The 72089-nt window shown below is 37.8% G+C and overlaps 4 protein-coding genes across 4 annotated transcripts; all 4 read right to left on the reverse strand.

Annotated features, from left to right (window-relative positions):
- Positions 1-5566: 5566 nt before the first annotated feature.
- On the reverse strand, positions 5567-12790 carry LOC139731140 (betaine--homocysteine S-methyltransferase 1-like). The gene is made up of 7 exons (XM_071642026.1): positions 12775-12790; positions 10783-10973; positions 9020-9214; positions 8579-8690; positions 7436-7635; positions 6739-6820; positions 5567-5850 (listed from the first exon to the last, which is right to left on the reverse strand). Exons 1-7 carry the CDS (start codon positions 12788-12790, stop codon positions 5567-5569), a joined length of 1080 nt encoding a protein of 359 aa, XP_071498127.1.
- Positions 12791-17795: 5005 nt separating this feature from the next.
- Positions 17796-29810, reverse strand: LOC139731152 (betaine--homocysteine S-methyltransferase 1-like). Its single transcript, XM_071642036.1, has 7 exons — positions 29795-29810; positions 22262-22452; positions 21682-21876; positions 20937-21048; positions 20301-20500; positions 19304-19385; positions 17796-18082 (listed from the first exon to the last, which is right to left on the reverse strand). The coding sequence occupies exons 1-7, from the start codon at positions 29808-29810 to the stop codon at positions 17796-17798; spliced, it is 1083 nt and encodes a 360-aa protein (XP_071498137.1).
- Positions 29811-36456: 6646 nt separating this feature from the next.
- On the reverse strand, positions 36457-48155 carry LOC139731163 (betaine--homocysteine S-methyltransferase 1-like). The gene is made up of 8 exons (XM_071642047.1): positions 48026-48155; positions 42505-42695; positions 41397-41591; positions 40520-40631; positions 38811-38999; positions 38523-38530; positions 37451-37532; positions 36457-36743 (listed from the first exon to the last, which is right to left on the reverse strand). The coding sequence occupies exons 1-8, from the start codon at positions 48039-48041 to the stop codon at positions 36457-36459; spliced, it is 1080 nt and encodes a 359-aa protein (XP_071498148.1). The 5' UTR covers positions 48042-48155.
- A 12747-nt stretch (positions 48156-60902) lies between these two features.
- Positions 60903-68600, reverse strand: LOC139730527 (betaine--homocysteine S-methyltransferase 1-like; the record flags this gene model as incomplete). Its single annotated transcript, XM_071641383.1, has 6 exons — positions 60903-61355; positions 65268-65349; positions 66677-66876; positions 67306-67417; positions 67891-68085; positions 68403-68600. Coding segments are annotated over 6 exons (1053 nt in total), but the record flags the coding sequence as incomplete, so codon positions are not given.
- Positions 68601-72089: the final 3489 nt, after the last annotated feature.

Raw genomic sequence — 72089 nt, forward strand, 5'->3', positions numbered from 1 at the left:
ACATAAAGCAAACGGAATCAAAATCGGGTTAGAAATGGCGAAGGAGTAGCATTTTGAAGCAAAACGTACAATATAGGTCAAAGGTCAAGGTCAAAGGTCACAACTGAAATTCTGTGTAGAAGTTTCAAAGCTTCCATATAGTGCTATCATATAAAGCAAACAGAATCAAAATTGGCTCATAAATGACAGAGAAGTAGCAAATTGAACATTTTGATCACACACGGACGCACAGACGGACGGACGGACGGACGGACGGACACACAGACACACACACGTACGGAGCCCGTTTCATAGTCCCCTGCTCAAACTCGTTCGGCGGGGACAATTATCATGGCGTATGGACCATACGAAATTCCCTCCAGATTCATCTTCTCAGTTGCTTTTTCAACTGGAACTCAACTTGAATATAATGTAGTTATAATATTTGTCATAGCTGTATTCATTCAATTCAATTTAATTAATTTCCTTTTTCTTCAACAAAACATAACAAAGAATCAATTACCATGGTGTATGGACCATACGAAATGCCTTACAGATTTATCTTCTCAAGTGTTTTTCAACTTGAACTCAACTTGAATATAATGTAGTTATATTTGTCTTAGCTGTATATCGTGCAATAACCTTAAGTGAGAATACCATTACCTCGCAATACACTATTCTTAAATTGGTTTTCCCTTATATATGTATGTATGCATATATATATATATATATATATATATATATATATATATATATATATAATCAATATATTGGTTGTTCAGTTCATCAATGAAAACTTTACGAAAACGCGGTCGAATCTCTTTTGGAGGATAAAGAAGACCATCAGGAACAGAAGACAGAAGCCACCAAATATGCACACAAGACGGTGCGATCATCGTCAAACACTCCGAAGGCATGGAAGGAGGACGCACCAAGGTAACTCGAGAGAGCGATCTTGCCAATCACATGTTGTCAATTTATCCGACTTGAACGTCAGTTAAACTTTGCCCGAACAAGTGTACAAACATTTTGTAGTGTATGACAATTTTTCATTCAGCTTTGTGATATCTTCAGTATTGTGTTGTCCTCATTTTGTGTGTATGGTTCTCTGTAAACAATCAATTAAAAGTGATCAAAAGGCTTTGTTATGCGTACTGTGTAATGAATGGGTACATTGTACATACAAAATGCGGGTTACAGCTCGTTATCCCGAAGGTTTTTAAGTCCGAAGGTTCGTTATTCCGAATGTTCGTTATTCCGAAGATTCGTTTTTCCGAAGGTTCGTTAATCCGAAAATGTGATGAGGTTTGTTATTCCGAAGGTTTGTTAATTCTGAACAAAATTTTGATGATAAATTTCCCGAAGGGAAACGAATGAAGGTAGCACATTTGAACATATGAAGTTTGCGAAATAAGAAGGATGAGTTAGGACATTTTTCAGTCATCCCCTTCATAACAAATTTTCAAGAAACGCCTCCGGCTTCACCAGTCTATCTTTTGATTTAGTTATTATTTCGTATGACCACCACTTGCATTACGTCGTATTATGTTTCCATATGTTTTCGTTGTATTTTCTATTTGTATATATGTTACTCGATATTATTTGTAATTTGTATTTGATTTTGTAACCGTTGTATTTCATGCAGGGCTCCCTTGCAAAGCAGGCCATTGAGGCTCGGAACGTGACAACCCTGCTCTTAAAGAAAACATGAATAAATAAATAAATAATATCGTTTCGGAGCAAGGGCTCTATAAAGACTTGTCAGTGTTTGTGTGTCGATCAATGTGATGCGTAGAAGACTATGGTATATCATCAGCAGGTGCGGTCATGTCTTGGTGCTGCTGACATCACTGGTATGTGAAAAAGGGCGAGACTGTTAACATTAAACAAACGCTCGGTTTTAGGTCAGATTGATTAAGAACGCCCTCCCTTCTCATTAAAGTTGCTACAGCTCTAGAGTGTCGTTCTAAGATATTCACTATAGGAAAACTTAAATGCAGTGTAAAAATTAACTTTCAGTAGTTCAGTGGAAGCGGCTAACCCGGGCGGGTATATGCGCGCAGAGTTTACGCGGAAATATAGGTAGGTGTGTTGCTAAGCAAGTAAACAACTGGAAAGATTATGTTTCAGGAAGCTATATGAGAATTTGCATTGTGATGTTTGATAAAGCTTGCCGCACCTACCAACATGTATCAACACATTACTCGTGGCTTGTAATTCTAGAATGTTTCCCGCGCCTATGTCCTTTTTCGGTATTAGTCAAATCTCGAAGTTGAGAAAATAAGGCGCGAATTGTTTTTTCCTGTTTTCAATCAGTGGAGATATTGAGTTTTGTCATAAGGTCGAGAACTGGTATTTGTGCTTTTTTGACCCCGTAGCAGCATTCTTTTTTTTTTCTTTAGTCGAAAATGGCATCCAGTTTTGATGGTGCTTGAAATAAAGGCGAAAGCGGACTAGCGGAGGTCGCCATCGAGAGGATAGTCCCTGGACTGCGGAGAGTATCGCAGGAGATTGTGGCGCCACACAAGTTGTTCTAGAGGCATTGCCCATCGGAACACTGCTAAAACATCGGTGTTAAATTTAACACCATGGGTGTTAAATCTAACACCGATTAAGTGTTAATAGAGGATCACATCCACAGGTGTAGAAGTATGTTGTGATAGTGTTGAAAAGTGTTCACCTGGCACTGCGCTGGTGTTAATTCAACAATGACACCGCATGGTGTTGATTTGATATTGTTGGTGTTAATGTCAATGGTAAAACACCCGTCCAGCTTTAATAGGAGACCACACCAACTGGTGTTACTATGGTGTAAATGCGTTCACGCCTTTTTGTTTTTAATCAAGTACCCTATCTGGAATCTTGATCCTCTTGTTGAAGTTCAAAATCAACAAGAAGTACAGTAACTAAGAAACTATTAAAAACAGTTTTATGTTTTGAAATGACACGCGGAGGTGTTAATCTAACAACATAAATGAGCATCGGAAATTTAACACCAGCTCGGTGTTTCATATGAAAGACGGGACTTTTTTTCAGTGAATTATCTTTCATAAGTTTAGTGGTTGTACTCTACCTGTGTTACTAGGATGATGCCGTCTGGTCTTGATTAAAGACTTCAGGATGATAAATCGTTGCAGCCTTCCTTCTTACTCGAATGCGCACTACACAACTTTGGTCCAATACCAGTTCGGATGTGACTAGTAGACACAACTGAAGTTCAAGGGGTTACGGGGATGACTAATTTGTCAAGGATGTGGCAGACAAACTGTAGGCTATCGTACGGGAAGCAAGAATGGTAAAGCGTCTGGGATATTGATTGGTCGATTCTATTTTTCGACCACATAAAAACGGAACTGTTCGGCTGGCGACGCCGCGTCGCCGAGTGACAGGCTCCCGACGGGGTCCTTGGTTCCCTGCATTGAATCGAGAGGCTGCGGAGCCCTCAATAGAACATCAAAATAACGGTTGTGTGAACGTAGCGCCCTCAACGTCGCAATCTGGGCTCAAGCTGATTGATGATTGTCTTAAATTGAAGTAAATAAGCACCGAATCAATACGTGTTTATTAGTTTATAGCCACGATAAAAATCATGGGTATACATACATACTCGGACAGGATTCGAAACTTCAACCTTAAACTTTCGGCCTCCTGATCTCTATATTAACGTCAATCTCAAAAAGCGACACCATAAGTGAATAAGATGAACAGTGATACTTCTTCAAGTTCAAGTTGAAGTTGATTTATTTTCATTTCCAACAATGAGGGATACAATGAAATGTTCGCGTATACAAATATTGCTAAGAAATCAGTACAACAGTGTGATGAACATAATAACATGCAATAAAGAAACAGGTACAATGTGAATTATTAACAGAAATACAAATAAATGTTATATCATTGTAGTAAACACAGACATGAAGGGGGCTGCTAAAAAAAAAAAAAAAGAGCTTGTAGTATGTAGTCCCCTCATAAAAAAGGCAAAAAATAAAATTGCACACACACAAAAAGAAAAAAAAAACCCAGAGTAGTACACAAATTGACACACAGTCATGCACACACAGGGACGCACATTACCAATCACGGGACAGTTCTCTTGTAAGGGTAGAAAAAGATAAGAAGTATAGATAGAAAGATTAGTAATGAGTATGAAGACTCTGAGGTGGACAGAAAAGAGGGAAAGGATAAGAAGATAGTGGGTCATAACCAGAGCACTAGAGGCACAGAAGCTTGGGCTTGCTGAGGTACAAAAAGTAGTAAAATTTAACCGGAGCAACAATTTTGAAAATCAAGACGAACAAAAGAGTAACTTACGGCGTTGCATACGATTTTCTTTAAAATAATTCTTTACCTTTAAGGAAAAAAGTATTGAAACTTAAGGCATCTTTTATACTATTATCAAGAGAATTCCAAAATTTTGATAAGGAAAAGGAAAGGAAAGATTTTGCAAAAACAGTCCTAGTCAAAGGCAAATGATATTCATGGAATTGACGGGTCGGATATTCAAGAACAGTTTCGTTTTTGATAAACATGGAATCAAATACAAATGAGAGAGAATGGTTGGTGAGTTTATACATGAAAAAGAAAAAAAGGAATCAGAGTAAAAAAAAAAGTATATATATTCAGATATATATATATATATATATATATATATATATATTTTTTTTTTTTTTTTTTTTTTGAAACAAGGAAGGAAAAACTGACCAGAAACAATTGTAATAATAAATAGCGAAAACTTTGAGCAAAGAAAATAGGTTTTCATCGGGATTCGATCCGAGACCTCCGGATTACTAGACCGGTGCTCTACCGACTGAGCTATTGAAAGCCCTAGATCGGTGTTCGTCCCAAACCCTTAACTCTCTTTGCTCGTGTGGTCAGAAGCTATAGTGTGTGTATGTGTGCCACACACACACACACACACACACACACATTAACCTAACATAAAGGCAAATGATGAAAATCCCGATAAAAACCCATTTTCTTTGCTCAAATTTTCGCTATTTATATATATATATATATATATATATATATATATATATATATACATATACATATATATATATGTATATATATATATATATATATATATATATATATATATATATATGTATATATATATATAATTTTATTCTCTCGTTCAAACTTTTGTTGACAGCAGAGGCAAATTACACCATATTTACTTTGCAGTTATCTGACAGATTCCTCGAATTCGAATTTAAGCATCGCCATTTTCGTCAAGTTGATGAAAGTACAATTGATACGTAAGTTGAGGGGCCTAGCTCTAACACGGTTTTGGATCTGGGAACAGTTCGGTCTCAACCTATTACATTCTGTTTCCCAATTGCTGCGGTAGGTAAGAAGACTGTGAGCTAAACAACGTTTACTTTGTGTCTCCCTCTTACATTTGGTTATATCCTCGTATATATGTCAGTATAAGCTTCCTCTTTTGCTGAAATTGTAAACTTGAATAATGATCGTACTGTATAACCATTCTCCTTCGAAGCCTCAAACACCGACAGCTGATCATTCATGTACTTACGTTTTGTTTCCTTTAATTGTGACCCACAAAAACAAGTTTTTTGGGGGGATCTTAAAAGTTTTTCCCCAATGTGTTCTTTCGTGTGTCAGTGTAGTGTGAATTGACCACACCTTTCTTCGAGCCATACCAGCCATGCATTGTCATATCCGGCGAGTACTTCGATGCTTCGGGCCTTCGGCCAAGCGTCTCGGCAAGCGTGCGAGTGTAATGCGGGGCATTACCACAACACAGGCCCACGTACGGAAGCTTGAGCTGGGCACAGCGTTCGGCAAATTCCGCTATGTCTCGGCGCGAGGAGAGCAGACAGTTCAGATCGGCTGGGAAGGCGCGATCACCTTCACGCATTGACGTAACAGAATTAAGAACAATGAGAATGAAAAGAGAAGAAAAAAGTGCATAAACACAATCATCCATTTCCATCCACTTTTTTGTATTGTTTCTCTTGAAATTTACAAAATTGTATCACTGTTCATCGTTTGTTTTTATTATATTGTTGTATCATTGACATTAATATGTGTATGCAAATGTTTAAATCATATGTGTTGGAAATTGAATGAAATTGAACAAGACGAAAAAGGTAAAGTCATACAAATTTCCACATACAATATTGTGATGATAAAAAACCCTATCGTGCTCTTTTACATTATTTTTTTCTCCGTCGACATCAAGTTTGTTCTTCCCGCTCAACTGTTATACTCCTTGATTCCTTGGTGTGTTTGTTTCCATATTTTTTTTTAAATCCTGTCTGCCTGACAAAGGCCATACCAGTCAGTACAACACCTTTAATCAAATAGAAATACGAAACATGAAACTACTATTACAGTGTATGATGACCACGTGAAAACACAATTATAAAATGTTGTGCATAACTTCAAAAATTTGAATTCAGCCCGACAGACAGGAATGTGTTTTTCTTGATTTAAAGAAATTGATACAAACATGAGAAGTTGGTTATTTCAATAAGCCATTGTGCCTGAAGGCAAAATCATATGCTCATATGACATTGGATACAAATTGCAATGACGTAAGTGATAGTTTTCTGTTGGTGTTGTTGTTGTTGTTTTATAGAAAAGGTCGTCTTCCTTTTTTTTTCTTGTTAGACACAACCCATGTTAACACCTGAATCACTTCAGAAGGAAGGATGGCCGGTATCACTTTATACGGAGACAATGCACGAATTCAGTCTGTTTGACACTCTCCGAAAGGTTTCCATAGCAACTTACCAGTCTTCGGATCTGGGATGGAAGAAAACGAAGGATATTCTTTCGTCGTCCGGTACGTCACAGGTAGAACAGCTAACGGTGTCTAGTGATGTGTGGATGAATACAAGAAACAGTCTCTCAGTCAGTAGAGTGTGTAATCATCGTACCCTCATTGATACACGCATATAAATTATGTGCATAAGTACCCGAGAAGATAAACAGAAAGAAGAAAGAAAGAAAGATAGAGAAACAGAAGGAATAGAATAAACAGGAAGGAAGAAAGATAGATCAAAATGTGACATTTTAATGTAACATTTTATAAACCGATGTCACACTGATGACAAAAAGGTCAACATTTGAACATTACGGGTCCAAAACAAGTTTTGACACGGGAGGCATCTCATATTCATGGTCATGCATTACTAACATTATATATATATCTATATATATATATATATATATATATATATATATATATATATAGGTTATGACGGATATAAATCCGTAAGAAGCTAGGCTTTAAAGTGATATCATAATTTGCCTGACTTTATCACAAGGAAAACATTTTGAAAAGGAATTGAGAGCTAGAAAACTGTTAAGGTTATATTGCCAAAGCCAGGTTTTTTTTTCACCCTTTTTTACCATTTTTCTACCCTTTATAATCTCAGACTTTATACGTGTGACATGACGACACACGGCATGATGATTATGGGGATACCTTGATACCATCGTTGAGGGCACTCTCTACAAGAGTCATAATAGTTTCGGGACCTTGCGTGCAGTTGAAGCCCACGACGTCCGCTCCAGCGGCGGCGAGCCTGCGCAGCGCTTCGTTAAACTCCACGCCGTCGATCGTGCAGAGTTGGCCCTCATCGTTCCGCTTCGGATGGGACGAGAGAGTTACGACGGCCGGCAGACCTGCAGCGGGCAGAAGAAAAGAAAAAAGGGAGGGAAAGAAAAAAGGATGAATTACGCCGACAAACAGACAGATTGACAAGCACACAGATAAATGAACACATATGTGCACATAACAATAATTACTCAGACCGCCCTCATAACCGCACCAACAAGACTACATCCACTACATGATCAAGTTGACTCTCGTCTGAAGAACATAGTCAAATGAACAGAACAACGACATGCAGCTTCATTAACATTTGGAGAAACAAAAAACTCGATCGCAAGACGAGATAACTCAGTTCTTGTCAGTTTGAGATAATGTGCGAGTAAACCTGCTGACGAAACAAAGAAAATGATAAGAAAAATATTGGATGTTTTCATTCATAACTTCAAGAATGATCATTCCTTGTTATGCCACATGTGAGGCATCATTGGAAAGGTTTCATTTCACTCTATTAATTGATAATGGACCCACTTTGAAATGTTTAAAAATGGCTCTCAATTGCACTCTTTAGATATTGAATTACGTGGTGTTCCCAAGAAACATCGATATCAGTTTAGCAATCAAAATGGAAATCTCGAGAGCGTGATGACGTCTGCCATCCTAAGTATCCAAATGACGCGCACAAAGAAAATCTTGATTGTCGCATTTTCCTTTTTGTCACAAGAATTTAAAAAATACATTTCTTGTTGTTGTTATCATAATGCATCATGAATTACACCATAGTTGTTCATGATTTAATGTGTTCAGATGATGTTTACATACTACATCAGTAACCTCCTTTGAATTGCATATGCGATTGTGACGTTCATAATTAATATGGCCAATGCTGAAAAGGTTCATTTTTTTTTTTTTAGTGGAAATGTTATGGAGCTTTCGTCACTGTATTTACACTTGAGTTTATTGCAACTGTTATTTGAATTTTTAAAAAAAATTTCTCTCTTCGATGATGGCACTCACCTTTACCGTGCTTTTTGATGGCCTCGGTAGCTAGGAGCGCCTCTCCAAAATAACCAAATGTCTCACCCACAATGAAATCGGCTTTCTCCTCAACCGCCCATTCTATCTGCTCCTGTGATAGAAACATTTGCCATTCGAAAAGCATTATTTTGATTTCTCTTTGTTTGTTAAAAAGTGTATGAAATGAAAGTTGTCTCGATTCATTTACACACGTATGACTTATGTGCACGTTTTTCTTATAATAGTGATAATAATGATGATAATTATAATGACAATAATAATAATGAGTTTGGCCCTGAAAAGGGCCTACCCAGTCCCTATGGGTAGGCCTATGGGGACTGGGTAGGCCCTTTTCAGAGCCAAACACATACCCTAGAAAGAATACGTGGTGCATCGTTAAGCCTTCTACCACCGATACGATATGTTGACCCTGATGCTCACCCTAAACATGTCCGCTGTCTCCCGTCTCGCTTCGTCGTCGTCAGGTTTGTAGACGAAGGTGTTGGAGATGTCGCCACACATCAGCGTTCCTGTCTCGTCGGCGACCTCGCGGGCCATCCTAAGGGCTAGTCGGTTCTGGTTCTCGAGGTCGTTCAGGCGACCGACGATGTTCATCTTGTGTCGATTGCCGTAGTACTATACATTGCGACACACAGGTGTAATGGTCAGAACACTGTGGGCAACTTTCAATACGAACATTACTTCGAGTTGGCCAATAATGAGTAATGTGAAGGCAGCACAAATCACCTGAAAGTAAAGTAAGTATAAAAAGCACTTCCTGCATGGCTTCTGGGCATAGACACATCGTTTTTGAATATATATCATAGGTGGAAAGAATGTATAAACACATACTATCTTACAGTGTAGTTGGAGTTAAGAACAGTGTCCTGAACTTGTGCGTCTGGAAAGTGAAAACAAAATCTATGCATACATTATATATATATATATATATATATATATATATATATATATATATATATATTGAAACAAGAAAGGAAAACTGACCATTTTCTTTGCTCAAAGTTTTCACTATATATATATATATATATATATATATATATATACATATATATATATATATATATATATATATATATTTATATATATATAAGGTGAAGAGGGCTCAGCCTCGCACGTGATGGGTGTTGCATTACTTTTATGTATAGGTATGACGGAGGAATGACTGCTGCCAGACGTTGCAGTATGTTCACTTTGCTCGGGAGAATTAAAGGCAAAGTGAACATACTGCAACGCCTGCCAGAAGTCATTCCCCCGCCACACCCATCTATGATATGTGTATATATTATATACTTTAGTATATCATCGAAAACAAAACTGAAACAAAGTTCATGCTGTATACACCAACAGTTTATTTCGGCACACCAAACATAACGTTACTGTAACAGTAACTGTCAGTGAATACAGCATGAATTTTGTGTCAGTTTTGTTTTGATGATATTATCACGCCAACACGTGGACAACTTGCTATGTGTATACGTATATACAGGGCCGGATCCAGAAATTCTGTAAAGAGGGGGGGGGGGGGGGGGGGGGGGGGAGGGGAGGGGGCGCAACTGATATTACTGGTGCCACTTCCGGATTTCGTTTCATTTTTTCTTTTTATTTCTTTTGTTTTTTTTTACGAAAAATAAAGGGGGCATGCGCCGGTTGCGCCCCCTCTGGATCCGCCACTGTACACACACACATATATATATATATATATTTATTTATATACATATATATGAGTTCAGTCGAACTTTAAAGGGATGTTATGGTTTTGGTTGGGATGGGGATTGAGATTTTAATTTTCTGAGAGATAATTAGAAACCACTTGTGAAATATTAGCACTTGATTAGAGAGCATTAATTTCTGCAAGAGAGGTATTCAAAGTTTATTTGATGGTAATTGGTTTTGAAATGACCTGGATATCCAAAAAACAACAACAAAGAAAATCAGAGTGATCTTTATAAAAGGTGGGTCTCACCTTTCATTAGAACCTCCTTGTTTACACGTGAGTGGGACGCTTACTCCCACTTATATAGACAGTTATCTTTCTAACCATTAGTACTTCACGTTATCAATATTTTTTATGGCTTCAATGTTATTTGCAGGAAAGTCGCGTCCCAAATTAACCTGTTATCATATTCATTTATAACCTCTATATACAATGGGTAATATTAGCATATTATTAAGAAGTCCCTTACAGTAAATGCTTGTACAACGTCACTTCCGGCGTGCACAAAATCGCGGTACATCTGCTTAACCATGTCAGGATGTTCCACCACCACCTCGGGGGTGAAGGGACCAGCCTTTAGGTAGCCAAGACGCTCGAAAGCGAAAATGTAGCCCTCGGCACAGATAACCGTCTCTCCATCCTCAAGTCGCTGCAGAAGACCTGAAATCACAGCCAAAGTATAACGGTTGACATTTACAAAATTATATATATATATATATATATATATATATATATATATATATATATGTATATATATATATACATACATACATATATACATATATAAATAAATATATATATATATATATATATATATATATACGATTGTGTATATACAAACATGTTGAGAATTCACGTAATGGCTCCTATATAACGAAGAATCAAGAAATACAGTGGTATTTTTTTCTTTATTGGCAAAAAAAATGCATTACCAGTTTATTCTTGATTCTTCGTTAAATATATGTATATATATGTATGTATATATATATATATATATATATATATGTATATATATGTATATATATTTACATACATACATATATACATTGTATATATATAGATTTTTATCGTGGCTCGATATTTACTTTTTCTTTTGGCGGCCCCGGACCACTTGGTCGCCGCTAACGTCGAATTCAAAATTTGAAAGATTCCTTGGTAGATAGTGAGTTAGAGATGATATAAATCGTTCTTGCTATTCTTAGATTGATGGCGCCAGTTTTACAATCTTTTTTTTTCTGTGCCGAAAAGAAGGAAAGAAGGAAGATAGAGGCACCTATACTACTCGAATTGCTCTGTTCCACTTTACTCATGTTCTCTCGCAAGAAGATTCAATAAACCACAAGAGCTAAACGGATTCTCAGGTCTTTTAGATCACATATAAACTTCGACATGGTTGCTTTCAAAAATCACCTTGCCGACATCTTAGAAAACTTTTGCTGTTGAATATGCTTTCCATGTTTTCCTATGTATACTATACACGCGCAGTTTTGCTCAACCCATCTACAGGATATCGTAAATATGTTATTTTACAGTAATGTCTCATCCTATCATGAACCCCATGTTAAATTATTCATAGTCAAATTTTCCCCAACTTTTATAACAGCATTTTCTTTTCTTTATCATTTCTTTCTCACTTCTGGATCGCCTCAATGGGCTCCATTTCATTGTACTGTACTTCTAGCGGGGTGAGCAAGAGTGCAATTTGTTATATTCCTTCAAATTCCATGGACTGTGGCTATCTCGGACGAACAATTCTCGCCTGCGCAAGCGGGAGCAGGCGACTTATAATAGACATGCTTTGACGTTCTTCGTTTTTGGGAACTTTTTTTTTAATTGGGCCTCAGTTGGTGTGTGCTATGTGTAGCTAACATTCTAGACATTTACCTTACCAATAGACCAGTTTTGAAGTACGATTGGCTTTTTGAAAATCAGGCCAATTCGGGTTCTAAAATTTCTATTGTATACTCCCTTCGCAAACTTCTGACACTATAGCCGCCCAGCTTATGTTTCACGCAAAGAAAGTGCAAGGAAATGTGCAGAATCTTTAAAGCGTTAGATAAAATTTGTCTCTGCTCATACAACATGCTATGATTCTTCGATTGAACTTGATAGGAAATAAAAGGGATTGCAATGTTGTAAAATATCCACATATATTCGTTATATCACAGCTCTGCCAATTTGTTACTATTTCATTTTTTTTTAATTCAACATTTTTCCTTTTTGAATGAGTGTTATGCAGCTATATACCATCAAATCACAAAGACGTGCAATTTCCAGAAGATAAGTGAACATTATGATGTAAGACATTGGCGTACAATAATACAAAGACTTACAAACAAAGATACAATGTACAGACCTTTGTGATGTTTATTCATGGAGTAACCCGGGTATAACCACAACAAATACATAGATGACAATTTGAGGGACGGTCTAACACAGATAGTGATCATGTAGGTCTTACCTTTAGTCTTGGACATGACGTGACGTCACAAGGTCGATAAGAAAACTCTTCGTTCAGGCCTGAGAGAGACAGGGGTTGGGATAGACGGGTTGGACGGTCGATGTCACAGTCTTTTTCTACAGCTACCACCTCGTGGTATACTGGAATGAAAAATGAAGACTGCCGAGATCGTGCAACAGAGGCCAGCTGTAAACTTTTACGCCCTAGAATATTCCATTAGATGGAGAGGGGATGGGTGATGGGTGGGTTAAGAATGGATTGTCTTGCGTTTACCATGTTTACAATTTATAAACCATGCGCGGAAAGTGGTGAAATCATTGAAACATTTTGTATAAAAAGGATGTGCACGTGCATTTTTACATCACAAGAGGACGGACGCAGTATAAGAATTATATAGGAACATAAAGATCCAAACCACCCTTATTTATTTGAATAGCTGAAAATTGTTACTTCAATAGGAACAAAAAATCACTATGCTTCCACAGTGCTATCTAATAATATTAACTTAGCGTTTGACAGACACAAAATTTCAGCTGAGTGTCTGTCCACTCTAAATTCTTGAGACATTAACAAGTTCACACGATAATCGTGTGTACTGTAAAGTAAATCAATATTTTTGGTGCGTCCTTGCAACAAGAAAGGAAGGCTTCCAAATGCAAGTGCAGTCACAATAAACGCGTACTTTGATCGAAGCGACTATACAGCCAGAAAATAGTGCCTACCCGATTCGATAGATAGCGTGCCTTAATATGTGCTCTCGTGTATGCCTGGGTCATGGTGAACCCTTTAATTGTAGTATTGTCGTGTGTATCAAAGTGGCAGAGTATAGCGAATTGCTATGAATGACATAGAGATAAAACAGATACAAAACATAAACGGTATTTGCTAACACGACCAAGGTGACTGTCTGGAAGGTGGTACAATAGTATACGACTGGTCGACAGAACAAACGTTTCTCGTTGCAAATGTAACTACGAGATAGCTTACCAGTGTTATCCTTCACTTTAATCTGTCCAGGTGGTAACTATACACAGCCCTGTATAGTTGTACAGAAGTCGCGACTCAAGTGGTAGCTTTTTGAAATGGCCGTATATCGGGGTTAGATCCCCCGAGTTATGCCCTATAATAGCCATTCGTTAAATAGCGCCAACAGGTGATATGCGCACTTCCTGGTCGCACTGGTGAGTATCTTTAAAGGTTTCACAAAAGGGACCTACATTATAGGTCTAATACCACCGATTTCTATAGTATGTTATAGAGGTCGGTACCTAATATCCATTCCCATACAGAAACTTGCTTGCAGTCCCGTGAGAAACGCGTTTGATATAAAACGTCAACTGGAATTTGAAAATGGCGGGTCTGACAGTGTTCATCAGGTACTATAAACTGCGGCATCGCATTGGCCCTTTCTGCGCCATGGACGTTGGACGGTGTGTACAACCAATAAAGAGGATTATAACAAGGCTATCATATAGGGTTGTCCGAGCCAATGCACGCATACGGTTCGAATGCAATCCAGCGTCTCCCTCGAGTACTAGTATCAGAAGATGTTCCATCAAAATCGGTTTACATTTTTTTTTCTGTACTATTTTTTTTTCTTGAAGCGCCATGAGCACCAGAAGGATGACCCTGTGCGCAATACAAGTAGCCATTATTACAATATTTTCAATCCTCTTGATGCTCTCACAATACTCGCTTTTATTTTTGCTTTTTTTGGGGGGGGGTGGGGGAGTTTGTTCGTTGGAATGCTTGTGCGTTTGTGTGTTTGTTTGTTTTCATGGAGGAATGAGGTAGCGAATAGAAAAGACGAAGGAGTACTACACAAGACATAAAAAACCAAGAGCCTGCAAAGGAGGAATCCAGGGTTTTATCACTATCTAATCTATAGGGGCTCTATTTACAACCGATACAAATTAACTGAAAACTGTACCATAAAATGACTCGTTCTGATGGCTGACCTCTATAAGAATGTTAAAGTGAATGAAAGACATTTCATCTTGCAAAACTTTGAATACTTAAACATTTATTCACATTTATCCACATCAGGTATATAACCATGAACAAATAAAGTTAAGCGATTTGGAAAGAGTTTTGTATTGTTTTTTTTTATTGTTGTTGTTGTTTTGGGTATCTATTATATAGTATTTCTTACATATAAGTATACCATCATATTTCTTTTTTTCGATGACAATGTATCTGGAGAACATCTTTGGATCTTTCATGTCTAAGCTTAACCTGCCAACAATAATGAAATATTATTCCACTGTAGCATAATATCAAAATATCATGATATTCTTTCCTGTAGAAAGTGCTTGGTAGAACTATATAATATCAATTTCTCTACCCTCAAGCTAGCTGATGTGACGTGCACTTACTCAGCACATAATCTACGGACTCTTTAAATCATAAGTGAGACTTCTACAGTTTCAACAACAACATTAACCGTCAATCTATCCCATACAATAATCTTTGACAACCCTCTGATGTCAAAATTAAGATTACATTTTTTTAACCGTATATAAATGATTATATTCTACGTATTGGTCAGTGGGTTAGTTGTAGCTATTCATAAGCATGATAAGAATTAAGCATAAGCATACTTACTGGCCTGGATTCGATCCTTCGACTTGGGACTCTAATTCATAAAAAGTTGCTATGATAGCAACTCTATAGCTGGAATGTCAAACGTCATGGTAATGACAAGAATCCAACTTCCTGATTGGCTGTTGCTGTGAAAAGTTGTCGTACTAGCAAGAGTTGCTATCCTATTATCTTTTATGATATCTTGTGATATATACTGAACCACCGAGCTTCCGTCCGACAGCCAGTGCTGGTTTTAATCTTTACGGCATGCAGCCGGTACTGGGTATTTATTGAATTAATGATATTCTTGCGTCAAAACGTCTTGATTGCAACTGATCATCATCTTATAATACATATATTGTTTACGTCGATGTTGGGCAATTTGCCAATCAGTTGCAATAAAAACAACCCAGTGCATTAGTTTCTTTAATTCCGATATATTCTGCGTATTTATAATATAGTTTCTTTGCCGTCACCGTATATTTCATGAATTGTTGTGAAGATGTTACGAGGACCTCATTTCACACAACAGACATTTTCAACAAACAGTTTTATGTACTAAACATCCTGATAAAATACTTCTTGGCCCAAATTTACTGCACTCTAATCACTTTATATGAACTTCAAAAGACCCAGAATATCTTTCAAATAAAACTAGAGTAAGAGGATCGATCAAGTAATTAAAACATAGTATGGTTGTAATGATTGATCCAAGGTCCTTATCGAAGTTATTTTACTATAGATCTTATCACCCTGATTTATCATCTTACCCAATTTATGACAAAGATGAGTACGTGACCCGGGTATTGATGAGACTTACTCCTCCCCTTTTTCCTGTTTGGAGAACTTTAATGGTCCATGAAATATCAGAAGTCCATGAGTCACAAGATACGTTATTACAGATGAGGAAAAACAAATAAAATCTTGTAAATATAATAATCATAACATACTGCCTACGGAAATATATGGCATATTCAAGCATGTACATTAAAGTTCATAAACCCTTTCATGAACTTCTCCCAATTATCCGCTTAAGAGTATAGAGTGGACAATTATTCAATAAAGATTGCGTTGAGAAACTCTGAAATTAATCCACACTATTTTTTTTAATTAAATTGCTGAAACTGCACTGGTCCTACACTCGAGACACAGTAAACATTTCCAGCACGTTTATTTTCATACTTCACTTGACATCTATATATATATATATATATATATATATATACTAATAAAAAAAAAGAAAAATACAAGCAAGCAAGATGCAAAATATGATATAAAGCTGGTCATGACTAGAAAGTGTGTCAGCATACATTATGTACATATAAAGACTATAACATGTGAAATATGATGGAACCGCAAAAGCAAAGCTTGTAAACGGGGGTTCCAGGAAAAAATACCAATGTAAATTTGCTTTGTAATGGAGAATCTGAAATATGACTCATGACAAACTATGTAAAAAGCTTAAATAGCAAGGTACAAATATAAGAAGAAGTAAAAGAAAAGAAAAAGAAAAAGAACAAAACAAAAGAAAATGAATGTTCTGTCTTGAGTGCACTTCTGAATAAGACAGATAATCGTCATGGTAACTGCACACACCCCTCAGATCTCAGATGATGTGTTGCTGCGAGGGGGAAGGGGTAGGTGACCTTTGACTTTGAAAATATCTTTCATTATGACTTACATCATTACCATTTACACCAACTCCCTCTGGTTTCGATGTGGATATTAAGTGAATAATCACAGCATCGAAATCAATTTCAATTTCATTTCAATTTTGATTTTTCAAAAAATTAAGCGGATTGTTCTACATAGTCCCTCTCCAATAACGACCAAGTATAGATGCTGATATTAAAATTATCCGCATAACTGAGTTTCAAAAAAAAAATCATATTTTATATCTAGACCGATATATACTTTCGTGTCATGCATCGCAGCGATGTAAAAATGTTCTTCTGCTTTGAATTTAATTGAATATGCAAAGTATCTATTCGATGATTTTCCTGTTTATTAGTGTAACAATGGATTCAGCCAAGTTTTTCTGCAAACTTATACAAATTCCACTTTTAACGAATGTCCTAAACTTTTAAGAACTTTTCTAGGTAAAAAAAAAAAGATACATGTACTTATGTATCAGGCACGAGATAATCTTTTCCTCTTACGAGTTTACTAACAACCTTCATGATTTTTTTTCTTTCTTTCTTTTAGTCGATGTCTTGTGACAGATTTTAACGATTCACTGTAGATGCGATCGTGCTATTGTGTATCAAGAAAGTATACCTGTGTCAAACTTTACCATCAAACTTTGCTCTAGAACCTTTTATTGTTTTTCTCAAGAGAATAATAAATCTCCATCATTATATTTATATAAAAAACTTTTTACTTGTTACCCTGTGGTTATGTCCACTTTGATAAAGCTCACAGTGATTTGATTTCATCTTCTACTCGCTTGTCTTGGTGAGTCCTATCATTTTTCTGTCTAGGTAGTATGGATTCAGCTTCTCTTGATTGGAGCCAAACATTCCGTGGAGTGACATATCAGGGGAGTACTTGGAAGCCTCAGTCACCCTACCCAACGTCTCGGCCAGAGTACGAGTGTAGTGGGGCGAGTTGCCGCAGCACAATCCGACGTAGGAGATCTTCAGCTCTGCGCACTGGCGGGCGAATGTTTGGATATCGGTGCGAGAACACAAATGGATGTCCAAATCAAGCGGGAAGCATTTTTTCCCTGTTGCGAGACGCAAAAACAGACATAGAAAAGACATGAAATTACGGAATGGAGGGATATTCTGGTGGCACAACAACATGTCACACAAACTGACAACAAAACAAATCACCACTACAGTGATATCAAACTTAAAAGCAACAGAAAAAACCTTATTCTTCCCTCACCTCAAGAGGTGAGGGAAGACTCACTCCATCTTTTTTGAACGTGGGCCGAACAGGCCACACCCATTTTATACGAATGCATATTCATGACAATACGAACAAAACAAAACAAAACAAAACAAAACAAAACAACACAAACAAACTTAATTTTTTCCATAAATTTGTTCAATACAACCTTCGGGTTAAATGTACAGTATTCATTTATTATAAATTAGTGGATAAAGTGATAGACATGGTCGAATCCACGAAAATCTTGAGCTATGTATTAATAGTTTTAGTGCTCTGAGTGCTGATTGGTACAGATAATCCCGTGGCACTGTACACAATGTCCAAAGTCCCTGGAACAGAAAGGGCTAAACGAGATCGAAGACTGCATTAACGTTTTATCGCGTGAAGATCATTTTGATAATAGAGTTTTCTATAAAGAGGCATGGATAATATTTCATGAAAACGAATTTGTATAGATGGCATATCAAAATAGATGGAAAATGTCAACATTGCGGTGTAGATTAACATAATCTACGTGCGTTTATTGAGTGTGAAATCAACATGATTTTTTTTTCGCATCAGACAGATATAATTGAAATTGTGTATAATGTTTATTTTAACATAACAAGAATGTATTTGTTTAAAGCCTATAAGAAGACTTAATTAATTTTGTTTTTGACAATCACCTTTCGGTGTATGTTCAAATATACAGTGTTAAGAAATAAAACAGGAAAGAAGCCAACGGTTTCTTATTCTTTTTTAATTTCAGGATTTTTTTTTTCAAAGCATTAACACCATTTCCACTTTCTGTAGTGTGATATATTATGCTGAAATTATGAAAACAATAAATACCCTGTGGGGGTTTTAAAAAAAATGTGATCAACATGATATTATGTCCAAAGATTGTCTAAAGACGGTGGATATGGTCATATAATTTTGCGTAGTTGCACTCAAAATTGAAGTGATACTTTCCTTGTTGAGGTAATAGAACAAGCAGTTAGCCTAAAACAAGAACAACATAAACGTGCTAATTAAGTGTGTTATTCAAGCAATTCCATACTAAATCATGTACCTGAGGTAGCGTCAGTAAGGACCAGGAAAGTTGGTTCCTCTTCGCTCGTCCGGTAGGGCACGGGTAGAGCAGCCAGTGGTGCCTGTAGCATGATTGAGGAAGGTAGAAGAAAAATAAGGGTCAAAGGTTAAAGGTGAGAGAATATCTCGTGTTTTCCCTCTTTGGGGGTTTCTATACTTGCTAAGTTAGCCACTAAAATTTTGCTTCGTAATCACGGAAGATCATGACCGACTCGGGACAAGGAGTATTAAGACACAACCATTATGATACGATCACTAACATGTATCGTTCAACAATTCACTTCATTAAAGTTGCAACTAATTGATCGATTGATTCATTAATTTCAATGACTCGATTATAACCTGGTGTTGATTATGTCGGCCTGATGATTACAGGAGATTTGTAAATAGAATTTCCTAATGACGATCTAACTGACATTTATCATAATAACGATCATTATCATAGCCATGACATACGGGATGTTCAAGAGAATATATTACATAGTCTTCCTAAAGGAGCCTATTGGCCTCCCATCGTGTTAAGGTAAAGAAAATTATACTAACAACACAAAACATATCGTGTTAAGTTTTTAAGTAAACTAACTTGTTTGACTTCACTTCTGAAATTTACATAGGGTTTTGCTGCTATAAACTCCGTTTCAGAGATCCTTAAAGAAAGACTATACTCGCTCACCGCTCAAAAATTGCACGTGTTTTATGAGTCTACTTTAATTTCTAATGTAAACGAATATAGAAGCCCTTATTCAATGAAAATGTGTCCAGCCTCCAGATGAGGTGTTTTGTTTTGTTTTGTTTTGTGTTTTTTTTTGTTGTTGTTGTTGTTTTGTTTTGTTTGTTTGTTTGTTTGTTGTTGTTGTGTTTTTTTTTTGTTTTTTTTTTGGGGGGGGGAGACTTAATTCGACAGTGTGATTGGTCTCTCACTTATCAATATCATCTGCAGGTAATGTGAGACATGATTATGTACATGTACTACCTACCCCAATGTCACCGTTGGCGGCGTTCTGTAGCATCGGCATCATAGACCGTGGTCCCCGGAAGCAGTTGAAGCCCACCACATCCCCCCCTGCTGCCACGAGACGTCGCAGGGCATCGTTGAACTCCACTCCGTCCATTGTGCATGGTTTGCCCTCGTCGTTCTTGTTCAGGTGGATACCGAGAGTGATCACAGCCGGGACACCTTCCAGAAAGAGATGAAAAACTTCATTACCTCTCCCCCCAGAAAAATTCAATTTATGGTCACAAGTCACAACAAAAACCGTTACTTTGCATTACAACCTTTGGCCCTGACCCCTGATTTACACGCCTCGTTTTATTCAGTCGATTAATTGTCCATTGATCTATATCCTTCTACAAAGTTACAAGGTTATTAAATTGAGAACTTTTAGATCTAACTTACGAATAAATCAGTTATATTCTAGTCACATGTTGTATCCAGTATACTGACGTTATTACAAGTCAAATCCAGGTCGCTTCACTATTAAAGAGCGGTTTTGTTGTTGTTGTTGTTGTTGTTGTTGCACTCTTGATAATCTTGACTCCCAGTTGATGAGAGAGAGAGAAAGGAGGAAAGAAGCAGACAGGTGGAGTGGGGACAGGTTAGAGATTCCACAAACCTTTGCCATATTCCTTGATAGCTTGGAGCCCCAGAAGAGCTTCCCCGAAATGACCGAATGTTTCTCCGACGATAAAGTCAGCTCCCTCCTCCACAGCCCATTGGACTTGTTCCTTTAAAGAGGGAGGGGATCATAACAGTCATAACAATACCTTTGTTTGTGATGAACTTATCTATGTTAGAATAAATGATCTCAAAATGTCGATGAGGAAATAGCAATAATGACACAGTATCAGATCAAAGGAACAAATTCTTTTTGAATGTCTTTTGTCACTAGAATACCTTCACAAATAAAAGAATGAAACAAATTAATCGTACACTCTAATTATTTAAACACAGAGTGAAAAGCGAGAACTCTGTCTCTTCGAAACATATCACAAGTACTCAGAACTTGGTTTACCAGAGCAAAGGATGTTGTGGCTCATCCAGACCATTTTTTTCGTGTGTGTGTATGTGTGTCATTTGGCTCTTAGTCAATGCTGCTAAGACCTATGATTTGCTCAGTGCCAAAGGTCACTAGATTTCCATCAAAGTTGTAAGATTGTACAGTTAAAAAAGAAAATCGTTGCTTGCCGTCTTTAGAGGGTAAAGCCCGCCGCACACAAGCGACTTTGGATCTGAAATAAACAAGCGTATTTATTCTGAGGCTATTGTGATTGATTTTGGATCCAAAGTCTGTCAGTTGTGCGACCGAAAGTCGTATAGTATGTCTTAACTTTCAGCATGTTTCCATTTGACTGACCTACCTTAAACAGCATCTTTGTTTCAGAGATAGCCTCCTCGTCGTCGGGTTTGTACACAAATGTGTTGGAGATATCGCCACACATCAGCGTTCCGGTTTCGTCGGCGACCTCGCGGGCGATCTGGAGGGCGCGGCGGTTCTGCTTTTCGACATCGTCCTCACGTCCGACCAGCCTCATCTTAGAGCGATTACCATAGTACTATTCGTTGAAGGAAGAGAGCACATCTTGGTTAAAGTTTGAAAGGACAATCATCGATGTGCTGAATGAAAACCTTCTTAAACAACATATAACATTAATCTGCACAGCATAAATTCTGGAGATGAGTAACGTTATTAATCTTTGACATGAACAATCACATCAGAGACATAAAGTTTAATAAGTGAGGGTTAGCCTTGGTTAATAAAAACCCTTTAAGATAACGAACAGCGACATGTCACCTTCCTGTGCTAGGTTTGCTACGACGCTGCAAATCGCATATTATAGCGGCATGTTACGCCACTCATGAACTCGAGTATACACCTTCTACCTACCTAAATGAAGAAATACTTTGATATTTGGTCTATTATTTACAACAACTGCTTACCGTGAATGCTTGCACAACATCACTTCCGGCCCTGACAAAGTCTATGTACATCTGCCTGACTAGATCGGGATGGTCAACCACGACTTCGGGTACATAGGGACCGGCCTTCAGGTAGCCCTTGTGCTCAAAGGCGTAGAGATATCCCTCCGCGCAGATAACCGTTTCTCCGTCCCGGATCCTTTCCATTAATCCTGCGGTTAGAAATTTGAGCAACATGAAGTGTTACCATCATTTCATTCCCAACAGACAAGCACATTATGCTCATTTAACATGCAACCTCAACTATTATACACTCGACATGCATCCACACGCCGTCTAGTCGAGCATGAAGTCTTCATCTTGATTGGAGCCAACAGGTGGATAGGGTGATAAAAAGCACAGTAAAAAGTCTGTATCTATTGAAAAGAATACGATTTTGTATAACTGAAAAAACCGCTCTTGTATTCTATAAATCCATTATTCAGAGTAAATTCGATTATTGCAGCGTTGTATGGGGTAATCTGCGAAAAACGGATTCTGATAAGTTGCAAATTATTCAAAATAGAGTGTTGAAAACTGTCCTTTTGGTTGAATCAAGATACTCGACCTCAGCAATCTACAATCGTTTGTCATTAGATACTTTGGAAAAACGAAGATATAAACAATTACTACATGTTATGTATAAAATTTCTAATGGAATGCTTCCAGAATATGTTTTGCGAAATTTTGAAGAACATTTAACAAATTATTTTTTGAGAAACAGTGTGAAGAAATTATGCTGTGTAAGGTAAAAACAGAAGTCGGAAAAAGAACTCTTTCCTTTAGAGGTGTCCAATGTTGGAATAGGTTAACTTATGATCTGAAATGTAAGCTCTCTCTGTCCAGTTTCAAACAGATGTATATCTGTTGTAGCCTAAACAACTGCCCGGGATTTCACTTTCTCTCTCTCTCTCTCTCTCTCTCTCTCCCTGTCTCTACTTGATATTTTTTAAATAACATGTTTCTTGGGTATTTGCTCCGTTTTCCTTTTTTTGCTGTACTGTTTTAATGTTTCGGGGTTTTTTTTTGTTTTTTTGTTGCTATACCTGATACTTGTTCATTTCTTTATGGTTGTGTATTCACTTTGTATGTATTTCTGCTATGTTTATATTGTTCACGGATTTGCAGAAGAACAGCTTTGCTGAAGCAAATTGCCGTGATTAAATAAAAAAAAATCAACTGAAACTGGAGCACACAATCAAACATGCATGTCTGTACAAAATATGTGAAATACTATTATATTATTGTAATGAATTCTCCCTCCTTTTTTCAGAAATATTTGTACGTTAACGATAACGCTGTAGCCAATATATTCATATTTTCCTCTCCTTTCGTAAAGGCATACGAGCCGTCACTCATTGTATACTTTTACGTGGTAATATCCTGTATATTCATATTATTTTCTCCAATATGCATTGAAGTTTATTTTGTTTCTTTATCTTATGCTTTCTCTTCGTGTTTGAAGAATATTAGAGTCTTAGGATATTTTTCCTCCATGTACTTTTCATGTCTGTATACTTATCTATTTCGTTTGTCAATCTACGTGATCCCTTATGGAGGATACACACACACGCACACACACACACACACACATACTTTTTTTTTGTTTTTCAACGATGTTTATTCTGTTCCATTCAAAGTAATAGAAAAAAAATAACAATTTTCATTTGCTACAATTGAAATGACGAAAATATACATTTGTGATCATAATAGCAAATTTGCTATTGCTGTACATAATGACATAACAAAAATTACATTTTCATGAACAATTATCAATTTACATACAGTCACTTCCCCTATGCTCTCAAAAAAACTGTTTAAATTTAACAGTGATAATTCAATTCTTCTAGCATTAATCTTAATAATCATCCAAATGAATTATGCAGCAAAATTATACAGTAATAAATAATGAAACCATATTATTTATCAACCAATACCCGCCCACCTACTAACTCATATCCCTTACTGAGTCCCTATGACCACCCCCACCAGTTCCCTCCCTTCCTGTTTCCTCCCCCACCCCTATCTGTACACATGCAACACACAAACAAACACAAACACACCCATACACACACACACATACACATGCACCTAATTTGGTTAACTGCTCTTGCCTACACATCACAATATAGTAAATATAGTTATATAATCAGCCCGCCAACAGGCTGACAGGAACGCATGGGAAAGGAGGGGGAGAAAATACAACACAACACAAGAGAAAAAAGAAGAAGAAGAAGAAGAGGAGGAGGAATGAAGGAAAGGAAAAAATGAAGAAAAGAAAGAGTGGAATACTATGGAAACATTACTATTTTCATAAAAGTCACAGACGTTGCACGTAGATTCAGACTGGTTTATTCAACGAAGTCTCAAAATATTCCCATTTTTGTAAATGTACATGTAGCTTCCCAGCCTTGGTCGCAAGGATTTTTTCCTCATTTATTAATTCAACAATAATCTTTTGCATCTTTTCTCCAGTGGGTAGCTTATTTCTCGTTCCAGATTTAAAAATGATGTATTTTATTAAAATAATCAAAGTATTTACACATTTTGATCTGTTTGAATAGCCAGAGATTCCCCCAAATATATCTCTCCAATCCATATTCCTTAACTCATTTATATCAAAATAATTAATTATGAATTCCCATAACGGTTTCACTTTAACACAGTGTAAAAATAAGTGCAGATAAGTTTCCGGCTCATGTTGGCAGAAGGAACAAAGGCTGTCTGTTACAAAACCAAACTTCATTAAACGCTCCTTAGTGTAAACTACGCCATGTAACATCATAAATTGAAATTCTCTATATTTTCTTATCAATGTACACTTACTCGGTTTGATAAAACAGATCTTTTATTTCTTTGTTTGTATAATCATAGCTACTGTGGTCATCTTTAATTTGTAAAACATAAGATGACTGTAAATCTTCCACCATAGCCTCATATATTTTTCTCGATTTTAAAACTTGCAAATTTACTCTCTGACCAGAAAAAAATAAATTTTAAATCAAAGTTTGTGGAATCAACTTGCTGAAGTGTACCTGCTCTCATAGAGTCCTTCCATTTCTGGGGTATAGCATTAAATATATCATTCAGTTTAAGCAATTCTTCTACCTTAAAACCAAGACCCAAGCTTTGAAAATGTGACTGAGATCTCAAATGACCGTTATCTAATATATCTTGTATTGTAATTATTCCTGCATCAAATAAATCTCTATGAAAAAACATCCTACCTGCTATGCATACACTCCTATTACTAAATATTATTAGATTTACAACCTCATTTTCCAATTGTCTATATTTATAGATATCAAGCCAAACCTTCAATATTTCCGAATAAAAAGGTGGTACATTATCTGTCATAACAGATGAATCAAAGTCACACATAAACAGGAATCTACCTCCTACTGTACTAAAACAGAAGTCAAAAAATAATTTCCACCCAACTTCTTTTTCTCCATATAGAAGGCGTTTTAGCCACATAATACGTTGTGCCTTAACAAATAACCGAAAGTTCGTCATTCTTAAACCCCCAAACTCATAATCTTGATAGATAATATTTCTCTTTATACGGTCTTTGCCATGCCATAAGAAATCAAAGGTAATTTTTTCGACTTCTGAAAATACCCACTGAGGAACAACAATAAGTGATGCTACATAATTTAATTTTGACAAGGCGAATGTTTTCATAAGATGTATTTTCCCCATAAGTGTTAAATCTCTTTCTTTCCACCATCCTAAAAGACTTTTTATCTTACTTAATATTTCTTTAAAATTTAAATTCTCTTTTGCCTTAACATCTAAGGAAAAATAAATTCCTAATATTTTGATTTCTTGGACAAAATTCCCAAACAAATGAATATTTGGCCTATCTTTTTCCTTCCCAAGCCATAAGAAATTAGTCTTCCCTTTATTTATTTTGAGACCACTTATTTTCCCAAATTCATCAAATAAAAATTGTAACCTTTTAATTGAACCCTCATCTTTCACAAACAAAGAAATATCATCCGCGTATAAAATTTGTTTTATTTCATTTTGACCAAATTTAATTCCATTAATATCCTTATCTTTTCTAATAGCTCCAGCTAAAGTTTCCATAGCTAATAAAAATATATATGGAGACAGAGGATCACCCTGCCTCACACCCCGTTTGATATTAAAGTACCCCGTTGAGTTTCCACCGTTCATAACACAGCTACTGATATCCGTGTACAAGACTTTAACCCAAAATTGAAATGAATTCCCGAAACCAAATAATTGCAGAATTTTAAATAAAAAGATATGCGCTACCGAATCAAATGCTTTCTCAAAGTCCACCGCAACTAGATAACCGCAAGGATGTTCCAATGCATGAAAAAGAATGTCATCTATTATTCTTACCGCTTCTCCGATATTTCTGTTTTTCATATAGCCTACTTGATCATAATGAATAATTTCCGGTAACACCTTTTGAATCCTTTTAGCTAATATTTTTGATAAAATCTTATAGTCAACATTTAACAAAGTAATAGGTCTATTATTCTGAACATACATACCATCTTTACCTTCCTTCTCTATAAATGTAATTACTCCTTGCTTTTGAGATGTAGACAGTTCCCCCCTATTATATGCCTCATTTAGCGTTTCAACTAAAATATCTCCTAAAACTGGCCAAAAAGTATTATAAAACTCCACAGTAAATCCATCATTTCCCGGAGACTTATTAACTTTCATTTCCTTCAAAACTTCATAACATTCATTTTTAGTTACTTCACCTTCACATAAATTTCTACTTTCTTCATTTAATTTGGGAATACCAGATAAAAACATCAACTTTTCATCTTCAAGAATATCACAAACAGAATACAATTTTTCATAAAATGTTCTAATAATTTTCAAAATCTCATTTTTATCTGACACTATTTCTTTCTTTTCATTGTATACTTCTTTAATAACACTTTTCCTTTTCTTAGATTTCAACAACTGTTCAAAATACTGTGTTTTCTGTTCTCCCTCTTCATACCACTCTGCTCTTGACCTGATTCTCAGACCTTGGCGAGAATAATCATACAAATTGTTTAGTGCTGTTTTTTTTCTCTTCAATTTCATCCGTTATGAATTTTACAGGTAAAGTCAATAATTGAGTTTGTAAATGACTTATTTCTGATTCTAACTTTTCTATTTCCTTTCTCCTTTGTTTTGCCTTCTCCTTCGAATAATTAATTATAATATTTCTCATTTTCATCTTTAAAAAATCCCAAAAAAGTAATATATCCTGGATTTCTGGAATCAATTGTTCCCTTAATTGATAAATTTTCTCATTCAACATATTAACAAACTCAAGATCTGCACATAAACTATTATTAAATTTCCAATAAGATTTACCAAATGAAAATTTATCTGCTAGATTCTTAAGTTGTAACAAAATACAAGAATGATCAGGTGTAATTGACGTAATGATATCGCACTTATTAACCAAATTAAGTGCATTAGAGGAAAAAAACCAATAGTCTAAACGACTTTGAACGATTGGCCACTTTTGCCTAAAAGTAAATTCCCTTTTATCCGGGTTTCTTTTTCGCCACACATCTTCTAGCTCATACTTTCTCAAAAATTCTTCCAATTTCTCATTAAACTTAGTTTTTATAATATTCTTTTGCCCCATATAATCTAATTTTCCATTCATGAGTAAATTGAAATCTCCCCCAAAAACTACGAGCTGAGAAGGATCATACAATTCCGCTATCTTAGTATTTAGCTTATCCAAAAATTCAAACTGTGTTTTTTCTTTATCTCTAGTTGGGAAATAACAATTACCTACTAATATTTTCACGCTTCTCAGTTCTCCCTTCAATAATATATAACGCCCATCTTTATCTAATAAAACATTCTCAAATTTAAACTTTAAATTTGGGGATAACAAAACTAAAGTTCCCCTACTATGGTTTGATCCATGGCTGAAAAACATTGAGCCATCCCACTCTGAGCTCCACCTTTCCTCTACATCAGCAGTACTATAAGTTTCTTGAAGAAAAACAATGTCACTTCCTTTGCTTTCACACCATGCAAAAATGTTATTCCTCTTAGCCCTATCCCTTATTCCCCGAACATTCAAAGAAATTAACGTAAGATGCTCATTTGTTTCAATTATATAACAAGATTCTCATTATGAATGATAAAGCGTGCATTGGCACAAGACATGAATAATACAAAGACCTTTCCCATGCGTTCCCGTTCAGGCCTCTCCAAGAATTTCAAAAGAGTTGTGAGTACAAAGAGAGCACAGATGATTTGTATAATACACATACACACACACACACACACACACACACTATAAATAAATACAGAATATAGATAAAAGAAAACCCTGTCAAGTGTATTGCGTAGAGCTAACATTTTTTTTAAAATTTTGTTTTCAACAAAAATAGGGGGGAGGACTAGAAAATGTAACAAAAGAGACTTCTGTTACATTTTCTAGTGCTTCCCCTCCTTTTTTTAATGTAAGCTCCGAGCAGTACAATCGACAGGACTTTTTACGAATACACCATGGGCATGATGGGGCATGTGGTAGTCAGTCTCCTCGTTCTGGTCACTGGAATACGAGACATTGTCATGAATTTTCATCAATTTTGTCTTGCCGTTGGGTAATGAGGTTAAAGTAAAGGATTGCAATAATTCCTGTTTAACCCTAGCTGGACGTGTATTACATGCAACCATCTCCGGCTTCCTAAAGGAGTGTCAGATTGTATATGATATTGCCTCGATTCGGAGTCATATAAGTAAGTTTTGGGGTCCTTATGTTTTTGTAAATGGTCTGTAAATGTTTACAGTGTCAATAGAAACAACAAACTCTGGCCCATATGTCCAATTGAATCCAATTTTTTTAAGCAAAAAATCAGACAAAAAAGAAGTGTAGAGAGTTTATGGAAAGCGGTTGCAGAATAAGAACTTTTTAACTTTAAAGTTTTGCGTGTTTCAATTTACCATCATGGATTCTTTTATTCACTTGAATGAAACGCATTTAAATCCTATTCACTGCAACAACAACAACAACAACAACAACAAAATACACGATCATGAATTCTAATGTCAATTTCCTCCTGAATTCAATATGTTTACTTAAAAACAAACGCATCCCTGAAAAAAACCCCAACGAAAACAGATCTTCTCAAACACCAACGTCACATAATAACGCTTAATTTGATAAGCATGCCATAACATCACCGACCTATTATGAATACCTATTTTTTGTAAGGACATATTTTATAAACAAGATGTAGAGCTGCACAAAGGCGTTGATAAAAATTGTCTGATACCAAATTCGAGTTATCAAAGGTATAAACTTGATTGAAATACAAGTGATTTCAAATAAGATGTAGTCCCTTCTGCCGGTCTGCACGTAAAACACATGAGCATAAACAGTTCATACTATATCCTATAATAAGTAGAATGTACATGTTGGTCTGCTTAAATGCAAAATGACAACAGTGTTGAAAAAGAAGACAACTCTTGTATACAGAAGGAATGGATAAATCTACATACCTTTCGAAGATGGCATTGTGCATAACGCTTTTCACCCTGTAAGATTATGTGAACGTCTTTGTTTTTCCTCTTATTTTGTGAAAAACGAGGAGTACGAAGTCGCTCAAATGCAGAGACTATTTTTTAAGCTTAGATCGTAACCAACCGTTTACTAGCGAATGGCATGCTTGCGCGCAGTGGTTGATATAGATGTGCAAACGATTTTTTTTTCTCTAGCTGCAGCCAACTATATCAGTGATATTAATGAGCGGTGGAATCTGGTGGTACACGGGGTCGCGGATGTGGGGGGGGGGGGTAGGGAGTTGGGAGCTGCAGCCCTTGTCCCTCAACAATTTGATCTAAAACTAGATAATGATTTAAACAAATCACACACACACACACACACACACACACACACACACACATGCAGAAGACAACAACGGCCCGACGTTTTATCCCGTCGAACCGCTATGCACCCTGTAAGATTATGTGTACGTCTTTGTTTTTCCTCTTATTTTGTGAAAACGCGGAGTAAGAAATCGCTCAAATGCAGAGATTATGCCTAACTTAGATCGTATCCAACCAACCGCTCTCTATAGCGAATGGCATGCTTGCGCGCAATGGTTGATATAAGATGTGCAAACGATACAAAATCCTTTTTTTTTTTCTTTGGTTGCAGTCAGCCATTAAGTAAATATCAATGAACTGTGGAATCGGGTGGTACGCGGGGTCGGGTAGGGGTGGGGAGTTAGGAGCTACAGCCCCCCCCCCCTCGAACCATTTGTCCTAAAACTAAATAATGATTTAAACAAATATCACACAGAGAACACAAAAACTGTTTTTCCTGTCGAACAAAGAACGTGACCTAGGTGGAGGGGATGAAAGAAGGGGGTATTGAACCATTACCCAGCCAAACACGAGAATTCACACTCCCCTAAACACAAACTATCGAGAAAAAAAAAACGTCCACAGGTCCCTTGCCTCTACATGCAGTCACCCTCTCTTTGTGAAGAGCGAATATATCTCATAATAAATGCAAGCGATGCCTTTTACGGTATATTACCTTATTTTACCTTATTTAATTTGTACTATGCATATGTACGTATCTAAAAAATACAATTACGCTTTCTTCATTTTGTTACTCATTATCACATGTATTTTGTTAATTTACGTTTTTGCAGTTGTTTCAAATATTATGTTCTGCTTGTACATTGTCTATACTCTTCTCTGTTTACTTGATGGAAATGAAAATAAATTTTGAACTTTGTATTCTTTGTTATTGAACCTACATGGCCCCTTGCCAAGGACATAATAAGGAAATGCTGAGCAAGCGATTAAAACGTTAAACAACATTTCTGCAGACCCTGGAGGCCACGACATCATTCTCGAACATTCCCTTTTCTAGCTCAGCCAATTGATAAAACATATTTTGAACACTTCCGTAGATCGTATGGCGCCATTTGTCTGGTTTGCGTGCCGCTTCCTGACTGTTGCTACACACGTAGTCCCGGACGTCCCGGACACGGGGCGAACAAGGACGGTGTCGAAATCCCCCTTCCTTCAGTGTGTACTTAGGACACACCATTCACCAGTTTTCCACTCTGCTCATTGCCAGGAGAGAAGCGAATTCTTTTACGTGCATGAGTTTTGACTTTCTCACAGACAGCACCTCCATTTCATATGTCCTAACCTCCACAACGTTGTTTTCATTCCAGTGTTCCACGTCTGCATATACAAACTTAGTTTTTTTAGTGGAACACTCTTTTTCGTCGTTATGACGACTTACTTTTTTGTTACCATGACAAAAAGTGCTTTGGGTTCGAGTTTCTTCAGTTTGTCTCCCTCTACAAATGAAAATTTGTTAAGATCGCAACTGCTGATCTGTAAATTAACAAACATGTCGGAAGTGTGCTTTGTTTGTTTTTTTTTTATATCATTTGTGCATATAGTTTGTATTGTATTTGACGAACTGTCCTTATCAGATGAATAAAAGTCAAATTGACACTTGAAAAAACAAACAAACAAACAAACCGTAGGTCCATGGTCCTATCGGCGCCGCGGCGCTCCGGTGGGACAAGGTGTTTTGCCTCTTACTGGCCTGAAAACACTCAGTAATTTAAAAGTATTGTTTACCATTTGGAGCAGTGTTTGAGTTGTCACATTTGCATATGTGTAGGTCAGTTGTATCACAAAACATCCTACCATATGAAGATTTTGCAATAAAGCGCACAATACAAGGACATATCACTATTTTTCTCAGTAAACCACAACTGTAGACGGTTTACTCTATAAACAGTTTCATTATAACTATTGTTCACATTTTGTATATTTAACAATACTTAACACCGATTACATTGATTAACATTTTTACATTGGTTGTTTCTATTCCTAACTCACATCTTAGAAATATATTTTGAAGCCTTAAAGCTGGGTTTTTGTTTCATCTGCGAATGGTAAATAATGCCTTTAAACTTACTAGACTCTCTGGGACTCAAACCCGAGCCATGTGATTGCAAGGTTTCAAGATACTTAGAAATTTCATTATGTATGGTTTTATTCTTTTCATTGATTGATTGTTATTGTTACGATGATGTTACTGCCGGACTGTCATTTTTTACCAGTCACCTACCATATTTCATCTCTGTATCGAAATGTAGGTGGGTGTGTCGCATATTTTGACACGTTCATGTACATGTATAATGCCCAACGCCAGTGTCGTATTGCTGTATATTGCGTGTGTTTCTAAAATGTGTATTATGTATGTGTGCATGTGTCTGTGTGAGTATATTTGCGTATGTGATCTTGTGTTGTATCACTGCATGTGGTACGAGTGTGTGCTCGAGTGTGTATTGTGTGTAAGCGTGTGTGTGTGCGTGTGCGTGTGTCTGTGATAGTGTGCGTTTGTGTGTAAATGTGTGTGTGTGCGTGTGTGTGCGTGTGTGTGTGTGTGAGTGTGCAGTGTCTGAACTGTGGGTTTGACTTAGTGCCTGATGCTGTATGGGGTTGCTGAAAACTGCGTGTTTGAGTCTTGTGTGTATTGATTTTGATTGGTGTGAATAGTGGGCAGCATATAGGCCTACTCTAAAAACTCAGCATTTTTAAAAGAATTTTGCATTTGTATCCTGGTCCGGCAGTCCTTTTGTCCTAAATCTGTGGGAAAATGTTTTTATTGTTTTTTTATGTTGTCTTTTTTACAGTATCCCCTGTGCAGGAAATTGCATTGTTTTACACAGGACTTTGATGTTAAACAGCTTTTAGCTGATCGTTTTTAATCCTGTATAGATATGATTCAATAAATGAATAAATAAATACTTTAGCATGCTACCATTAGTACCAATTATTTCGAAAAGTCTCCGCCATGTTGAACGTTGCGTATCAATACCCATTAGCATCTCCTCCACCCCCCCCCCCCCATTGCCCCCAAAGATCTATAAACTTCCATTGCCTTGCAACAATAGGACTCCTGAATCATCTTCTGACTGATGAAGTCCTGCCTGGGTATTTTATTAAGCTCACTCGTATAAGAAGTATTCAATGCAAAAAAAAATAAATAAATAAATAAAAAAACACTTGCCTTAAGCCACAGGTGTAACCTTTGCAATATTCCAGAGAATGCAAACCAAAATGCCTGCAAAGTGTTACTAGTTTCGCTTAAATGCTATGTAAAGGATTGATTTACATGGTAGAACCAGGCCCATTAATAATAGTAGAGAGAAGTATGCGATATTGCAATAGTATAGTATTTCGTTCTCCCACAATATTGAGAGTGAACACAGCATCCATTGCCAAGTGCTGCTTGCTCGTTGTGCTTCGTGTAGTGGAGTGGATTCCATAGATTAGCGTTCGAGATTGATTCAAATGGGATCGACGCGAGGGCGCCAACATTGTGTTGCAAATCTGTGCGGCAATTATTTCGACGGGAATTTGCACACAGCTTACATTGATTCAAAACAGCCTCTCCATTTTTGGATTATGAACACCGGGGATATAAAAAGTTCTTTATTCGTGTATTCTGTTTTGATACGGTGTCTGAACTTCTTTTTGTTGTAACTATACTTATTTGTTCACGTTCCGCGAATAGTTGTAAACATTGCTGATAACCTTTGGAGCATAACCATAGTATTTGGTGATGATTGTGTTCTCATTATCTGGGACCACTCGTGTTGTAAACTTTGATTGTCATTAAACTGAAGTGGGCTTCGCCGTGACTTACCTTAGGGGTGAGGAGGTTATCCTCAGGTTCTCTGTTTTATTTGTTTGTTTGGATGGTTGGTTGTGTTTTGAATGACATCTCCGTATAAAGCTCTTATTTATCCCACCTACTCCATGTGTGTGTTAATTACTCAAGTCCCGCTGGCCACACGTTTATGTTGGGTCCTATCATAGAGCTGATGCAGCTCTAAGGGTCCTATACTGTTAATTGCACTGTAAGGTGTCTGTCCAACGAGAGTTGAACGGAGGGTGAGCTTGCTGTTTTTGCTTAATGAAGTCTTCCAAAAGCAGGACTTGATGATATTCCTGCCAAGTGAATCTCTTTCGTTCTCATTCTCTCTCAGCATCCCCTGCTAGAAAGAACAGTGTTCCACAGTGTGAGAAACACAGTGTGTACAACACAGTGTGTACACAGTGTGAAATCCCTTCACACGGTTAAATTCGAGCGTTTTAACGATGTGAGTCATCAATTCACAGTGTGAAACAAACATCAGTATGTGAACATTCTGTGAAAACCACACCACAGTGTGAAATCTCTTCACACTGTTAAATTCGAGCGTTTTCACATAGTCGACTATGCGAGCACACTGTGAACACACTGTGGGATACTGTGTTCTTTCTAGTAGGGTCACCTTCGAATTTCCTGAGTTTCTTTTATGCTGTTTCTCATCCACGAACAATTTTTCGATCATACCAAGGCCTTGGGAAACTTTGCAGGGTTACTCATGATTATTGCACAAACACACACACACACACACAACGCACACACATACACACACACAGACATATATATATATATATATATATATATATATATATGATATATAAATATCGTAGCCAGCTAGTTGTTGAATAAACTTCATCAGATAGATATGAAGGTAGCATTCGTTAAACCGAAAGTTCGTTGATCCGAAAATGAAATAAGGATTCGTTATTATATTCCGATGGATCGTTGATCCGAAAACGAAATACGGTTCGTAATTCCAATGGTCCGTTATATTAAGCACCTTCTTTTCATTTTAAGATTAATGGATCTTCAGAATTATGTACCTGAATTCATTTTCGGAACCTTCGGAAGACGCCACAAATGTTCGGATCTACGAACATCTATAGGTATACGGAATTGTTGGTTTTTGGATAAACGAACATTTGAAATAACGAAACTTATTTTATTTTCGGATTAACAAACCTTTGGAATAACGAACGATCACCCCATATTAACATCAGAATTTCATATTTTCCAATTTAAGTACAATTGTCTTCTACAACACAGGCATCAACTGTCATGCAGCAAAATGGCTCGGGCCACTGCTAGATCATAGCGACGATATCAAAGTATATTAGAAAGAATCACCAATTCATCACTAACCGATGCAGACATTATTTCACATTCTGAAGAGTTTGTGACACTTTATTCTTTTCACAATTTGCAAGCAATACACCACAATCATTAGGAAACTTACATATATACACACATCGACATAAACATTTAGATCTGCATGCACGTTCGTACGTTGCATGCATTCGATAACTCTTGAGCCATTACACCAAAGGGTTTTATCGTTCTACATACGTATTCATAACACAAGGGAGGTTGAAAGAGGGTGCGAATATCGAACCTCCGGTCCTCTCACACAAACGCGATGTAATACGCTGATAATGATGTCTAGAAGAGTTTTTATGTTTTGCTCATCCGTAACTATAAAAAAATTATGTCGTATAGAGTATGACGTCATCAGACACAGCAGCAGCAGAAGAAAATAATATGCAGAATTGCACTCCACCACCTCGATTAATTGGCCTCCAGTGCTCCAAGGATTTGATCCTTTCCTATTAGGCAGCCATGATTTCAATCTCCCGATATTATGTGCATAACATACGCGTGTATTTATAGGTATCAATGTGTTTGTTTGGTTTTTTTTCGCATTTCGTGATAATTCATATCCACTGTATAATTAAGAGACTGAGTGTTCTTTGAAGTTAGGGGTACCAATATCTAATCTAAGCAGAAACATTGAATACCGTTGCGAGTTACGTGTAAGGGAAACAGTCAGTTAATAAGTGCGATATTTTGGACGAAGGCAGGAAGAAATTCTTACAATTCTGCAGAGTAGGCCTTGCCCCACAATCTATTTGGCTTCAAGTCTTTGAATTCCCGCAGAAGTCAACTTAAAAAAAAAAAACAGAACAAAAAGACAATGAATATCTATAGATGAAATAGTAATTGAAGTTGGAAGTCACACTGTCAAATTCGCTAGCATATAGGGGATAGCTTCAGCCATGGAAAGCAATGGGTAGTCAAAAACCCATGAAACATGTTTTTGATTGTTTCAGAAAAAGATGAATTCCCGGGACGCCTTCATATATTCAGGCAAACATTATGTATATATCAATTCATTAGTGCATTGTTTGGGCATCCTGTCGCTATATACCAATGATATAGCTAGTAGTATAAGTTGCTTTCTTTTCTATTACTCGTTCGTCTTAGTGAGTCCGATGGATTTCCTGTCGAGGTAGTAGGAATTCAACTTCTGCTGATTGGAGCCAAACATTCCGTGGAGTGACATATCAGGGGAGTACTTGGAAGCCTCAGTCACCCTACCCAACGTCTCGGCCAGAGTACGAGTGTAGTGGGGCGAGTTGCCGCAGCACAGTCCGACGTAGGAGATCTTCAACTCGGCGCACTGACGGGCGAATGTTTCGATGTCGGTGCGAGCACACAAATGAATATCCAGATTTACAGGGAAGCATCGTTCTCCTGTGGTGAGACATGAAAAGATGGAAAACACGCTTTCTCCATTAAACACAAATACATAGTTCATTTGGGAACTTTACGGAGAGACTCTTTACTCACAATTCTTTTCTTCTTATCATTTTCTGAGGGGGTGTTTTATTTCACATTTTGTATCAGCGCGACTCTATTGTTTACGGTGAGTTCAATACACACAGTGAAAAAGGACCGATAGAATAGTCAGGAATGTAATCACAATCGGAATTGAAATGAGAAAGTTACGGAAATTCAAACTGTCATGTGATAACAAGAAAGAGTCGTGTTAGTCTCAAAACCAAGCATGCACGTAGAATCTTTATCAAATATCCTCATGCTTGAAACGAAATCCAGCATATCATGATATGCCAAATTCTGATCACGTACATTCTTACCAAAAACAAAAAAAAAAATCCTCACCGGGCATTGATTTTCCACTTCGAAAACCTCACTATACATCAGACTTTATAACTTATTCGGTCAAAGTTGTGGTCAACGCCCGTTGAAAAGGCAAAAAATTCAAGTACTGCGGAGTTATTGTTTGCATATGAACGTAATTGTATTTTTGTGTAAGGCGCGAAATTATAAAATTGTGCTATCTTTGCCGAAATTAAAAATTGAGCACTTGGTTCGTCGCACATCATGTACTGTCTAGGTTCCGTATATGGTCATAACATGATTTTAATTTGCTCGTTTACCCGAGGTGGGATCAGTAAGGACCAGGAAAGTTGGTTCCTCTTCGCTCGTCCGGTAGGGCACGGGTAGAGCAGCCAGTGGTGCCTGATGGTGGGAGGTCGAAGGTCAGAGGACAAAGATAACAATTATGAGAGAACGACGTGTTGCCTTTGTAAGTTTCTATACTCTTTATGGCATATATACCATTTGCAGATAAAACAAAAACCAAGCATTAGTGCTTCAAAATAGTTCTAAAAGGTGAGTTAGGGATAGAAACAACCAATGTAAAAATTTGAACCAGTATAAAAGGTTAAATATATACAAAATGTGAAGAATAGTTATAATAAAATGTTTCCAGACTAAACAGTCTACAGTTATGGTTTGATAAGAAAAATAGTGATATCTCCTTATGTTTTAGGCTTTATTGCAAAAATGTTATATGGTAGGATGTTTTGTGATACAAATGACCTACACATATGCATCAAAAGTGATATCTTGAATATTTCTTTTTAATCACTGCTCCCATAGGTAAACATGACCTTTAAAGTCTGCGGTTCAAATTGCACTACGTACAGGATCAATAAGGAGACACCATTTACACCAAACTCGTGGGAGAAAGTTAAATATTGAATCCAGGACTTCTAAAACTTTCCAACCAGTGTTCTTCCACAAGAGTGATGATTAATAATAGTAGTGATTATGATCACAATATCAGCAGAGTCACTTTTTGGAGAAAGAAGGATTTCCTCTCTCAAAAGTAGGCTCAACGTAGGCTCATTGGTGTTGCCACATAATATTAAAGTTTAAAAAATCAATTCAATTCAATTCAATTCAAATACAGGTACATCTATAATAATATTCACTCTGGCTTTCAAGGACGGACTGTCTGGTCTCCGAGTTGGAAAAAAACAGTTTTGAGTGGATTTGGTGTGATTTAATTTTGATTTGTATTCATTTCCACTTTGAGTTCACAAAAGTATGAAACAAACATAACTAAGTTACAATGATTATTACAATTATCACTGTAAAATGGTATTTTGCCCATTTTTTGCCCCAAAATAATTGAAGCAATAATACATGTACAAGTAACATCACTTGCAACACTTGGAGTAAAAGAACCAAAGCGGGGGAAACTAAATCAATAACTGAACTTGTATTACTTAGTCCCCGAAAAAAAATCAAGTGACATCATTATAAGACACATAATACAATAAACAGAATATATATTGGAATGGCATAAACAACCAAAGATGTAAAGCAGTTCATCCTAGCCAGCCGTATGGAACTTGTAGTTCATATCAACCTGATAATTTTCATGTTTTCCTGCTCTCTCCAGAATTAAATATACAGCAGCAAGACTCATAATACCGACCCCAATGTCACCGTTGGCGGCGCTCTGTAGCATCGGCATCATAGACTTTGGTCCCCGGAAGCAGTTGAAGCCGACCACATCCGCCCCTGCTGCCACGAGGCGTCGCAGGGCATCGTTGAACTCCACCCCGTCCATCGTGCACGCTTTCCCCTCGTCGTTCTTATTCAGGTGGATACCGAGAGTGATCACAGCCGGGACACCTGCGAAAAAGATGAGTAAATTTATCAGCACTATTCTGGAGAATATTGACCCAAATTTGAAGAGTACTTCTTTTTCATGGGGATGGAAAGGAATCACTGAATTGTAAAGTAATTGTCAATTAAACTTCGTTATAATTCACATCATCTCAGACTGTAAGGTCCTATTACAGTAGGCCTATTTATAAAATATCTATCCGCAAGCAAACACACGGTATTTCTTTAATATGGATCGAAAATTAACAGTTGTGCCGGAATCAAAATGTGATACAGCTACAATATTATTCAAGACAGTGATATACAAGTGCAAACTAACATCAGTTTATTTGAAGAGACATTCTGCCCAAGTTCTAGATGTGAACACGTATTTATTCTATAGAATTAATTGGATCGAAAATTAACAGTAGTGCCGGAATCAAAATGTGATATAGCTACAACATTATTCAAGACAGTGATATACAAGTACAAGTACAAACATCAGTTTATTCGAAGAGACGTTCTGCCCAAGTTAGATATAAACACGTATTTATTCTAGTGAGAAAGTCAAAGGATTATTTTCCCTCCCTTTGGATTCGACTTACCAAAGTTGACTGTGATATGAGAGTTATATTCATGACACAAAAGAATAGTAAATGCATATCGCTACTGAAAGAACACTGTGTTCCACAGTGTGTTCACAGTGTGTTCATAGTGGGGTCGCAATAGTAGCCGACTATTATGAAAACGCTCGAATGTAACAGTGTGGCGATTATTTCACACTGTGCTTTGGTTTTCATAGAGTGTTCACATGGTAATGTCCTGTATCACACTGTGAATTGATGACTCACAATGTGTTCACATTGTTAAAACGCTCGAATTTAACAGTGTGAAGAGATTATACACTGTTGGACACTGTGTTCTTTCCAGCAAGGATGAGAGGTTGAGAATTTTAAGAGATAAGATTTTAGGTTAAAGATTGAGAGTCATCTTGAAAAGACGGGACGAGAGTAGTCCTGATATTAGAAGATGATATTGATAAAAAGAAATGGGAAATATTTATGGTGCTTCACAAACAGGAAAGACACTTCAGGAGCCGAGCTTCAAAGACTCTTTCATTCAAAACTGACTCTGCCAGTGTTTAGTCACAAATTGTGTGTATAAAGCCATGCGATAGCAAATAATAGATTGACTGATAACACGACCTAAAGACTCTTATGTTATCTAAAGAACGCCAGCCTTTAGCCTAGTTTAGCCTAGGGTAAAGTTTTTCACATCAGTAATACTGTTGTTCAACTATAGATACTTGTGAGTGTTGTGTGAAATGATACTGTAATATTTTTTTCAAACAATGTTTCTTTGTTTCAGTGTACATGTCATACATACATAGTTCGAAAGTTAATAAAAAAGATATATTATGTGGACCTGTGGTTTTGTGTGATTGAACAGAAATAGAGGAAAAGGAGGGACAGAAAGAAAAAAACAAGGAAAGAGAGAAAGAGAGATGGTGAAAGAATTAGAAAAAGACAAAAGACGCACATACAAACCTTTGCCATATTCCTTGATAGCTTGGAGTCCCAGAAGAGCTTCCCCGAAATGACCGAATGTTTCTCCGACGATAAAGTCAGCTCCCTCCTCCACAGCCCACTCGACTTGTTCCTTTAAGGAGAAAAAAAGAGAGAAATACAGAGATATACGTATAAAGAGAGATGGATTTAGGTCGTTAGTAATTATATTTTTCTTTGTTTACCAGAAGCAAAAAAAAAAAAAAAAAAAATCAGTAATGGGGACTAATCTGTGTCAAGACATTATTATGGATAGTTGCACCCATCATTCGGGTCTTTTCAGTCGCACTAGCTGGGAGAATTGTATTTTCGTCAGACAAATTTGTCGGACAAATTTCCTCTCAGCAAATCAGATGCAAGGATTTCAGTAGCTAATAAGAGTTTGTAAGAAAAAAAAATCCGACAATCAAAACGCTTCATGAAATGCCCCCTTGATGAACAATCAAAACGTTAACTCTTTAACAGGGTGGAGGTTCTTGTGTTGCAAATGCAAGTTGTAGGTAAAGTACAAACATGTCAGTATCCGCAAAACTGGCACCAAATGAACGAATGGTTCAAAGTCCTGCTCTTTTTAGGGCTATATCATTGAAGTGACTTTCTGACTGCTTTTTGTCTTTGGCAAATACATTTTGTTTTCATGTGCTTTCTTGTGCACGTCATGAACTCTTTGTCTTTCCCGCGCGCTCTTGCCAGTAGAGTGAAGTGTGGTGAACGTGGTTCATTAGATACCGCCAAACTTTTTTGATTGCTCTTTATCAATGTCAAAAGATCTTTGATTAGCTCGTCATGAAAATGTCCTTGTCAACACTGCTGTCCCAGGTAAGTCACCTTCCCGCGTCCACGAATTTGTTCCACGTACCTTGAACAGTGCTTTCGTTTCAGCGATGAGTTTCTCGTCGTCAGGTTTGTAGACGTATGTGTTGGAGATATCGCCACACATCAGCGTTCCGGTTTCGTCGGCGACCTCGCGGGCGATCTGGAGGGCGCGGCGATTCTGCTTTTCGACATCGTCCTCGCGTCCGATCAGCCTCATCTTGGAGCGATTGCCATAGTACTACAAATGTCGCAGAAAGAAAACAGACTTCGATAAAACATCTGCAGCTCGAACGGAAACCTATAGAATCTTGGAAGTATTACGGAAGGGAGGGAAATACTGGTGGCACAACAACATGTCACACCTTCTGACAACAAAACAAATCACCACCACAAGGAAATCAAACTTAAAGTAACAAAACAACTATTCTTCCCTCGCCTATAACGGCATCGTCCCAGTCTCGATCCATCTTTTTTCAAACGTGTGCCGAACAGGCCACATCCACTTTGTACAAATGCATATTCATGACAAAAGGGAAACCTAAATAGTTTAAAACAAGTTAAACGTGCCGCCAAATTCATAGCCTTTTCTAGAACTGAGTTACGGCAAATGCTACAAATATCTTTATCAACTACTCAACTGAAAGTATTCGACAAGAACTGTGGACCATTAATTGACGAGCTTATTGCTTCCAAAGGCGCTAAATCCATAATTTTTTTTAATGGATTTAGCGCCTTTTAGAATTAAACTCTTTTTCTCAAAGATGTTATTTGAATGATAAGTTCATACTGAGGGAACCAATATCACAGAAAGAAAAAAACAACTTTTCTAGTTAATCATTATGTCTTCTTAAAAATGCTGTTGAATTATCAGGAGTTGCTTCACAAACACTTCATGTGAGCTTTAATTTGCCAATTTAGACCGAAAGAGAAGGACAGACGTTTACTGGTTATATTCCAATCCATTTTCATACCAAATTTTAGAAGATTAAGAGTTGTGAATAACAGCCATTGCTCATGAGAACATGAGAGCAAAAATGTAGCATTTACACCTGCACACAAACACACATTATAAAGATACACACATATAAAATAACTATAAACCCTATTTATAATAATTATCCAGATTTATCTTAACCATGCCAATATCTTACCGTGAATGCTTGCACAACGTCACTTCCGGCCCTGACAAAGTCTTTGTACATCTGCCTGACCAGATCGGGATGGTCAACCACGACTTCGGGCACAAAGGGACCTGCCTTCAGGTAGCCCTGGCGCTCGAAAGCAAAGAGATATCCCTCCGCGCAGATAACGGTTTCCCCGTTCCGGATCCGTTCCATCAATCCTGCAGTTAGAATGTTGAGCAATATGAATTTGTTTTCTTTCTTGTCATTCATAATTCAAACATGTGTATTACAGCATTTTCTTAACTTTCATCTTTTTTGTTCAAGTTAAGTTATGCGTGTGATTATGATCGCCTGTATTCATTTCTATAGTAGAGATGCAGCCACGAAGTAAATAGAATGATGCTGTTTGCACAACACACCATGAGCTAACTGACTCCAATTAACGGAACCAACCCTGACAGAGAGAATGATATAATGCTTATCAAAATCAGACTTCATTTCATTTTATTTATCAAGTTTTTGCACTAAATTGATTACGTTCTTGACATACGTCTAGGTCTACAGTTCCAGCAATAGTAATAGAATTGTGAAACCCCCATGTACAATTGTACTGTACTATTGATCCTGGTTCAGCTTCTTCCGTATTCTAAGTGAGGTGATAGAGTGAATCATTGTTAGTTTTCAAGTTTTTTTTATGCCTCCGCCACGAAGTGGTGCCGGAGGCATTATGTTTTCGGGTTGTCCGTCCATCCGTCCGTCCATCCGTCCGTCCATCCGTCCGTCCGTCCATCCGTCCGCATTCGTTTACGCGATAACTTGAGTAATATTGATTGGAATTTCACCAAACTTGGTCCAAGTATAAAGTATGATGAGGCAATAATTACTTGATTATATTTTGGGTGAAATCGGCCGAAGGTCAAAGGTCATAGGTCAAGGTGAAATCATGAAATTGTATCCGTTTACGCGATAACTCAAGACTGGATCAAGTAAATTTCACCAAACTTTGTCCGAGGATGATGTATGATGGGACAATTACTTGATTAAATTTTTAGTGAAATTGGACCGAGGTCAAAGGTTAAAGATCAAGGTCAAATCCTAAAATGTATCTGTTTACGTGATAACTCACAACTGGATGAAGCAGCTTTCACCATACTTGGTCCAGGGATGATGTATGATGGGGCAATTAGTTAAGTAGATCTTAGTGACATTGACAAGAGGTCAAAGGTCAATAGGTCAAGGTCAAATGCTAAAAATGTTGCTATTTCCCCCATATTTATGCAATGCCAGAAGGTATTTTCTTGAAACTTAGTGTAGACATGAACTACTGCCTAGAGATTCTCCAGAGAGAGTTCCATATCATAAGGTCAAAGGTCAAAAGGTCAAAGGTCAGGTTAAAATGTTACAATTTCACTTTTCTCGCAAATGGTTTAATGTATCTTCATGGAACTTGGTACATACGCATGTACTGACTGGCAGGGATTATCTAAGGAATTTAGGGGTCATGGGTCAATAGTCAGGGGTCAAAAGGTCAAGGTCAGCTCCTCAAAATTATTATTTTTAAAACTTAATATATACATGTATTACCTAATGGATATTCTCTTGAAATTTTCAGTCAGGAGGTCAAAGGTCATATGTAAAGGGTCAAAGACCAGGTTTAAATGCAAAAAAAAAAATCTATTTTATGCTGTAATTATACTTTTTCTTCATACCATGAAAATTACTCAATGCATAAACTTATGGAAGGGTCGGTCAGGAGTCAAGTAAAAATCCTCAATTTCCCCAATACTTGTACCTGCACTCTTAGACAATTATAGCAAACCTAGTTCAAGGAAAGTGAACATTCAAGATGTTTCTGACAAACCTGTCATTTCAATATTTTGCCAGTTTTGTGAAACTGTCATCACGCATTGTGAAGACATTGTACTATACACCTATTGGGAGAATCATGCATTATGGCGGAGGCATCAGTCGCCATAGCGACATTTCTAGTTTTTTTAATAATTTGCATTTCTTGAAATAAATTGAGTAACATTGATAAGGTGAGTGTTCCGATTTAAGAGATAATATCAAACATAAAAAACGTGGAGCGTACATGTCATTAATATACAATTTGACAGAGGAGGTTAGGTAAGGAGTAACCGAAAAAACAAACATTTAAAGTATTTATTCTATTCCAGAATACTTAGTAGCCTGATGGCTTGAATCTAGTCACTTAGATAAAATTATAGAAAGCCTTAGTGCAGTGTTCGTCCCAGAAACCCTAAATTCTCAATGCTCGGATGGTCAGAAGCTATAGCAGTGTGCTTGTGTGTGACACACACGCACACACTTAAACCTGGCATAAACCCGAAGGATAATTCAACTTAGGGATAAATGCGAGGGATCACCGAAGTGATGCAGCTTTTTGAGTATGTAACAAATAAAGACAGAATAAACTGACCAGAAAGAATATAATTTATTAGTGGAAAAATGAGCAAAGAAAATGGGATTCCATCGGGATGGAATCTCATTCTCTTTGCTCATTTTTAGAGTAATAAATTATATTCTTTCTGGTCAGTTTATTCTGTCTTTATTTGTTAAATAAAATTAGTTAGTTGAGAATCTCAAGAACTATATTTGTATCTTCGTGAGAAAACAAGACAGCAGAGTCGTAATCGAAAGATATAAAAGTTATATTCAACCCTGAGGTTATTCTATTTCGAACACGGCAAAGTTTCGTTGCGAAGGACACAAGATTATTTTTCATTGACATGTCACCAGAAGGAAAATTTAGCGAAAGTTTTGCTCGAAGGAAAGAGTCTTATGCGATTTATAACAATCGATCTCTAGTGTTCATTTGTCGTAACCATGGTAACTCCTCTTTTCTGAAAGCATGCAAAATAGTACACGATTCTAAAACCTTCTCATCTATCGTCTGAATCAGATGAACCATCATCATTTTGTCAGTTGATTTCTTTTTGAATCACTTTGTATTACACTTCCACAGGTCTCTGGCATTCAGACATTGAAAAAACTACATACCACAGACATTCCTTTTTATTTCTACCTAAGTTCACAGGGTTTTCCGTATCACATTTTTTCTTTCAAATAACATTTATTCATATTTCAAACAACAAAGATAACATCAAAATTTTCGTTTACATGCATAAATTAGAGAGAAATTCAAACATAATCAAATAAATCATTTGGAAGATTAAACAAAGGTCTGCCACAACGTGTTTTGTTTACTTCAAGTCTTTTCCGTAATTCCGATAGAAACATATATCGCAGTCTACGTTCTCTATTATCAACACCTGTGTAATTACGCAGTACTATGAATTTATGAATACATCAAAGAGCTATATTCATAAAATCATCTACTTCCTCTTCTTCGTCGCTCTTTAACAAAAATGTAATATTAATGTCAACAGAAACATGAAAAACTTGCTGAATTAACCAAGAAATATAATTCCAAAAACTTCTGTTCAGTTTGCATGTAATAAAAGCATGTGTTATATCCTCATCTAGCTGACAAACATCACACTTGAAATTATTACTTATTTTCCACTTAAACAAATTTATCTTCACTGCAATGACACTTTGAAATTAAATTCTTTCAACTTATTATCTTTTACTTTGACTAAACTACGTACAAAACAATAATTCCAAATTATCTTCATCCCTAGTACGCTTTCCCAGAAAAAACAACACCTGGTGTATACTCCTTCTTGCTTAATAAATTGATTATAAAAATACTTCGATGTTACATCACATAATCTCTTTACATTTTTTCCAGCTTCTAAATGTGGGGTACATATTAATGAAATATAGTTGAATTAATGAAGATAGTTGAGTCAACCATATTTTCGGTATAGCCTCCCGCAGTTTCGAATAATCAAAAGTTGCCCTTCTTTTACTATTTCTAAATTTCAACAATGACATGAGTTCTTCCACCGTTTTGTATCTCCCTCCCAACAAAATATCTTCTAATCGGATAATACCACTCTCAAACCATTCTTTGTAAAACAGAGGTTTCTTTTTGAAAACAATAGTTTAATTGTGCCATAAAACGTTCTTTTCAACAGGGGGTTTCTTTCCCGATATTTCTTTGTCTATCAATGACCAGGCGCGCATTATTTCAATATAAAACGAAGGCATATTTTTACCAAAAATGGACGTAACATCATACTCTTGAAAATCACAATTCAATAACAAATCTTAACCTCCAAAACGGTTAAACCAATAATGAGCCAGGGTTTTCCACATGGCTGTCGTGTCATCAACCATCCTCCCTATCCACCTTAACCTGAAACTTAACACCAGCTTTTCCACGTCCATTTTTAATCCGCCATTTATATAATTTTTGATAACATCACGCCTTCTTACTTTTTCTACCCGACTTTGCCTTACAAATTTAAAAAACATCATATTCAAACTTTTCATAATCATGACAGGAACTGAATCAAACATAAGCAAATGTACTATTTGATTAACTACCAAACTTTTCACTCATATCACTCTCCCCATAAAGGTCAAACTTCTTTTCCTCCAATTATCTAGGAGGCGTTACATTTTTTTCCAGCTCATTTTCCCAGTTTGCTTGACATGTGATCTTCTCATTTCGTGAAATAAAAAAAACCCCAAGGTATCGTATACCATCTTCTGTCCATGTTAATCCTACATCTGACAGATTCCATCTATTTTCTACCTGACCAATCCATAACAAAGCAGTTTTATCTTTATTTATTTTCGTTCCTGCCACTTTTCCAAACACATCTAATTCTTTTAAAATAACTTTTAAAGACATAGAGTCGGCAACAAAAAATGTTGTATCATCTGCATACTGTAATAACTTCAACTCAAACTGACAGTTACAATCCCGAAAACATACACCTTTTTTTATCATCATTTTTACGTATCTTATTAGCAAGAAACTCAACCGCAATCACAAACAAAAGGGCCGATAACGGGCAACCTTGTCGGATCCCTCTCTGTATTTCAAATTGTTCTGTTATTAAACCGTTTACAATTACAGAACTCACTGTTTGTTTACACATTACTTATCACATTATTATACTGATTTGTGTCACGCTGTGTATGTATATGTTTCGTGATTTTGGAAATGAAATAAAAGAATGGAAAATCGGCAAATTCGTAGATTACAATAAGTACTGATTGGAAAATGCACTGCATGTACACCTTCACCATCGCTGAAATGCACAACATGATTGTGCGTCAACGAGAGTTACAACTCGGTATGGTTATAACCTATGAAAATATAAGGATAACATGATTGTTAACATAACCCTTCCACATGCGCAGTCAACCATGGTTATTCATGCATCTCCATATTATGTTAACATACATTCCTAATTGACAAAGAACATACACACATACACACACACACTGACACACACGCACACGCACACATACTTATCTATAATTGCATGTAAATGTATCCCGTGGGCATTCCTGTCTGGTTTGCTTCCTAACATCCACAGACGACTAAAACCCATCACTGTTATTAAGATAAAGAGAGTAGAACAAGACAAGAAAACAAGAAAATTACCTTTTGACGCTGACATTTCGGTGACTAATACTTTTCAGCCCAAAAAGATGATATGCAGTTTTAGAAGTTTTTGGCGGCACGTCCGACTGCTTTGCTTGATTTTCTTGAGGTACACAGTTCGCTTTTCAACAACGTTCAAGTCTGAGAAACAACGGTATAAGAAATCTTGTTTTATACGACAGATCAAAAGATAAACAAAAATTTTGCAAGAGCAAACATATGAACGTAAACCGGTCAAAGCCAGTATTACAAACAGTGACTTTGTCCGCGCTAGGTACATATTTTTTACCCCCTGGCATCGCACCCTCTTTTTGTTGTTATCATTGTTAAAACAGAAGTACAATCATAGAACCCGTAACGAGAAGAAAAAAATGCTGAGTCGGCAAAAACACGATAAACTGACTTTGACCTGTAGTACGCAGGGATATAAGTTCATGGATCAAACGGGAGGAAAATACGTTGACGATACGTATACACATTATGGCTCGGAATGAAAAGTCATTATCATGCTTATCTTATTTGGATATGAGCTGACATTGTTGGCATCATGACAAACCCTCTCGTCATTACCCTTGCCAGGCACCACTGTTATCCTCTATCATGGCAAAAGCTCTAAATACAATATTGGGTTGCCAGTATCAACGCGTGCCATGCAGGCGTTTTATTATTGAAATGAGACCACAAGGACACTTGCTTCCTTTTGTTGCCATATTCCGCGATCGGAGTTAACAAACAAACGAGAAGTAACCACGAAAAAAAAAAGAAGAATACGAATATAAATTATTCTGCAAGACTTTCTGCTAAAAGATGTTTAGAATGAGAAAGATTTACGTGCCGCCGTGTAAGTGGGCATTTTTATACTCTGTTGCTCGGAGTGTACAAAGTATACTCAAAGAAAATTTGTCAGATGTATTGTACCACAACGTCCTTGTGCTTTTTGTTCGTATAGTCTGCACTCTTCAATTCTTCAACCATTTTATATTTTGAATCAATGAAAGTCCTCCGATTTGTGTCTACATGTATTGTCTTCATTATCATCTTTGATGTGTCTTAGTAATGACTGTTATCTTGTTTGTGATGACAACAATTATTGATGCCTATTTATTTATTTATTCATTCAGTTTCCTTTACCCAGGGTAGCCCCATCAGTGGTTTACACACTGTTATCCTAGGGGGCCCTGCAACAGAATGACAAAATGTAACAGTTCAACAAACACAAAATAACAAATCCTATAAATAAATCCTACAAATAGATGCCTATAAATAATTTTTCCATCTAAGAATTTTTGAATGCTACACTTAGACTCCTTCTATACCAATTCTTTTGTCTTTGTGCTGTCAAGTTGTAATTGACAGTGACAAACTGTGATTAACACTTTGCGAGAGTAAACAAAGGCATCGGAAGCAACAAGCACACAGACACACAAACATACACACACTGTAAAAACATCGGTGTTAGATTTAACACCACGGGTGTTAAATCTAACACCGATCAAACTTCAATAGAGGACCACACCCACAGGTGTTAAAAAAGCACTGTGATGGTGTTGAAAAGTGTTCACCTGACACTTCGTGGTGTTAATTTGACACTGTACCTGGTGTTACTTTGACACTGTACTGGTGTTAATTCAAAACTGACACCACAAGATGTTGATTTGATATTTGTTGGTGTTAATATCAATGGTTTAACACCCGTCCAGCTTCAATAAGAGACCACACCAGCTGATGTTACTGTGGTGTAAATTTATTTTCACATTTTTTTCAAAAATCTAGTATTTTAATGTAAAATTCTTGATCGTCTTGTTTAAATTAAAATCAACAAGAAGTGCAGTTACTAAGAAACTCTTCTAAAAAAAAAAACAGTTTAAAATTTGGAAATGACACCCGGATGTGTTAATTTAACACCATAAATGAGCACCGAAAATTTAACACCAGCTCGGTGTTCACTATTTAACACCGGACTTTTTGCAGTGCATAAACACAGACACGAACACACACACATGACCACATCACAAGTAAAATATCATCTGAAGCTAGAATACGAAGATGACACGTGTGTGGGCAGAAGACTAAAAAATGAGTTCAATACTTAATTGAATTAAAATGAAGTGTTCTTGGATCTTGGATAAGTAGACCTCCTAAACATCTCCTGTGGAGTTTTAACTGGAGGTTGCGTGAAGTGTTGTGTGATTAGTAAATGTTACTGTCAACATAAAGTGTGCATCTCCATCGAGACAAAAAATTGTGTTTCACGAAGCTGAAATAATAATTATCAAACATTGTACCGCTCTCGATTGGAGAGCGTTGCTGTACATGATTACACAGAATGATGTTGAAACCATTGTTACACACTACCTATATCTTTCGTGCGTCATGTTTGCATTATGTTGTCCGTACTCAATACTTATCTTCATTTTGTTACTTAACAAGTGTAGTGATGTCTGCTATTTGCATGGACATTATGTTGTAATAAATGCATACACAATGTATATTCATTGATGTGCATGATCAGATGTATACGGAGAGGGCTATTTTTTTTTAAACATTGAGATATCTGGAGACATCACAGATGAATGTATACAAGCAATGTAAACAAGAGAATAATTCATTTTGTAAGCTTTTATTACGAGCACGTTGGTAAGAGCAGGGTAATGGAAAACTAACTTCTCCAAGTTGGGCTTTTCACGGGAGGTCAACAGTCAAGAGCTGTGGCACTATTTGATGAAAACATCTAAAATACCGACATAAACTGGTCTGAGCTGGTACAATAAAGAAAAAGACTTAGTTTAGAGCACAAAAGCCCTCGTGATGTGATAGTGTATTAACCCAAACTAACGCTGTATCAACTTCACCGAGGGTTGAATAATGCTGACTCGGCAAAAAAAAAAAAAAGAGAAAAAAGAGCGTGATATCCGGACAGAGATTTCTATCACAGTATACACGATTAATGGGAAATCACGTTGGTGTTACGTTGATGTTAAAGTTAGCTTGTAAGGATTATTATGACGTTGATATAGTCATATCTACACAAACATTGCTGATCGTTAATGTCTGGCTTGGTCTATATATCGCAGACTTTGCCCTGTACTCATCATCTCATATCTATTACTTCTTATTTTCGCCCCTGGCAAAACCTATTGATTTGGTAAGAGTGATAAAATCTATATACACGTACATATAGGGGGGAGGGGTGTTTCATAAAACTGTTCTTAAATTTATGAACGACTTAAGAACGACTGGTGATCAGTTCTTGTGCTGAAATACTGAAATTCTGATAAGTGTATAGCACATCAGAACTGATCACCAGTCGTTCTTAAGTCATTCGTAACTTTACGAACAGCTCTACGAAACGGGGTCATCCCACGAGACCGACAACCACGAGTTATACAGCCCACGAGCTCGACAATGAAGACAGGTCATGAGTCATACATCCCATAAGTTCCACACTAAGTAAAAACAGCCCACGAGTTCGGCAGATACAAGACGGGGCTTAATGTGTCGGTCTCGTGGGCCGTGTTACCTCAGTGTCGAACTAATGGACTGTATAACTCGTGAGCTGTGTAACTCATGGGCTGTATGACTCGTGGGCTGTATGAACTCATGGGTGTCGGTCTCTTGACGTGCACCCTATGAAACACCCCCCCCCCCCCCCCCGTTGTGGGCATTAAAGTTATACTAGTACAGAACATTATACCCTCTGCTCCTCCATCGCCTGGATGTGGTGACTACTCAAACTTATGTTTTCTGTGCTGTGCATGCAGTTTATTGAGAACATGGGCATGAAAATATTGCTGCTCAGGGTTATATTTGTCCATTTCTGTCTTCCATACTTTCTCCAAGTTAGATTTGAAAGAATTGAATGATGTGCTGTTTACTGGAAACAGCTATACCTAGTGGTTTACCTTGCACTTGCTGTGCAATAATTCATATCACTCAGTAAAGGGCACCTATAACCACATTAGGTAACCGCTATAGAACACTACGTGGAAGTGTAGCGTAGCAGTGATAGTATGGTGTTTGTCAAAATGTTACTGACGATCATTAATTTGGTAAATGTATGAGACCACATCCAATTCAAGCTTAATTGCTCACGATGGTGGTCTTCTGCCTTTGATTATCTCTGTATACATCACTGAAAAAAAAATACCATATATCTTATTGAATGTTTCTTTATTATATGTTGTACTGCATAGTGTAATTGCTTATGTGTATCTATTTGTGTAATGGTATGTTATGGTTTTTAATCACTGCACTTGTTATTCTTTATCTCTGTCCTTTTTTAATTTCCTATACAATTTGTATGTGATTGAATGCGGAAATAAATCAAATCAAATCAAAATCAAATGCAAATTGCGATTTTGATTAAGTATTTTTGTGTGTGTTTTCTTGATTGATTTCACGTTTATTTCTGATGTTTTTTTTTTCCTTTTGCTGTGACGGTGGCTGGATTTATAGAGACAATGAAATACGGCCAGACACTGACACACACAATCAAACTGCAAGGGTCAAACCAAGGAGACGGGAGACCTCCTTCTCATTAAAATAGTTGTACAAAAATAACACACACTGATAGTGCTTCCTCTATTTGTAAAAATTAATTTAATGTACTACGTTGTGATGGCGTGCTATATTGTAGCCCTATGTCAGACATGTAATATGTTTCAGATTCAGTTCCAGTTTGAGTAATGTCTTGTCCGAGTGTCAGTATCGATATAATTAACATTGTTGCAGTATCCGATGTAAACAAGACATTACATAGTGGACAATACAAAGTAAATCAATCGATCAAAACTTTATTCTGCGAATCAGAACATACGTGAACGCACAATGCTGATATGCACCCCCGCCTCCAAAGCACGATGTGTAGCTACTTCTGGGGAATCTGACCAGGGAGGTGCGTGTTACGCGAGCTGGAAGACTGAGAAACAAGAGAGCGAAGATTGGAATTGTAGACTACAGTCAACCATGTCGATGTCGAACTCGCACGAGTCGAAAAAAAAAATCGCACAAGTCGAAAAATTGGCTAAGTCGAAGAAAAATTCTACCCGAATGAACATAAACACGTGTTAATTCTATTGCGCAAGTCGAAATTCACGCAAAGTCGAAGGATTTTCTTCGATCCCTTTGGATTCGACTTAATCGAGGTTGACTGTACTTCCGCCTGGCTCGGGGGTCAAAACATGCACTTTGACCTTCGACCTTCGGACAGGCGATCGACCGGACATCCAAAGACTGACCCCTGGTCTGATACTTCTTGAGTCACTTTTGGTGAAGACAAATATGGAAAACATCTCGATTCCAAAAAAATAAAAATCAGGGAAGGATAGTTTACACGTATTGTGATCTAAGGCAACATTAAACATTTTAACCAAAGATCGTAACATGCCCGAGAAATGTACAAGGGCCTATCTGTATAATGATCGAGAGCACATTAAACATTTCGATTAAAGATCATGTATTTCCTGAGAATAGTGTGAAGATCTGTATACTAATCGACAACACATTAAACATTTCGACTGACGATCATGGTATACCTGAAAATGGTGTACCTGTATAATTATCAAGAGCATATCAAACATTTTGATAAAAGATAAGGAAACACCTGAAAATGGTGCACATGTATAATGATCGGCATTAACTCTGACAATATAACGGCAGCATGATATACGGAGAGAGAGAGATCTATCCAAGATTCCACATTAGTGTCAGAAACGCTTTTAAGTTCATCGACATTTATGACAGTTTTCACCTGTGATGATTATACGTCCATATCATTCAGTACTTGCACAAATTTTTAGCTGCAGGAACATGCAGAATAATGAGGTCATCACAGCATGATTTATATTAAAGTACAACGTCCAAGTAGATCCTTGTAATTTGATTGGAGGATTGTTGGTGACGTGATATTCAATAAGTACTCCATTCAACGCGCCGTGCAATTTTGGTTCTATTTTTGCGTGCAACTTGGTTCGATTTTTTTCGTTCTACTAGTATTCCACGGTTCGAGAAATTGCACGGTACTGCATGTACTGTGCTGTGTGTTGCATATTGAGGATCGCATGCAGCTAGCGCAGTGTACGTGTGCGGTACATGCATGCGCGTACGTAGGCATACGTAGTGCTAGTGTATATAGTACGTGTGTATGAGCGCTAGTATAGCTGTGACGTGTATCTACACTGATTGCACAAGCCAGAAAGAGAATCGCAGTGGATCCACATGTAAGTATGGCTGTATTTTTCATACATATATAGACTTCTAGGCCTACTTAGACCAAAAAGATCTACTTGGACGTTGTATAAATCAAATAGTGTATGGCCTTTACTCGTGCAATGGAACGAGATTTCGCACTCGGTGAAAGATGAGGCGCACTATTCAACTCTGCTTCGCCTCATTGAATAGAGCGCCTCTATCTTTCACCGAGTGCGAAATCTCGTACCATTGCACTCGTGACCATTCACTATTTGTATACTATTGATCATCATCGAAAATCATGAAATTGCTGTCTAGTTCAAGGTAAAGGTGATTCGGCACGGAACGACTAGTTTCTTCCACCAAAGTAAAATCCGTGGTCTTGATAACATCGTAATTCACATCTCTATAGCAGATTGGCGCGCTGTAAAGCTTGTTGAAATTGCCTGCTCAGTTTTCAATTCAGTGTGATTCGATTTAATTCTATTTCATACTTTTTCGTAAGAGGTTACATTGAAAATAACATGAACATTTTCTCTTTTTTTTTTGGTGAATTCTGATTTGATTCCTTTATACCTGTCAAAACACAGTAAACCTCGAACAAGTCGACTTAAACAGGTCCCGATATAATCTTATGCGGATGTCAACTTACGCGTAAATCAAAAAAAAAAAAAAAGAAGTAGAGACTTACAAGTGTTATACGGTAGTTCTTGGTTATCTTCACTCATCTCCTCGTGATGTGATAGTGTATTAACCCAAACTAACGCTGTATAAACTTCACCGAGGGTTGAAAATGCTGACTCGGCAAAAAAAAAAAAAAGAGAAAAGAGCGTGATATCCGGACAGAGATTTCTATCATAGTACGATTAACGGGAAATCACGTTGATGTTAAAGTTAGCTTGAAAGGATATTAAAGCTTGTTGAAATTGCCTGCTCAGTGTTCAATTCAGTGTGATTCGATTTAATTCTATTTCATACTTTTTCGTAAGAGGCTACCTTGAAAATAACATGAACACAAATTATTGTACTTTGTCAATAGTAAACATGCAATGATATAATTACTCTCCCTCACTCTCTCTTTATCAATTTCTCTCAAACTTTCTCTTATTTCAGAATCAGTTTTTAGGCGTATTGGGAAAATATATGGCTTAGATTTAAGCGTCAAAAATATGTATATACTCAAAATTTGTCCCGAGCTCAGTTGACATGATGCAGCAATGGTATGATTATGGTATTACCAGGGAACCCTGGTATTACAGACTGGCGTCGACCGACAACTACTATGTGGGTGTTTTATGGTGCTTATCACCACATTAAATGTTTACGAATCTGCAGTAGATTCATGGTAAGCGATTCCCCTGTGGTCTCTCACTTTGCCCTCTGGCATGTTGTACAGGGATTAGAAATGTCGAGGTAATAACGCATTAGATCACAGTCCACAGTCAAGCAAAGACATAGATATTTTAATATTGCCAGCGCTGGAGTCTCCATGGGGGCTCAAAACTGCGAAAGTGCCACGCATCTTTTTATACGGCACTGTATTGCGCAACCAAAGAGAGCCCACAATATTGGGGGATGAAGAAAGGTTCAGGGTTTCTGGGAATACTTATTCTGAGGTTGTTTTCTCCTCTGTGCCATAATGCAGATTCAAATCTACCTGGCTTATTAACAGGTGTTTTTTTTTTCGGTGAATTCTGATTTGATTCCTTTATACACTTGTACTTGTCAAAACACAGTAAACCTCGAACAAGTCGACTTAAACAGGTCCCGATATAATCTTATGCGGATGTCAATTTACGCGTAAGTCCCAAAAAAGTAGAGACTTACAAGTGTTATACGGTAGTGTTGGTTATCTTCACTCACCTCTGAGTTGGTGTTGAGGGTCTATAAGGGCAATTACCAACTGGGCAATTACCCCGGACCCTTCCTCTGACCCTAATCCTAATCCTAACCCTAACCATACCCAAAAACTCTAACCCTAAAACATAACCCTAACCCAATCTTTACTCTAACCGTATTCGGCTGGTATCATCAGTCATCTCTGAGCTTTTTATGAGGGTCTAGGGCACTTACCCCCTGGGCAATTACCCGGACCCTTCCTCTGACCCTAACCCTAATCCTAATCCTGAACCTAATCCTAACCCTAACCAAAAACTCTAACGCTAAAACCTAACCCTAACCCTAATCTTTACTCTAACGGTTTTCGGCGGGTATCTTCAGTCATCTCTGAGTTGTTAATGAGGGTCGTTAATGAGGGTCTAGGGCAATTACCCCCCCCCCCCGGGCAATTACCCTAGACCCTTCCCCTTCCCGTGACCCTAACCCTAACCCAAACTCTAACCCTAAAACCTAACATTAACCCTAATCTTTACTCTAACCTTATCACTAACCACAGTATTTAGCCAGGGGTAATTATTGCCATCGGGAAGTTACTAGTAATTGCCCTGATGCGGTTGATGAAACACACGTTTAAGCGTAGGATAACCTGACAATGATTGCAGACTTCGTGCACTCTTCGAGTTACATGACCTTTGCACCGAACTACTTTCTCTCTTCTCTGTAACGGAGGCATTGAAACAATAGGTACGAACCGGCCTCAATCTTGAAATGCGTAATTCGAGTCAGATCCTATTTATAGCCAAGCTCCGTTTCCTATGTGTTTTTTATAGGGGAAGCAGATCGACAACGCAAAGGTCCAGGTAAGTTTTGGACATGTTCAAATTATCTACTTTCCGTCGCGTTTCCATGTGGTTTTTGGGTTTGTTTGTTGTTGTTTTTACCCTTTCTTTTTCTGCTTTGGAATGGTAGTGAGAGGGTATCGAAGTGACACTGAAGTCAAAGTGGATTACCCAGAGGAAGATTCAAGAGGGGGTCGCGATCACGTTCTATGAATTGTCTTCTAAGGACACACTCAACGCAAGGAGCACTAATTTAAACCGAAAATATATTGTGGTGTAGAAAAAAAAATAAACGAACAAGAAGTGAACTGCTTGTTATGAAAGATCACATTCGCTGTTCCTGGTATTTGTGGGGATGAAGTTGAAAACACAGATTCGAATATTGAGGTTTCGGAACAGTGAGCAATAGTTGAACCACGCAATGTATATCAAGGGGGAGTCACACACTCACGCATGTATGGTTGACAAAAACGTATCAAACTTGTGATATCTTTGCACACGACACGTTGAATCGCGCGAGTTTAAAAGGTAACACCAGGCCAGAAGACTTTGGCCCGAATTCAAGGTGGTACAATCTTGTCCATGGTTTAACCCACGGACAATTTGTATGGAGCGCCAAGTGTCGCATAGCCTATTTCGGATCGTTACGAAATCAGTCATTTCGTCGACGAAATTATTATTTTGTAGCGAAATGACAACATTTTGTCGACGAAATGACTGATTTCGTAACGAAATATTCCGTGCCACACTTGGCGCCATATGGTCTTTGTCCATGGTTTAAACCATGTACAAGATTGTACCACCTTCGTGAATTCGGGCCTTTATGTTTGCGAAGCGATAGATACTCCACTCCAGAAACATAAAGGACAACTTTGTCACCTCAAAAAAAAAAAAAAAAAAAAAAAAAAAAAAAAACCTGCCGATTTCACAACAGGACAACATTTTGTGCAGTTTTCTGTCAGTTTACCGATGTGTAACTAAACATCATTCAATGCAATGATGCACGTTGATCGATATATCACACGCCCCGTCAGACACCTAGTCACAACTCCCGCAAGTGAAATGACTGATAATAAATTAATGCCTAATAACATTTTCTCAACTTAGTTGGCAACATAGGCCTAAAATCATTTTGACATAGGCAGTGACAAAAGTAAGTTGTTCTTTCGCAAATGTCAACTTACGGGAAGAATGTTAAAAGATATTCATACGAAAAAGTCGACACACTGTCAATGCGTCGCCTTTAAAGCGATGTCGACCCCGATGTCGACTTATGCGAGGTTTACTGTGTACGGGTGTGCAGAAAACTGTGCTCACAACGAGTCACATAAAAGCTGCAACGACCTGCTCTCTTTCATGAGGCATTTTGTCCGACAACTTTGTCGGACAAATTTGCTCTCAGCCGATCTGGGGGGCATTTCATGAAGGAACTTGTCGGATAAAATATCTGACAAGTCAGTTATATCCGACAAGTTCAGAGAAATCAGCCAATCAGACTAAAGAATTTCTCAAAACTTGTCAGATATAACCGACTTGTCAGATATTTTATCTGACAAGTTCCTTCATGAAATGCCCCCCCCCCAGATGCAAGGATTTCAGTAGCTTTTAAGTTTGTCAGACAAAAAATATCTGACAACAAGAGACCCGCGGGTCTAGCGCTCACCTGAGTATCGCAAGTTCACCTTTCACGCAGTCACTAATCTAAATTATTCACAGCTCTACCAAAATTTGACGAGGCATTCTCAAGTGGAAGATGAAAATGTACAATAAGGGCCCAATTTTTTCAAGATTCCTTAATTTGGGGGAATTGGGGCTCCCTGGGGCCCTCTGGGTGGGGCATGGTGCCCAGTTTGATAAATTGAGATCCTGACCACCTAGGGATGCTACCTGCCAAGTTTGACAAAAATCCATCATGAGGTTTTCAGGAAGAAGATGAAAATGTACAATTCAGGCCCCCATTTGGACCCTTCCAACCACCCCCCTCCCCCCTACCCCCAAGAGGGGCACCCCTGGATCTCCTATGAACAAACTTGAAACTACAGTCATTAATGTACTCACTCATAGTATTATCTCAGCTCTATAACTTCTGATTCTAGAGAAGATTTTTAAAGATTCCTTCAATTGGGGGGTTTGGGCCCCCTGGGGGCCCCCTGGGCGGGGCATGGTGCCCATTTTAACAAATTGAGATCCTAACCCCCTAGGAATGCTACCTGTCAAGTTTGGTGAAAATGGGTCATGGGGTTCTCAAGAAGAAGATAAAAATGTACAATTTAGGCCCCATTAGGACCCCTCCTCACCCCCACCCCCACCCCCCCCCTGGGTCCCAAGGGGGGCACCCCTGATTCTGCCATGAACAAACTTGAAACTACAGTCATCAATGTGCTAACTCATAGTATTAACCTAGCTCTATCACTTCTGGTTCTAGAGAAGAAGGTTTTTGCGGATTCCTTAATTTTGGGGGGTTTGGGCCCCCTGGGGGCCCCCTGGGTGGGTCATGGTGCCCATTTTAACAAATGGAGTTCCTAACCCCCTAGGGATGCTACCTGCCAAGTTTGGTGAAAATGGGTCATGGAGTTCTCAAGAAGAAGATGAAAATGTACAATTTAGGCCCCATTAGAACCCTTCCCCACCCCCCTCCCCTGGGTCCCAAGGGGGGCACCCCTGATTCTGCCATGAACAAACTTGAAACTACAGTCATCAATGTACTAACTCATAGTATTAACTTCGCTCTATCACTTCTGGTTCTAGAGAAGAAGATTTTTACAGATTCCTTAATTTTGGGGGGTTTGGGCCCCCCTGGGGGCCCCCTGGGTGGGGCATGGTGCCCATTTTAACAAATTGAGTTCCTAACCCCCTAGGGATGCTACCTGCCAAGTTTGATGAAAATCGGTCATGGGGTTTTCAAGAAGAAGATGAAAATGTAAAAAGTTTACGCACGACGCACGACGGACGACGGACGACGGACGACGGACGACGGACGACGGACGACGCACGACGCACGACGCACGACGGACGCCGGACGAAGGGCGATCGCAATAGCTCACTTGAGCCTTTGGCTCAGGTGAGCTAAAAAGCTTCATAAAATGCCCCCTGTTTACTACATGAGTGGATTCTATCACCATGACCACAAAATCATGTCTAAACCACCGTAGAAAACATGAAGCAAAACCCCTCTGAAACACAAGAGGAATTATGTAATGGTAGGGCTTATATCTTTACATTACTTTTTATTCTTCTTACCCTCCTTCTTCTCTTCTCTTTTGTAGTCGCCTAAGACGCTCATGTTTTTGTTTGTTTGTTTGTTTGTTTTTTACGTACCCATCATTACTCCTACAATAAGCCAGTTTGGAGTAAAGCTACGGTCAAAAAGGTTGGTACGAACAATGCATTCGTAGAATGTCACTGTTCGTACGGATTCTGGAGTTAATACGGCCGCCTTACGAAGAGAGGGAACTTAAAAAAAAGATGAAAAAATTTTGGACAAGACCATCGACCAGGCTACGAACTTATGAACGGTCTACGAACGCTGGTTTCGTACGGCCTTCTTAAAAGATCTTACGATATTAATTGTCTACAAATCGTTCGTACGGCGTTCGTAGCAATTCTTAATAGTATTTGTGACCGAGCCATTAGCTCATGGGCACATTGGTACGAATGACCTTTCTTTTAGTCGGTTAGGGGCTCTTCAGTTGTTTTCAGAGCAACATAATGCATAAGCTTTACGTAGCAACTTATGGGATTCATCCTGTTCAAACAAAGAATGAACTTGCGTAGACCAGATGACCAGAATGATCCGTCAATTAACACTTGGGAATGCATCCATTTCATTATTTTGCATTGAATGTATTTACAATCTCTTTTTATTGTCATTGCCAAATATCACATTTGCTGTCAGGTAGATATGCTGGCAAGCAGCATTTATAAAGATTACATGAATAATCATTACTTCACAGATGCTTACCCCAGTGAATAAAAAACCAACCTGCCTGTTGGTACGAGTGACCCTTTTTTCTGCTCATGCGCAAAGTGGAACTACGAACTGGCTTATACACAAACCGTTTTCCGTATCTACAGGAGCTCCTCACATCGAGTTTGCATCGTTTCTTTAGTTTCTTAGGAAAATACATGAACTGTGTTTTCTTAAAATTCTTTCGTCTTATCAAATTTGTTATTTGCGTATTTTTCGGTTAAATTTCTCTAGTTATTCTTTTCGTCAAAGTAATAGGGGTTTAGTTTGCTTGTGTCCGTTCCAAAAATTCCGTGCAGCGACATGTCTGGTGAGAATTTGGACGCCCCGGTCGTCCGGCCAAGAGCCTCGGCCAGGGTTCTGGTGAAGTGGGGTGCGTTGCCGCAGCACAGTCCCACGTATGGGATCTTGAGTCGGACGCAATCCCGGGCGAATTTCACGATGTCGGTCCGAGAGCAGAGAAGGCAGTCCAAGTCGGCAGGAAAAGCTTGTTTGCCTGCAAGGAGAAACAAGGTACTTTGAGACTGGCTTACTAAAAACTTTGCTCACTCACCTAACCATGGAACCCCCAAACACATGGACATTCAGCGCCCATTGCACCTGTTTCTGTCAAAAGTGTCACACACACACACACAAAAAAAACATTTTAAACATGCTTTCCTGCATTCATCCCATCATCAACGCCGACAGCCAGCCTGGATAAAAACAAGACGGCTCTTTGAAAAATCTGAAAATTACATGCGCTGAATATAACAAATGTATTTTAAAAAATCAAGAAAAGGGCTCCATGACATATTTTTTTCTGCGACAATATGATTGCTCCCGTGAAATTTCTAAGCCAAGCCAAACATAAAGTCTATCCAGAAACATAACCCTAGCCCTGATAATAATCCCCACATCAAACTAGACCTAAAACCCTATCATAACACTAACCCTAATCCTCAGTCCTTGGTGAAAACAGGGAGGTGTTACAGAGAAGGAGAGACAACTACTGCTCTCCTTTGAAGTCATGCGCGGCACCGCCGAGAAGTTATGCGTTCAACTACAGGTGTTACCTATTTGCTTTGACAAAAGAGAGCATCAACACTCGGGACTAGCGCTCTCACATCTAGAAATACTTGCCCCTACTGCAATTCGCTCTCTCTTTCAATGTGAAGGCAACAATGAATTTTTGTACCTTGAATTGGAGCAGCGAATCAAAATGCAGTGTAAAACTGACAATTTTAACAGCAAATATTTTAAAAGCACGCTGGAACACGCTTTAGCGGAGTACTTTATTTGAAAGATCAAAATATACCAGATTAAAAAGATAGAAAACTAACATGCGGAAAGGTGCGCATTATAGAAAAAAAAAATAGGTTTTTAAGAGGGCCTAATTTTCATTTCATTTCGATTTGCACATTACGAAGAAACTAGATATACATGTTTATAATATTGAATTCTTTTTTTTAACTATTTTAAATCAATTCAAGTATTTCATTTAAAATTTTACGGTGAAATAAAGCTTGTAATTCAACGAAAGAAGAAATGCGTTCTTCGTCTCCGAACTTCGTCTTGCAACTAGAGCGGTGCCGAGCATGACTTCAAAGCGTAGTGGAATGCTAAACATCCAATTGTAACGCCTTGAACCCAAACATGTGTTTGCATGAATTAAGAAGAGTTGCCACTCCATCTCTGTAACACCTCCCTGGTGAAAATAAGAGCGGAGCAATTGTCGCAGGAGCAAATGTCCTGTCACCCAAGAAAAATGCATATTACGCAGTTGCAGTTGCTGTAAAGCAGTTTCAGTTGCGAAATGCACGTACTTTGCAAGAGAAAGCAAATATTTTGACAGGTTGATTCTGATCTGCAATCCATTTTTGTCCATTTTCGAGCATTGTTTCAAAGTAGAAAATGACAATATACAGGGGACGACATAAATATTTTCTTCATCAAACAACGTGACATTACAGTGTCAACAAGTATACTCTTCAGGATTTAATTTTGAAACACAAAATTCGTCACATTTTGAGGTTTGCTGCTCCCCATACCATGTTCATGATGGTACTTATTGAAAGGTAGTTTGAGTCTAAAAATTCACTTCGGCCAAATAAGACCGAAATAAGGGAAACGGATCTTTTATCAGTGACGATGTACGATTACACAATCGTCATTGTCCAAACATCTGAATGAACTCATTGGCCCGAATTCACAAAGATGGTACAAATGAAACCATGGTTTAAACCATGGACAAAAACCATGAAGCGCCAAGTGTCGCACGGAATATTTCGTTACGAAATTGGTCATTTCATCGTCAAAATTACCGTTTCGTTAACGAAATTATCATTTCGTGGACGAAATGTTCATTTAGTTACAAAATGTTGCCATTTCATTACAAAATCATTTCATCGAGGAAATGACTGAATTCGTAACGAAATATTCCATGCGACACTTGCGCTCCATGGTTTTTGTCCATGGTTTAAACCATGATTTCATTATGTACCACCTTCGTGAATTCGGGCCATTAAGATGCACATAACTAGGTGGCGGCCTTGATGATTGATCTTTGAAAAGACCTCCGTTAAAGGGGTATTCCAGACAATTTTCATAATTTCACATAATGTAGTACATAAATCAACAGCTCCACGTATAGATTACATTTTTGTCGCATTTTAATATTGTAGTCCTTGAGCAGAGAAGCCTATACTCTGTAAAATCTTAAAGAACAAGTCCACCTTCATATACATTAGGACTGAGAGAAAGCAGCAATATCAAGAGAACACATTAGTGAAAGTTTCAGCAAAATCGGATAATCCGTTCAAAAGTTATGACTTTTTAAAGTATCTGAGCAGCCACATCATACACTACAGTGTATGATGTCACATGCGTACAACGATATAAGGAAAAAGAGAATTTCACAAAACTTTACTTCTTGAATAAAGAGCACATTTCTTCGACTTGTTTCTGACATATGTTAAGGGTAATATCATTCCCCCTGCCTTCTGAAAGAGAGAAATCGAGTGTTCTTTTGTAAAGCGAGAAAATGGAAATATGTCGAATTTTCTTTATTCTTTCTTTATATCGTCGTACACATGTGACACCACAAGCTATAGTAGTCTTTTCATCCAGCCGTGACTGAGTAGAAACTTCAAAAATTCGTAACTTTTGAACTGATTGTCCGATTTTCCTCAAACTCTCAGTGATGTGTTCTACTAATATTGCTGCATTTACTCAACGAACATGTCTATGAAGGTGATCTTGTCCTTTTAACAAATTACACTGAACAGTGTTGATGACATAGAAGCTCGTTTATTTTAGAAATGTAGCAGTGTAATTCAATAACAATTCCTCTTGCTTAACAAGTTCACCTGTGTAGAATCTATGCATGACTTCTTTTGTTCTGCTTCCTTGAGCCCCAACTCACGCATTCTCACGCGGTGAGGCTGCCATGACATCGTCCTTGTGCAGTGCAATTTGTTACAAATTTTGAAAACGTTCTTGTTCCTCATCCCAATCACTATAGATTCTGAAACACCGTACTCAGTGTAATTTATAGTTGTTCAAATGTAAAGTCTGAAAATCATCCGGAGGTCTCCTATAAAGATATCACTGTCCTAGTTACTAAAATACAGCAAATCTCACTTACCCTCAAATAGCCCAGTTAGATCAGTTAGATCTGATCAATGATCAGATCTCTGCCGCCGATGGCCGCGCGATCGCCGCAATATTTTGCCTGAACATATAGAACCGGATGTTGACTACAAGATTACATACATGGTCACAAAATAAAAAGTATTGATTTTCAGTTTTTAGTAAATTAATTTTGCAAATTTATGCATGAAATCATATTTTCACCTGTAACTCCATTAAAAAGACAGAACAAGACACATCGAACAATTTTATTGTAAAACTAGCGCAATCAAAATCAATTCCCTTTGTTTCAATTGATTTCTTAATTTCTTATGTATTTCATATTTTGGACCTTTTGCTTTCTTTTATTTTGGCCAAATTTGTTACAGTCACTTTTTCAAGCTTATCTACGTTGGGATTGATTAATTTCAATGATTTAAAGTTTAAATTATCTAATCTATATCGATTTGACAGAAAAAAACGCAATTTGCATTCGATTTGCACACCATATCATGAATTTGAGCTGTTTTCAGGTTGCCATGCATATAATGCGGGATACTCTAATGAAGGAAAGTCATGAAATGACGCTGCAAAATATCTTCGCGTTGCGGGAATCGTGGCGCGAAAAAGAGGGGGTTAATTTGACCCTCCCCCCCTCCCAGTTAAGAGCGCATTTTGATCGAGTAGTTTCGTTGTGTATTACACACTTTCTGTGGTAATAGTCTTTGTTGAATCCCTGTTGAAATTGTTGACTTTGTACTTTAAAATTGTACATAAACATGATAAATGCTTCTTGTACCTGTTTTTGGATCTGGAATGCTGAGGAAAGAAGGATGTTCGTCCGTTGTTCGGTAGGGCACGGGTAACACAGCAAGCGGGGCCTGCAACGAAATGGTCCAGTACAGGTAGGTCAACGACTTTAGCTCCCTTCTACATCAGACATCATAGTACAGCCACGACATGGCAGTGGAATACGCAGTAATACGAGTAATACAGTCTTCGTGAAAGACGTCGCGACGCGTCGGCGTGTCGTCATGTGCAAATAAGTAGTATGACTCACAACATAACATACGATTTTCTTTTGTATGAGTAGTGGTAAGCCCGCCCGCAGTATTCCCTTAAGGACCCTCAATGACACATGGAAATTAAGTTTCGAATTTACAAACTAAAATGAAAAGTGGCATTCATTTATAGCAAATTCTAATGACATGTAGGCCTATTAATTGTGGTGAATTTTATAAATTTTATCAAAACTTGTTTCCAAATGGTAATATATAAGAAGGCATTTCTTAACCCTAATCTGGCCTGTTTTTGTTTTGTTTTGCTTGTTTGGGTATTTTTTTTTTTTTTTTTGCTATGCGAAAACCGGAAGGGGCGGATTCTGCCCCCCCCCCCCCCCCCCCGATTAGTGGTGCGATCACAACGAAATTTGGCATGAGTGACACCCACGTCGTAGTCTACAATATAGTGCCATAAGATTTTTTTAAACAATCTATTTCTAATTTTATTTACTAATGTACATAGAATCACAAAATTGTGCTTGTTTTGGGGTGACATGCCTTCATTTACAAAAATGGTCGTGGCTTTATAGAAAAAGTACGTGTGGACGTTGCAAATTTGGCCTCAAAAGTTGCGCGAGACTTGAACAGTCAAGAAGCCTCGCGTTACAGATTCATAGCGCGAAACGTGGGGGGGGGGGGGGGGGCAGATTCTGCCCCCGCCCTGTAAAAGGGTTAAGAAGCCGCCATCTCGCCTTCTTACCTTTGTGCCCAATACTGTAATTCATTTTTTCTTTCTGCCAGAAACAACAAGTAAATTTGTCATTTCTTAACGTTAGATAGATACATGTCAGCAAACTGCAAAGGTATATATATCCCATTGATTATTACCTGGTCTAATTTGTATTACAGTGTACTCCCGTTACAACGAACGCAGTTACAAAAAAATTCTCGCCACAACGAAAGGAAATTCCGGGTGCCCAAATGAAAATCACCATTATAATCTTTTTACACGTAACTGTTCGGCTATCACGAGATTTAGATGTACAGAACGGGGGCGCACTCTATTTACACTATCTGATGCGGTCTGCTGAATCGTTTATATACCATGTATCATGCAGAACTACTTCTATTTGAACGTAAATGTTTACATGATTGTGAATAGAATTTCTTTGTGAGAAACACAAAAGTCAGAGTTAAGAGTACGTACCCCAATGTTACTCTGGACCGCACTCTCAACGTACTGCATGATTTGATCGGGACCTCGAGTGCAGTTGAAGCCGACCACGTCGGCTCCTCCGGCTACAAGCTGCCGTAGTCCCTCGTTTAGCTCCACGTTGTCAGGGGTATATACCTTACCGTCCTTATGTATCATGAAATGGCTTCCCATTGTTATGACAGCCGGAACCCCTTCAAAATATATAAAGACCGGAACAAGAAATTATGAAGATTTTTCCCTGAAAAAAAAAAAAATGTTGCAAGGTAAAGAATACAAACGTAATATAAATCTTCATTTTAAAAGGGCTCTAGCAATTAATGATGCAAGCATAAAATGGAGTTCGACTGCACATTTTAGAGTATTAACTGATGGAGAATTTGCGTTTTTTAATCTCACGAGATCAATACAAAGAGAGAGAAAAAATGAACTTTTCGACAAACACACCATATCACTGCTTGATCATGAGAATCACTTGTTTCTATCATAGTACAAATTTCGTAATTTGCACACAGAGGGATACTGTCTTGGTGTTCTCAAATATTTGTTTGCTAGTTACAGTAATTCGTTTATGTACTTCGAAATCACACCAAAAAAAAGAGGAAATTCTCAACAGAGCCTACCCTTTCCGTACTGCTTGATTGCTTGCGTCGCCAGCAACGCCTCCCCGATTAGGCCGAATGTCTCGCCCACTATGAAATCGGCCCCTTCATCAGCAGCCCACTCGATCTGTTCCTGTGACAATCGAACAAACAACGGGAATCTTATCGTAGCTCCTCCGTCGCCTTATTTTCGATTTGGAAAGTGCATACTCTCTGAATAGGTTTTCTAGACACGTTTGATGAAAAACAAAACATTCCTTCAGTACGATTTGAATTTGAAAAAAGTGTGAAAATTAATTCCATACTGACCGATATTCAATTTTGAATCCTAATTTGTAAGTATCATATGCTTCACATATTTCGATATGCCTAAAGGTATTGTTCGCTGAAGCCAACACGGTGTTTAATAGTTTAATGAGAAAGTGGCCAAATCGTGTCCTGTATCTTGGTTTGTATGACTGTGTTACAACGGTTGACTCTGCCTTCCTCTGAAGCTCCAAGACTCCCTAAACAAACAAACAAATACAAACACACGCACACACACACACACGCACATACATACACACAAACACACACGTGCGCGCGCGCAAAAACAAACGTACAAACCTTGAAAAGCTGCTTGGTTTCGGCAATCGAATCTGCGTCGTCGGGCTTGTAGACGAACGTGTTGCAGATGTCGCCACACATCAGCGTCCCTGTCTCGTCGGCGACCTCGCGGGCCATCCTAAGAGCCAGACGATTTTGCTTTTCGAGGTCGTCCTCCCTGCCGACGAGTTTGAACTTGGAACGGTTTCCGTAGTACTGCGTGACGTGCAGATAATACACGCTCTAATTTAAAGCGGCTAAATTTAGATTTTGACGATGTCTCAGGGCTCGGCCCTGTTGCCCAGGTCCACTAAAAATTGATGTTTATGTTAAATTCATTCGACAGAGGCAAACTAAAAGTTCTATAACGTTCGATGTACAAAAATGTTGTATATATAATATATGTAAATTATGTATATAAAAATATACATTTGTGTGTCTTGTAGGCATATTACAAAAAATAAGAGAGACAGGGAGACAGAGAGGAATACATACAATAACTGATTTGCCACTTTTTTTGAATTGCTTCTCACCGTGAAGGCTTGCACTACGTCACTTCCGGCCCTGACGAAGTCCCTGTACATCTGCTTGACGAGATCGGGGTGATCGACCACGACCTCGGGGGTGAAAGGGCCTGCCCTGAGGTAGCCAAGGCGCTCGAAGGCGAAGACATATCCCTCCGCGCAGATGACGGTCTCCCCGTCCCGGATCCTTTCCATCAACCCTGCATGGACGGAACCATTCCATTGTCATCATTTAAAGCTCATTTCAAAAAGTACATGTATTTGTTATTGAAATATGTTTCCAGTTAGTAGTCTTTGATCAATGTACTTTTTATTCTTTTTTTTCTGAAGTCTCAGTAAGCCCTGATCCATGCAAAGTGTTTTTTTTTTTTCATTCCCTCCCGTTCCTTTCCTTTCTTTGATAATGATATTGCATACATTCATTAAAGCATATACCTTACCCCCAAAATAGGGATGCTACAGCCTTTATTCTCTCTTGCACTGTCACCTGCACACACGACGCACTGTCACTCGCACACACCTACACTTTTATTGTCTACTATACCATGCAGCAGTCAATGGTGCTGCGTGCTGTTTTTTTTTCTTGTTTTAAAGCGCCAAGTCACTATTTTTCTTTTCTGTTTTTTTTTCTGTAGCAAAATGTGTTTTGTGTATTAAGATTAAGAGTTTTATGAGTACATATATAATTGGTGTTGTATTACATTGGTATCACATATTCAGATAGGGCCTCATCCACGTCAAGCTCTGCCTATGATGACGGTCCCCTGTATTGATTTCTCCTTTGTTAATAGATACAGTATGCCTTAATATGTTATTTTGATTCATAATTATGCCACTTCAGACTGAATGTTGTTACACAAATGATTTTTCTTTGTATTGATTTTTATGTATCTGTATCATTTTGTTTTCATTTGCAATTGTATTCGGAGAAAGAAAATGCAGAAATAAACCAAACAAACAAACAAACAATTTGCATATAATTGCGGGGTACAGTTATGAGAGTAAACTCACCTTGCAGTTTTGATAGATTAATGAGAAAACTAGAAATGTCGCTATGGCGACTGGTATGCCTCCGCTATAATGCATGATTCTCCTAATAGGACTATAGTACATGTGGAAATGTGTGATTACATTTTCACAAAATTGGCAAAATATTGAAATGACATGTTTGTCACAAATGTATTGAATGTTTACCTTCCTTGACCTATGTTTAATTGGATGAATAGGAGAGCATGTATTTGGGGATTAAAGAACTTTAACTTGACTTTGACCATTTCATAAGTTTATGCACTGAGTAATTTTCAAGGTATGGAGAAAAAGCGCAATTTCTGTATTGAACAGTAAATTGTTATCATTTTCATCTGGCCTTTGATTTATAAGAGAATCACTGTCAGGCAGAACATACATAAATTCAGCATGTACTCAGTTTCAAGATAACTTGAGCCACTTCCGAGATATAGAGAAAGAAGTAAGTTCAGCACTTTCACTTGATCTTTGACCTTTTGACCTTCGACCTTCTTGGCAAAAAAAAAACAAGAGACCCGCGGGTCTAGCGCTCACCTGAGTATCGCAAGTTCACCTTTCACGCAGTCACTAATCTAAATTATTCACAGCTCTACCAAAATTTGACGAGGCATTCTCAAGTGGAAGATGAAAATGTACAATAAGGGCCCAATTTTTTCAAGATTCCTTAATTTGGGGGAATTGGGGCCCCCTGGGGCCCTCTGGGTGGGGCATGGTGCCCAGTTTGATAAATTGAGATCCTGACCACCTAGGGATGCTACCTGCCAAGTTTGACAAAAATCCATCATGAGGTTTTCAGGAAGAAGATGAAAATGTACAATTCAGGCCTCCATTTGGACCCTTCCAACCACCCCCCCCCCACCCCCAAGAGGGGCACCCCTGGATCTCCTATGAACAAACATGAAACTACAGTCATTACTGTACTCACTCATAGTATTATCTCAGCTCTATAACTTCTGATTCTAGAGAAGATTTTTAAAGATTCCTTCATTTGGGGGGTTTGGGCCCCCTGGGGGCCCCCTGGGCGGGGCATGGTGCCCATTTTAACAAATTGAGATCCTAACCCCCTAGGGATGCTACCTGCCAAGTTTGGTGAAAATGGGTCATGGGGTTCTCAAGAAGAAGATAAAAATGTACAATTTAGGCCCCATTAGGACCCCTCCTCACCCCCCCCCCCCCCCCCCCCTGGGTCCAAAGGGGGGCACCCCTGATTCTGCCATGAACAAACTTGAAACTACAGTCATCAATGTGCTAACTCATAGTATTAACCTAGCTCTATCACTTCTGGTTCTAGAGAAGAAGATTTTTGCGGATTCCTTAATTTTGGGGGGTTTGGGCCCCCTGGGTGGGTCATGGTGCCCATTTTAACAAATGGAGTTCCTAACCCCCTAGGGATGCTACCTGCCAAGTTTGGTGAAAATGGGTCATGGAGTTCTCAAGAAGAAGATGAAAATGTACAATTTAGGCCCCATTAGAACCCTTCCCCACCCCCCTCCCCTGGGTCCCAAGGGGGGCACCCCTGATTCTGCCATGAACAAACTTGAAACTACAGTCATCAATGTACTAACTCATATTATTAACTTAGCTCTATCACTTCTGGTTCTAGAGAAGAAGATTTTTACAGATTCCTTAATTTTGGGGGGTTTGGGCCCCCCTGGGGGCCCCCTGGGTGGGGCATGGTGCCCATTTTAACAAATTGAGTTCCTAACCCCCTAGGGATGCTACCTGCCAAGTTTGATGAAAATCGGTCTTGGGGTTTTCAAGAAGAAGATGAAAATGTAAAAAGTTTACGCACGACGCACGACGCACGACGGACGACGGACGACGGACGACGGACGACGCACGACGGACGCCGGACGAAGGGCGATCGCAATAGCTCACTTGAGCCTTTGGCTCAGGTGAGCTAAAAACCCAGAGAATCTCTATTGGTTTATACATGCATACATCAAGTTAAAAAAAAATAATCCTGCTGGCATTGCATAAATATAAGGAAAGTAGTAAAAAATTTTGAAGTATTGCCCTTGACCTTTGACCCCTGACCTTTGACCCCATGCACCCTAAATTCTCTAGATAACCACTGCCAGTCAGTAGATGCATATATACTATGTTCCATGAAGATACCTTGAACAATTTCCAAGATACAGAGAAAAAAAAAGTAAATTTTTACATTTTACTTGACCTTTTGACCATTGACCTCCGGCACCACTTCGTGGCGGAGGCATAAAAACAACAACAACAAACAAACAAAACAAAACAAAATACAAGCATGGGGTGGGGGAGTCGGGGTACGGTAAGAATTGTAAAAATCTAATCTTATGTCTTGGTACTGCAATTTCAAATTCTTGATATTGATATTACCAAAAATTCATTTATCTTTTCAAAAATATTTCTCGACAAGAGAATTTGATATAATAACAATATGATTATTAGTAACTAAAAAAAATCTTTTCTTGACCTTGTTGACAACAAGAAATAATTTTGTTATCATTAAAAATGATATTTATTGATAACACAAAAGGAGAGAAAAATGTCAAAACGTCTTCAAATTCAAATTCAAATCACGTTTCCAACGTATCTAGCTATACGGACAATGACAAGGTTAAGGCGTCTTCATTTACACTCATAGCCTCGCAAGGGGGGAGCGGAAAATGTAATGCTTTGTTTTTCGAGGAT

This window comes from Diadema antillarum, unplaced genomic scaffold, assembly GCF_040938485.1.
Source record: "Diadema antillarum isolate AM-2024a unplaced genomic scaffold, OU_Dant_1.0 scf00000022, whole genome shotgun sequence".
NCBI classification, from domain to species: Eukaryota; Metazoa; Echinodermata; class Echinoidea; order Diadematoida; family Diadematidae; genus Diadema; species Diadema antillarum.

Excerpts from the sequence above, each read along its gene's own strand:
- LOC139731140 (XM_071642026.1), bottom strand. Across the intron at positions 9,215-10,782 it reads ACGTTGTACAAGCATTTACT|TACTACGGCAATCGACACAA; the intron begins GTAAGGGACTTC and ends CGCAATGTATAG. Across the intron at positions 8,691-9,019 it reads AGACAGCGGACATGTTTAGG|GAGCAGATAGAATGGGCGGT; the intron begins GTGAGCATCAGG and ends TTTCTATCACAG.
- LOC139731152 (XM_071642036.1), bottom strand. Across the intron at positions 21,877-22,261 it reads ATGTTGTGCAAGCATTCACG|TACTATGGTAATCGCTCTAA; the intron begins GTAAGCAGTTGT and ends TTCAACGAATAG. Across the intron at positions 20,501-20,936 it reads TATCAAGGAATATGGCAAAG|GTGTCCCGGCTGTGATCACT; the intron begins GTTTGTGGAATC and ends TCTTTCTGGAAG.
- LOC139731163 (XM_071642047.1), bottom strand. Across the intron at positions 41,592-42,504 it reads ACGTTGTGCAAGCATTCACG|TACTATGGCAATCGCTCCAA; the intron begins GTAAGATATTGG and ends CGACATTTGTAG. Across the intron at positions 39,000-40,519 it reads TATCAAGGAATATGGCAAAG|GTGTCCCGGCTGTGATCACT; the intron begins GTTTGTATGTGC and ends TCTTTTTCGCAG.